We start from the raw sequence: 63,169 nt of genomic DNA, 5'->3' as shown, positions 1-63,169 counted from the left end.
GATTCAGTATCTGTCTATTGTGTATCTATCGGAAAATATTCCCGTGTGGACAGCCTCTTAGCCAAGGCCAGTGCTCCCTGGTGTGAGAAGCTTATGACAATATTAGTGCAAACCTATCACCATGTATGAATTTTTCTTAGTTAGCATGCACTTTTTGACCTTTGAATACGCTTGTACGCTTCACTACTGTCCAGGTATACATTTTGTTTTAATTCATGGTTTTTGTTTCAAGTTCAGTATTGCATTTTTCCCATCACAAGTCATTCAGTAGAGAAAGTGTGAATATGTATCTATAAGACCACCTTTCAAGGACTCCAGGTAAGAAAAAAGCTGAAAGGTTCTTGTCTCTGAATCTTCAAATGAAGTGAAAATGGTTCCCTGTACATTGTGGTATCGGATGGTTAATACAGTTTTAATGACTGTGCAAGGGGGGGGGGGGGGGGGGGGGGGCTCGCTTGTTTAATCAGCGCTCTCTCCAGCTTCACCGTGATTAAATGAGGGCCCAATTTGATTTTCCCTTTTGACCTCTATTTCTCTCACAAAGCAATGAAGTGCAGGATGTGTTTTCTACTGTAGAGGTTGTGCTTAGAGACGCAAAAAAAAAAAAAAAAAAACAGCACTGGAATTGGGCTTTTCATTGAAACATTGTTGCATCCAATATGGTTATTTGCATCAGTATTTACAGTTTTATAGGTGCACAATCATTTAATATCCTCTGCTTATTTGTGAACAATGTTTTTAGTCCATAAAGCACACAAAGTCATTTTGGACAAAGGCATATATTTGCTGCACTAAATAGATAACAATTTTGAATGTTTGCTGGAGAGTAAGGAAACCGAAATAGAGGCGAACTGAGGGAAACCTAATAAAACCCATTCAGACTCGAGGCCAAGACTCTGTAGGGAGAGGCGGTCACAGTTTGAACGGAGGATGGCGGATTTTCCTTCAGCACAAGTACGGATAATGACGAGCTGTACTTCTTTCATGCTTGTACTTGGCAAAAATGTATTTTTTCTTTACATTTCACCCATTGTTGATAATATGTATTGCATAAAAGCCAAATAAATAGCAAAACTAAGTAAATGCTCTGAATCTTGCTAAACTGAGCTCTTGCACAATGTGCTAACATCTGAGACCAAAGTTTTCTTCAACCTTAGAGCCACATTTGGTAATGGTAATGGTAATGGTTTTATTTCATTTGAACATGCATCACATTACAATTGAATGCATCACATAATCAGTTCACAGTTCCACATGTCCAAAAGGAGTAGGAAGAAGCAAAGCTTATTAAATCCTACCCCTCCATCTGGTACTTTTACAATCAGTAACTGTTACATTTGTTCACTTCCTGCTTTCCATAATACAGATTATTATCCCCCATATTATTATTATTCCCCATAATGTCGCTAAAGTTTTGATTTTGTCTTTATAAGTTCCACTGTATATTCTTGACATCCAAATCGCTACATTAAATTTCACCATGTTATTGTGGAAAAGTGGAAAATCCTATGAGCTGGCCATTTTTAATCTATTATTTCACTCTTATCAACACAGTCAGCCCCAAACTTTTCTACATTACGCCGATATACTTTGGTGTCACCCTATTTTTGTCCAGAAAAAGGTCAGCTAAAAGTGAAGGCTATTTTCAGCTCTGCTGTGGTCCACAAAGCTGCACGCAGACAGCTCCGACACACTACACTGACAGCGCTGCTGTGTTTTCGTCGCTCCCCCGGAGCTGTTGAGGACAAAGTGGCCCACTCAAGATTAGCTTTTGAGGTTATGGCGATTTATAGCTCCTTCAACCTTGCTTCTGCAGTATTTATTTTGGACAATAATAGGCTGCAAAATGTTACCAATTATTTGGTAATATAACAACACCCTGATCAGAAGGATTTCTACTGTGATAACACAATACATTTACCTGTAAAACATACGTATGTGTTCTATCACGAAAACATAATGCAGTAAATTGCCGCTGTAATACCTGCCCATCAAGACCATTTAAAGTGTGGGTGTATTTTTGAGACAACAATGGGCTGTTCTATAGCTATTTATATTAAAACAGATCTATCACGGCGGCAGCACAGCACAGTCTTTTGTAACACATTATTACACCAGAGCCAGCAAGGAAACAATGGCTCCTGCTGGGCATCCTACAGATAGACAGACAGTATCTTTAACAGTGAAAATACACCCAAACAAATAGATGCCGTGAAACTTCTCACTAAACTAGTCTAATATTGTTACAAATTTGAAATTAACTCTTAATTTAATTTTGTACTCTTACAGGTACAAAAAATGTCAGATGCCTATACTTTTTTATTGGCTTGGTTTGTGTCATGTCAATCACCTGCTGCCCCTCCTTCATCTTGGAGCTCCCACCTCCTGCATGATTCTGGACAGGTGTTCCTCATTCTGTTTTTCACCCCCCCCCCCCCCTTCTTCTGGATACTTTTGCCTTTCTTGACTTCTTGTGCACTGACCCCTGCTCATGTATTGTACTTCACCTTGAGAAGTGCCTGCCAGCCATTCATTTGAGTTCGCTTCCACCCCCAAGGTTTGTGTGTTTGCTATTGTACGGGCTTGCAAAAAATAAACTTGAATAAGAAGCCAATACATCTTGGTGTGAAAATGTTTATCCCAAATAATTGTTTCTTGTTGCCTGTTGTTCATTTGGTATACAATTCTCCCTCACCACTTTGCTGTTTGAATTTTGTGGCTTTACTCTTTCATGGTTTTTCAAACATATACCAATTAAACATGCTATTTCAAGGTTGAATATTATTAGTCAAAGATATTGAACAGAAGACCCATTCAAAAATGCTGTGACTGATATGTAGTATTCTACACTAGTCACTGGATGTCATTGTTACTGTAGTGTTCAGTGAAAAACACACAAACACACACCACACGCAATTGCCGGTACATTAGGATTTTATTGCAGCTTTGAATGATCTCACAGGCACAATAATCCCTAACAAAATCACAGGCTACTGTTGCTGCTGTAACAGACGGCAAGCTAAAACTCAACTCTGAACCCTCTTCACTTCCTGTCATTCCTCCACTCAGCTCCCTACGGAACACATTCATAGCAATACACATGAACACAAATCTAATTTATGTTTTAAATGGCTTATTTTCTCTGATTATAGTTATGCTATTAGGTAATATGAGTGTAAAAGTGATGCGAGGGGTGTTATTTCAGGTCTAGATGGGCTCTAATTAAAAAACTGAATGTTTTAAACTAGGAATACTGTGATTGATGGCCGATTTATGTGATTGGCATATGCTGATTAATATCTTTCTAAAAATATTTGTATTATAACTCTTCAATTCAGACTTTTATGCCTTTTATATAATGACAAATAACCACAAAATAGCACAAAAAACTATAGCCACAACTGGAGAGTCGTAAATAAATGTCTGTTAATATAAACCAATTTAACAGTTATAAATAAGAGGTCACCATAATTAGGAATAACCAGAGCACATGTAAACATGTAGAAAAACATGCAGGTGTAGTGCCCAATTTGGAAGTAGTAGTACTTTAATGACCGTATTTTGGCTTACTTTTTCCTGTGATAATTTTCTTCTGTAAAATATACCATGCAAACATCTCATCATGCCACCTGCCAATAAAGCACATTAGTATTCAGTTAAATGTGTCTCCACTGGTGAAACGAAAGGCACAGATCTTGCACATATCATTGCACACATACTGTACACTATATTTTGACAGCAGTCAGGAATAACCTGAAGGCGTAGAAGATCTTCAGCTCAGCGTGGGCTGGAAGACAAAATGCTTTCATGACACCTGCTGTGTCTGTGACTCGTTGCCTTTCTTTGTTCATCATCTCTCCATCAGCTCAGCAGTATACATTGAGAGACAACAGAAGCTTCGTCGGAGCTCACCAAAGTAGTTGTGTCCTGATTCCAGCCCACTGACCATGTTCAAGACTGTAATCAACTGCAGGGGTGCTACGAGAAAATGTCACCATGGATAAAATATAGCCCACTTCCTGGAGCTACACCCATACTTGGCAATTTCCATTTTATTACTTGAAGAGGACTGCATAGTGGTCAAGTGGTTAGCATGTTGGCCACACAGTCAGGAGACCTGGGTTCGATTCTCCATTTCGCCATCTCTGTGTGGAGTTAACATGTTCACATTCAATATGCTTGTGTGAAATTTATCATTTGCTCGTCTTCAATTTGCTGCCCTTCTATTGTTCCTCTCATTTTCTGAATTTCCTGTTTATTTTTTTATTTGGGTAACACATGCACTGATATATTTATGAACGATTCTTTCACGTGCTGTCTATCTGTGGACTGCTTCCCCCTCCCGATTTCATGTGCATCCCATAACACTGGCAGCTGCGATTGAGTTTGGAGCCTTCATCCACTTCTTGAAAGTATGTTTGCTCTGCTCAACCTTCTGTAATAGTCATGAAATCGCTCTCTTACGGCCATCTGCAGTTGGCTACTTTTCAGAAAAAAGCCAAGTGCTTGTTTTGAAAATGTCTTTCAACGTTACATTTTCAGCTAATTTCGTGCCACATATCAAGCACAGTGTAATGGGTTCCACACAACACAGTAGGCGACAAATGACTGCAATTGGCAAAACTTATCGCCCACGCTTAGCAAGCCATGCACATGAGAGATGATGAGCGATTGTGTCCAGTTACATCGGTGAGCGACCCATTCACATCCAGTATGAGTCTCCTATGGTTTGATCAGTTTGCCTGTCAGATGTGGATGGAATTTGGGAATATGAAAGAAGTTCAGTGGAGCAGCCGGTGTTGACAGAGGACTCTTGCTAGTTAAGATAAACTTATATAAATGTCTGTTTAAATGAATGTAAACTAACGCCAACGAGTTTCCAAACTGTTGCTTTTTTTTTTTAATAGATCTCTATTTTTTTTTAGAAATGTCAAAAAATTCTAGGACATCTGACCCTGCAAGTATCACTTACTGATTAGCATCCTGTCCGCTCATTGGTCAATCAATGAAACCCCCGCTGATTGGTCCTTGTCTGGGCGACACGGATAAAAAGTTAAAAACTTCAACATTCTGGTATCTCATCACAAGACACGCAAAAGCACAAACTTTTAACACATGCATAATTTGCATGCAGCTTGACTGGTTACACGAATCATTGCCCTATCGTACAGGTTCCATTGAAAATGAATGGACTACAGGCGATGTTGCCTCCTGTGTGTGGCCTCCATAAGCCAGTGGCTGGAAAGAAAACCTGTAGTGTAGCCCTCCACGGAGTTTGACACCCATGCTTCAAACACGGCCCACCTTCCCCTTCTACATATCTGTCAGGCATCGTCTTTTCCCTTTTTAAATTTCATTTTTTACATTATTTTAGTTTTCTGAATGAGAATGGAACATCTGGATGCCAATTCAGTCACCATTGTTTACAACTACACGGAAAGCTAAATACAGTGGAACCTTGGTTAGCGTCATTAATCTGTTCCTGGAGGGACTCAAACTGAAACATACGCTAAGGCAGGGGTGGGCAAATATTTTGACCCATTGGCCGCATTGAGTTAAAAAAATTGTCCAGGAGGCCAGAACATATATTTAACACACACACACACCATTTTATGCTAATAATTTTCCTTGAATTATTTGTGTAATTGTATCAGTAAAAGTGTTATACTATCAGCTGTATGTTCTCATGTCCCTTTTTTCAGGAGCACTTTAAACATCAGACCACATCCAACTATGTCATTTAATTTTCCAGTTGTGTTGGTTGTTTTTACTAAATAAGACATCCGACTTGCAAGTCATGTTGCCAGTTTGTATGTTGATACAAAAATACTTAGAAAGCACCTGGCGGGCCAGATTCAAGCACTTGGTGTGCTGCACGTGGCCCCCAGGTTGTAGTTTGCCTACCCCTGCGCTAAGGGAATCTATTTTTCCCATTAAAAGTCATGTAAATCTAGTTAATTTGTTCCAGAAAGTGACAAAATATTCACACAAAACACATTTTTATAGTTTTACACACCGACAGCAATTTAAAGTACATATAAATGATGACTGATAAATAATAAATGAACATGTGTTACTTTACCTTCACTGAAGACATAATTGTTGACAAAGACAAAGGTGGTCAAATCTCTGCTTCTCTTTTGATTACAGCTCCCAAATAACCCACAATGGAGCCAAAGAAAGTTTTAAGTAGGGTATTTTGCATGTTGATGAAGAAGAGAAACACTATTGAATTCAGGAAATTGCTCCTAACAATCATGATGGTGGTGTCCACATTTAGGTACTTTTCAGTTATGAGTCAATCCATAGAGTAGAAACAAATTGTCCATCAGCAAAGTATTGTTGTTATAATGGCTGGGTAATTAGTCACTCTGGCAACCAGTGAGAATGCCTTATGAATACCTTTGTGCGTGCATCCTCACACTCACGGACACGCAGGGTTCAGCATGTCAAACGCATGCCTCCTTTGTCGGAATGTTTGTCTTTGTCTTTGCTTGCTGGTTGGTCAATAGGACGATCTGTGGACGCTCAATCCACGCTCGTTGTTCCTGCACCACGGACCCCTCCACTCTCACAACCAGCAGCCGCTTCCAGTGTGCGCGTCTCCCTCGGAGAGTGCACATCTCAACCCAGCCGGTCATCACCTTCTCCTCCACACGTCCAACATGGATCCAGCCTCCTAGCAGACAAGACTTTACTCGGAGTGAAATACATCCTGTTTGGAAGTTTCTTTGCCTTTTCTTTCACCTCCTAAGTTTCCAAAGCCTCCAGGATGACATCCAGCAGGATGCACCGACGCATCATGCTCCTGCTTTGCTTGGTCTCCACGGCGGCATGTAACACGTTGACGTCCACAGAGGAGCCTTCCGACACAGCCGCCAAGTCCGACGGCTACTGCAGCCGCATCTTGCGGGCTCAGAGCACCAGGAGGGACGGCAACAGTGAGTTCCGGCTGCGCGTAGAAGGCGACCCTGAGCGATACCAGCCAGGGAGCACCTACAGAGGTTAGTATGGGTCCTTTCTGCACAGTTCAAATGAAGTTTTTAGACCTTAAGAAATACAATTAAATGTAGATTTCTATTTAACACACAAGAACAAACATTTAAATATATTAAAAGCATTATAATAAGTAAAAAAAAACACTTTGTGACATTTTTAATAAATATAATGTAAAGCACAGATGACCAAGCATAGTTTGTAATATATTATTATGGATTTCCTCCCATATTTAATCAATTTCTCCAGTAAGGAGAAAAGTGCACGCAACAAGACCGCCATTGTTGTTCCGTTGCGGTTATTGACACAATTATTGTTATGCACATTATCACATCTCTCCCGCAATTGTCCAAGCCCTCTATTCTGTCCCTCTCAATCTCAACCCAGCTGGTCGAGACTAACGGGAGGGAGTTTTTCCTCGTCTCTGTCACCAAGTACGAGCTCATGTGGGGTTCTTGACTTGACTTAGCTTGCCACCCAAATTTGGGTTCAGGACCCTAAAATTGGCCCTAGGCCTTTTTATATGGGGTCTTCAACAAGGCTTCAAGAGGTGTGTGATATTGAAGAAATATATATTTTTTGCAAACACAAAGCCACAAGCTCAACAGAGATTTGGTATGTTGCTAAATCCACACTAAAGCATGTTTGTACCATGTTGCTGTCATTCTCATGATTTAGCCATGGCTAACTGAGGTAGTTAATTAGCATGATTGAAACATACTCTGGTTGTCACCGTCATAAATGGTATTTCTGAATAAAGCAACATTTTGTTTCATGCAAAGCATCATGCACGAATCTGAATGCTGCAAGTAAACTGCATCACAATATTATAGATGGGTCTACAATGGAAGATAAACAGTGATGATTGAAGTGTAGATTTTCAGCGTTAATTCAAAGGCTTTCACAAAAATATGACCTTCGCCATTTAGGAATTAGCCATTCTGTGGACATTACCGACTTTGTAGTCTCACAATAGTATCGGAGAATTAACATAACTGTAAATATGACCATGATTTAGTTAAAAAATCATCTGTCCCTTCATGTCTAACACTTGGTGCTGCACTTTTGTACCCCCATCCAGTCACTCTGTTTGCAACCAGCCCCTCCTACTTCAGAGGTTTTACCCTCATCGCTTTGAAGGAGGGCACAGAAGGAGACAAAGAAGAGGACTACATTGGACAGTTCCAGGTGAGCTAGAAGTCACTGATGAAGTCCCATATTATAATATTTTTGAACAATCTTAAATGAGTCTCAGAGGTCCCACAATAGTATATTGGATGTGTCATCCATTCATCCATCCATCTTCTTTCGCTTATCCGAGATCGAGTCGCGGGGGCAGCAGCCTAAGTAGGGAAGCCCAGACTTCCATCTCCCTAGGTACCTCATCCAGCTCCTCCCAGGGGATCCAAATGCTTTCCTAGGCCAGTTGAGAGACATAGTCTCTCCAACGTGTCCTGGGTTGTTCCAGAGGGCTCCTACTGGTCGGACGTGTCCTGAACACCTCCCCAGGGAGGCACCTGAGAGGCATCCTGACCAGATGCCCAAGCCATCTCATTGGGCAGCGGTTCTACTTGAAGTTCATTCCCACACTACAGTGCTTCTCACCCTATCCCTAAAACTCATTTCGTCTGCTTGTACATCCTTTTTGGTGACTACCAAAACCTCATGATCATAGGTGAAGGTCGGAACGCAGATTGCCCGTTAAATTGAGAGCTTTGCCTTTTGGACTCAGCTCTGTCTTCAACACAACAGAACGATGCAGAGTCCGCATCAATGCAAACGCCGCACCAATCTGCTTCTCAATCTTGCGTTCCATCCTTCCCTTGCTTTTGAACAAACCCTAAGGTACGAAAATCCTCTGTACCTGACCCCTTTGGCCCCTCCCACTAGTGGTGAGTTCATTGCAGGGTGTATTGGAAATGTGTTGGCCAAAATCTAACCTTGATGCTGGAATTTAGACAGTTTAAGTGCTTTTAGTAAGCCCTACTGGGAACACGTCATTTTGTGTCTGTCGCGTTAATGCTAATGAGCCTGTCTGAGATGGTGTGTGGCTCCAAGAAGTGCTATTATGCATTTTATCCACTTTTTGCACACACAATACACTGTGAACTCTGCACTTACCCAACATAATATATATGCCACGTCAGGGGTTCTCAACCTTTTTGACCTTGGAGATCGAATTCTCCTGTGCAATGTCTCAAGATGCCCTAGCACAGTGGTTTTCAAACAAAATGACATCATATAATGAATGAGACTTCCATATGACTGTATTTGGAAGAGCTCCAGGCTCCGGCATATACAATATAAAGGCGGTACCATGTCAATGAGGAAGGAGGATTTTCATTGAAGACACAGAACTTCAAAAGCGACTGTTCAAGCTTTTCTCCTCCCAAAAGTGGAGCACACAGGTGATAGAGATGTTTGGTGCTCATCAAAAGTCTCTTGGGCAGGGGCCTCAAACAGCCATTTAGGACCAGGACCGTATTTTGTGGTTAACAAAATATAACAGGTAAATAAATACACATAAGGCGACTACTACTACTACAGTGGGGAGTAATGAACACCGTTTAACTCTCATCGTGTAACTTTAGCAACTTTTTATAAGCTGTACAGTAAAGCATGCTGGGAAGCTGGAAGCACTCCCAATGATGGGAGTGATGCCGGCTGGCAGCACGCTTCTAGAGGGACCACTTGATGCGTCGGCCCTGTCACACCCAGATTACTTGCCAACAAGCGTGCATGGTGGCAGCTTAGGGACGACAGGATGGTGCACACTCAGATTTGCAATGAGCTCTGCGTCAAATATCATCTTATATTGAAGCTTTTATACTTTTCATACTATTCATTCATTCATTCATTTTCTACCGCTTATCCTCACGAGGGTCGCAGGGGTGCTGGAGCCTATCCCAGCTGTCTTCGGGCAAGAGGCGGGTTGCCAGCCAATCACAGGGCACATATAGACAAACAACCATTCACACTCACATTCATACCTATGGACAATTTAACCTAGCATGTTTTTGGAATGTGGGAGGAAACCGGAGTCCCCACGCATGCACGGGGAGAACATGCTTGGAATTGAACTCCGGTCTCCCAGCTTTGAAGCCTGCGTGCTAACCACTCGTCCGCCATGCAGCCACTTTTCATACTAGTTTTCATAGATATCAATAATTTTTAAAATGTAAAAAAAACCCAAATGAAAATAGTGCCTATTTTTATTGATCTCTATCTGCTAAAAAATCCTTTTATGTTAATTTGGACTGAATATGAATATGACGGACATGTGTACAAGCAAGTTCAATTTACCCTGCTAGAAACTGGTGGTGTTTAGAGGCCAATTAGCCTTTTATTGCGGCAGGCAGATCCAGCCTGAGGAAGAGAAGTGTTGGGCTACAGAGACAGCAGGGTGCTGTTACACACATGTGACGCTCGCGAAAAGTATGCACACTCGCACATAAGAGTCAAAGTAAGTCTTTGTAGTGGTAATGCAATGCAAGCTGCAAATAGGCTGAGAATGTATCTTGATGATCTATGGTATGTTTATGGGAACTGGTGAGAGGAAAGTTACAATGATATTCATTATTTATTAAAACAATAGTCAGTGTGAGGAGCTGGAAGGAAAATGACTTAAAAAGCTCATTATTGCATTTTAGACAGGAAATCTTAATGGACTATGGTCTGGTGGCTTCATTATTAATTTTAAGGAGTAATATACTATACAATCCCTGGAAACCTCAATAAGTACAATTCACTATTTAATTAAATACAAGAGCCATTCAAAACAGGTTATTATTAATAATGAACAATATTATATAATATTAATAAATTGTATTATAATATATAAATAATATATTTGTGGTTGTAATTAACTTCACTACACATACAGGTGTTTCTAGACCATTCTAAATTTCTACATCACAAACATTAATAAACTTATTGCTAAATTAGTATCTAAAACTTTATTTAAATGAAAGGTGCTGTTGGTGCTTTCACTTTTTCTTTTATAATGATTAGGGCACATTTAGGCCCCCCTATGCAGTACCTAACCAAGGCACATAGCACCTGAAAGCATTGATTTAGACTACATGTTTGTGCACAAAGCTTGAAATGATCGTACATGTACAGTATTGTTGACAAGACAACTTTAGCAACACTGCAATTCCCACGTTATTACCCCCTTGGCCCTGCAGCTCAGTCTGACTTTGCACCGTAGCCTCAGTACCACAGCTACTCTGCTGTGCGGTCACATTCACTGTGAACTTGGCCCCTGAATTTTGAACATATAATATAAAACTACACAACTTTTATTTTTGCCCAGCAGACTCCTCACATTTCACCGTCCAGCATTCTTCCTATTCTCATCGTACTTCCCAGCCTGAAGTTTTGACAAAATGTGCAAAATCTTTATAAATGTAGTTGTGTTTCATTATCTAAATGAAAACCAACAAAATATCTGCATCACATGCTTTTTCTTTGGGACAGCTATATCAACTAGTGTCTCAAATGAGGTTTTTTTTGGCCATGGTAGTCATTTATTTTTGACTAATTTACATTAGCGCCTGCTTGATAAAATGTATTATCTGTATTGCCATTGATTCACAGTGCTTTCATTGGATTGCTCATTGCACTGAGCAACTAATCGAAGTCAGAGGCCTATGGTTAGCATCACACTATTGTCCCTGGCTCTCTTTTGTTGTGGAATCACATCACAACAAAAATGTTAAATTTCCTTGCTCCTCACTCTTGAGACTTTCTGTGACTGTGTGTGACCGACAAGTTATTTATTTTTTGCGGCATTAAGGCATATTATGATATTGACTTGGCTATAACAGTATTTTTTTCCCCAAGGGGTGGATCCAAATGACTTCTCTCCATGCCAGTCAGAGCTGTCACTCTCTCACTCTTACATACACACAAGGAAGACTCACTGTAATAAATGTTGTGCAAGTTAGTAAACAGAGGAGAACTTATGAACACTAAGAAATGTATCCTCCTAATTTTATCTTTTATTCTGGATAGATTTTCCAAAAGCAGGTCTTGAAAAAAAGGGTCTGCTTAGATCCAGTGTAGTTTTACTGTATGTCTGATCACAAAAGGTATTCCCGAAATTTGTTTTTATCTTTGTCTGTGCATATTGATCATACTTCTGTATTTCTTCTCGGGTAACACAATATTCATTCATTCATTATCTACCGCTTTCTACCACTTATTGAGTGCTGGAGCCTATCCCAGCTGAGGCGGGGTACACCCTGGACTGATCGCCAGCCAATCACAGGGCACATATAGACAAACAACCATTCACACTCACATTCATACCTATGGACAATTTGGAGTCACCAATTAACCTAGCATGTTTTTGGAATGTGGGAGGAAACCGGAGTACCCGGATGCACGCATGGGGAGAACATGTAAACTCCACAGAGAGATACCCATTGGTGGAATCAAACTCGGTTCTCCTAGCTGTCTGGCCTGCGCGCTAACCACTCGGCCATCGTGCAAATAATGTTTTATATACGACCTATATAATAATTAAATACCGTAAATAATAAAATTATAGCATGATACCCATCCTAGTGTTCCCTGCAGAGTGACATAAAAGATGGTGGCTGTCTTCTTTCTGACATCATGCAGTAACATTAAACTGCTGTTAAGATACGTTTCCTATACCTCTATTGTCACCTGCTTAGTTCATTTTTTATGGTTTGTCCTTGGACAAGCCCATCATACACACACTTCATTCCTCCACTATAAAAGAGCCATGGGTAGGAAGGAGAAGAATCTAATAAGATGTTATTTAATGCAGAGCTCATTGGAAATCTAAGTGTGCACCATCTTGTCGTCTCAGGACGGATCTTGACTTCATGAGAAGCCCTTTTTTTTTATTGAGCCCTCAGCTGCCGTCATGCACGCTTGTTGGCAAGAGACGGCTAAATCGGTGGGCGGTATCTTGACGAGACAATACTTCTCAGCAGGATGGAGGGGATAAGGACAAGACAGCCAAATGTTGACGTGGCCTCATGAAGCTTAAGCACAGCGTGGGATGTGACATACGTAAACACAACAGAACATACTTAAACCCAAAGTTGTGGTTGCTGAAGCCAAATGAATATATCTGCCACTAATTTCCCCTGATGTTTCATGATGTGTTTTTGTTACTGAGAGTGTACAAAATGGTCACAGTTCACTGTTTAACCAATTGATTTTTTCTTCACATTTTTTTCTAAAGTATAGATGGTATTTAATTGATTCCCATGATGGTTCACTGGTTTTAACATGTGTTGACTGGATGTCAGGTCAACAGAGGATTCCTGTTAGAAACCATGGAGACAAGGGGGGTGTAATCTGACAGGCCACACACACACACACAGAATGAAGACTGACCTTAATGTCCTCACTTTTTCTAAAAGAGCTTCCCTAGTGATGTTTCATGAGTAGGTCCCCAAGAATAAGTCCACAAAAAGACAAATTCACCATGCACGCATTAGTGCATGTGGAACATGTGGAACCCTAAAAGTCAACTTCTGAATTTTTAGAGTTCCAATGTTTTGAAAAATATATTTTCATTATATCTACCTTTATAAAATAAACATTTTATGCATTTGAATATTTGACATATTTGGCAAAAAAATTACAATAATAGGTTACTAACAATAATACACTATTTTGCATTGAGTAGCCGTGACCCCAGTGAAGCTGTATAGAAAATGAATGAATGTAAAACTATAATTATAAAACTATAAAAATATGGTTTGTTTTAACAGTCTTGGCTTTCTGGAACAAAATAATTTGGTTTACATTATTTCCTATGGGAAAAATGTAATTGGTTATCATAACCAATCCAAATAAATGCACCTTACTTACTTACTATCAGGCATAAAAATGAACAAATAAACAAGGGTGGTCTAATATTTTTTTCCACGACTATACATGCAACTCTTTCAATTTTATCCAATGCCAAGTCATGAAATAATCATGTTTGTGTCATCTGCATAGATAATTGATGAGGAGGAAACACAGTTTATGATCAACTGCCCACCAGCAGTGACAGAAGGGACTCCTCGCCGACGCACCAGCATCCAGGTCTTTTGGACTGCACCCCCAAGTGGATCTGGTTGTGTACTACTCAAGTATGTATGGTCATTAATTATCATTACTGTCAAGATCATGATTTTATGGCTATGATTTTATGGGAAATGTATCAACTTTCTGTGTTTAGGTGTCCATTTTCCTATAGGGAGATAAGCCGAGCAATGGATATATGATACTGTATAAAAAATATTTGAGTCATATCACATCCGGTTCTTAGATGCGTGAGCCAGGATCAGAACAAAAACAGCAGGATTGTCAAATCCTTTCATCACATTTCTAAAGGTGCAATGTGAGAACATTTTAACACTATAATGCACATAACAAAACAAACCAAACTATAATAGCACAAATAAGATTCCCACGCTATTTGGAGGCTTTTATGTTGCCAAAATGTATCACTCTCATGATGCTTTGTGTGCAACTTTGCTACAGTAGAAGACTTCCCATGTGTACCCAAATGCACCTCCCAATTAAGGTAGTGTACTCCCCACCTCAGAAAGACTGCTGTTCATGCATTGAGCGGGGAATTGAACCTGTGTCTCCTTGCCCTGTGGCCTGCACGCTAACCACTCGATCACCGTGCAGTCTAAGAATATTATTTGACAAAAGGAACAGAGATGAAAGAAAATTAGGTTGGGGGAAAAAGGAATAATATTATAGAAATAAAGTATATAATAATAACTTTGTAGCACGATTTATTAAATATCAAAGTGACGCTTCCATCCGTTCATTTTTAGCATGTGGTCCTGGATGGGAAAAGTTTGGACACCCCTGTCATAGCACATGGTTACCTTTGTCAGGCTCACAGCTGTCCGAGTTTGTTTGTTTGGTTCGTTAATTAGCCATAGTTTTCACTTATGTGAGCTCTGCTATTATCATGTACGTATAAACACTTTGTTCCAGTTCCTCTCGTTTCATCACATCGCTCCCCACATCCAAGCACCTTCTGCCCCAAGCTAAGCAGAGAAAAAAGCAGAATGTCACTTTCCTTCCCACTTGGCCTCTCAAGCTATTAATTAACCTGTATTGGTTTTACAGTTGATTGACACCAATAAATGGCTCCGTTGTGTGCCCTCCAGGCCCAGTGAAAGACGATTGTATTAATGTTTATCTGAAGACAGATGATGGCAGATATCCTTTTATTAATTCAGAAATATTGAGATGAAGTTTGCTAAAAGGAATCACACATTGGAATCGCTGTAGTGAATTACAGTAGTTAAGATGCATTTCAGAATGTCAGGAATATATTCATAGGGTGACAAAATGTATTGCTTATATCAGAGTATCATCTGAATTTCTTAATACTTAGCGGCATCTATCCAACCGTTTTTTTTTTTTTTTTAACCAACTATCCTGTCAACACATAGACTACACTCGAGACTCTTCACCATGTATCTCAAATAACTCACTGGGCCTTTATTTAAATACATACTTCAACAGAAAGTACTGCCTGGAAGGAGATACTCAAAAAAGACAGAATACCAGAGCCCTGACACTGGGGAGATGGGCAGCATCCAAAACTTACAGTTAAAAAGAGATTTATCATAGCTCCTTCCCTTTACCTGCTTATGTCAAAATGAAGGTTGTTGTGAGCCACTGAGTTTTGACTGAAGTGCTACAGCTGTTTTTGATGTTACTATTTCAAAAGCTTGTAACTTCAAAACGGTTGGAGATAAATAAATGAATATATATTATATAAATAAAACTCATCGGTATGACCCAAAGTTTGTGATTGGAGTAAATTTACTCCTCTAACGATACCATCTCATCAAAATGTCTGATCCACATTTCTCAAGCACACCCAGCCATTATCATCACTTACAGCAGTATCTTGAACAGCACTGCCACCTCAGCAGCTATTGTACACACTATTACTACATAGATAGATATAAAGTATCCGCTCTATCTATTATCCCTGTGAATATTAGCATTCATCCAGGGAATTGTACTCGCAGGTCAAATCTCTCAGACTCGAGGTAAATAGTAAACGGCTTGTTTGCTTGTTACAATTTTGCAACTTTGGTGCTTTAAGGGCTATGGCGTTAAGGGAGTGAGGTTTACCAACATACTCTCACACAGCCACCCTAGATGGAATTCTTCCAGCCAGTCAAGCACTTTTGTCGACATAAAATTTGAGATCCAAAGAGATCATTTTTACGAAAATTGTTCCGTTTGACATGTGTTGTAGTACTTTATCCTTATCACTAAGCACTGTGAAATGATGACAACAACAAAACTGCTGTCTAGTTGGACAACAGGGGGCTTGTTCCTATCGCTGCAGCATTTAAAGGGGCATTTAAACATATGTGTTCACATTGTGTGGCCCATGCAGCAACAGTTTACAAAGTAATGTGAAGTTAAAGTTGACTTTAGGATGTGAAAGAAAGTGAAAACTATTAATAAACCATTAATAAAGTGAAACTATTAACAAGTATTGAAAAAAAAGTCAAACCAACTATACATCTTGTTACATTGTAAAGCAGCTCCACAACAGTATGTGAAATTGTGGTTTATATTGTGTGTTGATGGTGTGGGTGAGTGTAAATGAGACCATTTGCATTTGGGGGAGGGGAGGTTGATGCCTTCATTTAGAGCAGTCAACATTAAGAAAAAATAACATTCCTCTATTCACTTATTTATTCTGATGCACACCACATTTTTATTGATTATTGATGTGCAAATGTGTCACATAGCCACAAAGTTTCATGGAAATCTCTAATAGTTTTTGCGTGAACAGAAGTGAAAGCTATGCGGCACACCTTGCACTTTTATGTTTGATGATGATAGTAATAATGGCAGATAATTCCCTTTGGTTAGCCTCAGATGAGGCAATACCTATTTTTCATTTCATTTGGTTTCTAAACAGAGCTGACTGCTTGTCAGTCTATACTTTAGACATCATTATAAAAACAACATATGTCCATGAAATTAGAAGTGTGTCTGCTCCTATGACTCACATGTTGCCCCTCCCAAGTGGTTTACTGCAGTATAATTGATAGGCAGTCGCTGTCTTTCAAATGAAAAGACTGTGCTTGGTGGTTTGGTTGGCCTGAAGGTTGGCTCCTGATGACAGGGTCAAACTAAGATGCTTTTTCTAGTTCTAAATCTTGAGCAATGACATTTGGTTAAACTATTTAACATCCAATTATAGCATTCCATTATTTCTGTTGTTAGACACTGTATTTTTTATTAGTATTTTTGCATTCAATGCAATGTTTGTATTGGTTACACAAGACATCTGGAAATAGTTGTAGAGCCGGTTGGTGAAGAACATGCCCAGTGTGTCTGGTATTATTTCATCATCCAAACCTGGTGAGAAAATGTACAGTTTATTCAGACGGGATCTATAAATAGTACAGCAATGTTGACATGAATCAACCCTGACTTAGCAGCAGGAGACTGTTATTCAAATCCTGTAGCTGTCACCAGCAACCATCAAAGAGTTCTGAAGACCACTGTTCATGAACAAAAACCTTTCCTGAGGAGGGTAGGCAGCAGGCAGTGGAAATGTTTGTCTCTGCTATGCAGGACTCTGTTCATATTTGTAGTATTGTTGCACTGGAGATTGGGCTTCTTCTTATCTGGAAATTGATTGCAATTTAACTCTGGACTGTATGAATGTGAGTGTGAATAGTTGTTTGTCGCAAGCCAATCTCAGGGCACATATAGACAAACAACCATTCACACTCACATTCATACCTATGGACAATTTGGAGTGGCCAATTAACCTAGCATGTTTTTGGAATGTGGGAGGAAACCGGAGTACCCGGAGAAAACCCACGCATACACGGCAAGAACATGCAAACTCCACACAGATGCTTGAGGGTGGAATTGAACTTGGGTCTCCTAGCAGTGAGGCCTGCGTGCTACCCACGCATCCACCGTGCAGCCATAAATATCCATGTGATTGTATATGCTATAACCAGGGCTAAATTGTTAGTAGTAGGTGGAATACTGTATGGACTTAAGTTAACACCTCTATTCAATTAAGTAGTAGCCACCAACCACTGCTGTTGGTATGTGGGTGGGATCGAGCTGGGTTGGGGAAAACTTAAAAAATGGAAAAAAAAATTAAATAGTTACATTGAATATTATGCATGTAATGTGCAACACTTCTATTGTGTAAGCTGATGTTGTTGGTCTCTGAGCTTTTTTGAACACTCATGAGTGGTCAGCATCCAGCAGCTTTATCTGCATAGGATCTCAAACTTTGGTTGGGCGACTTAGCTGTTGATGTGAAACTCATGCATGTAACACTGGTTTGGTTGCTGCTGTGTTGTGCATTATACTTTCAATAAACTAACATGTGGTGAAAGATTTCCTTTCCACAATTTCATGCATTCCAAATCATTAACTTTCTCCAGCTATTCCTTACCCCAATCAATGTCCATTCCTCTTTACGGTTTAGCAAAATGAAGTCTTGTCTTGGTTCATAATTCTCAGCAGATGCATAAAATGTACAAGAAACATGAGAACAGAACTGTTTGCCTAGCACACACTAGATTTCTCTAGCATGAAAGTCAGTTATGTGTACCACTACAATACTACAATATCTCTTTCCCGACTAGTCCATGTTGTGAGCGACACAGAGATGTAAATTCGAGCAATCCTATTTTGTTATCCCCTTGTGGCTATTGCTGCATAATTGCTTCTCAGTCCATAATTTCCACTGTCCAATTATTCAGAACTTTTGGACTGAAAAAAGTGCCCATCATAAATCAAACACACATTTTACATTTTAATGAGTTTGAATCCAATGAGAAATGCTGATGCTTTCATAAACTGTTAAAATGTTTTCTTAATGAAGGATAGTAAAACTTAGACTCTGAGATTTAATACATATTAGATTTAAGACTATAACGCCTGCAGCTAAGAGTATAACCTAAACGTATTGCCACCTGATATTACATTAAAATAATACAATACGTGTAACCGGTGGTGCTTTAAGTCGAAATGAAATTTTGTTCATTGACAGTAAAATAAAACAGCTCTTATGTGTCTCCAGAGGGTGGTAACCAATGAAATTCAATGTGATGAATAAATGGTGAAAGTGAAACTCTACTTTGTCACAAAAAGCTGAACCTGTAAACTTTATTCATCTTGTACAACAAAGCCATCGTAAGTCATGTGAGTGTACAGCAGTCACTAGTGAAGTTGCCGCCATCAATTTTCTCTCCATTTGGAGGTGGGAAGCAATTTATTCCTCATCTCCCTCCGGTGTGAGATATGTGCACCGCTTTCTGATGGGCCTTCTGAACGAGACGGTGTATCAGTGAATGTACCACCACATTCAGGTGTCAAACTCTTTCAATGACAGGACATCAAGGTGCCATTATCATTTGCTTTTTGTGCATTTCTCCCAATGCATTGTCGGAAAGTTGTTGTTTCTTTTTTTTTAATATGCAAGAAGCGCTGACAGAAATAAATTCAGGTCTAATATCTGCTTGGAGCCTGAGCAGGTCAAATGAGAATTTAATTTTTCTTCTTCACATCTATTTGAGCTTTAAATTGAAAGTGCTTTTGTACGAAAAATATATTATTTTATCTCCCACACACACAAACGCACATGCACTCTTTCAAATCAATGCACTTTAAGGGTGATTGGGATCGGTTGCGGTGTGGACCCGGCAAAGTGAGATAGAATTTAAATTGGATGTTAAGTAAGCATTGCTGCACTTGATTGCCTGGCCAGCCCAGCAAAGTGGGCAAGCGGCGCAGTCGTGTGAGCGACACTCAATGAGATATATGAAATTGGGGTGAGATTGAATTAAAGTGTGAACAATTAGAGGAGTGCTGGTGGCGTCGCTTACTTTTAATCGTTTTATCTGCATTATAGGGGTTGTTTTGGCAAGACACCACTTGTCTTCATATTCAAACTTTTAATCATCGACATTGGCCACAACATTAGGTACACACACAAAGTCTGTAATTTTGCTGTTTAATTGTTAAATTGAGCACTTGTTGCTGTATTGGGCATAAAATAATTACAGTAATTATCACTGTTGGCTCTAATGCAATCATGAAAGGCATTAGTTATCACATTTTGGTAATATTTTACTTGCTACAATCCAAATTTATATATTGAAATTTATAATAGAAATTTATATATTGTAGTTTATAACATTACTGACACCTAATGACAAGTGTAGAATACTCATACAGCATTTTAGCGTCATTTGAATGCCTTACATTTGTATTTTAGTTCATTTACCACTTTAAGGCTGCACAGTGATCCAAGTGGTTAGTGCGCAGGCCACACAGCTAGGAGACCTGAGTTTGATTCCACCCTCGGGCAACTCTGTGTGGAGTTTGCATGTTCTCCCCGTGCACGCGTGGCTTTTCTCTGGGTACTCCGGTTTCCATTCACATTCCAAAAACATGCTAAGTTAATTGGCAACTCCAAATTGTCCATAGGTATGAATGGTCATTTCACTTGTTGGACATTACCATTGCTGCAAATGGTCTAAAATTAGCCAAAAGGGGATTTTTTGCATCTGTTGTCCCTTCACAGATGGTGGAAAAAATGGTGTCCCTCTAAACACAACAGTAAAAAGAGCGAACCATGCAAATTCTGTTAAGTAGTACAACAATTGCATTAAAATTAATTTTTAAAAACCATCTAAGTCATACTTTAGAGCCATCTACTTGATGAAAGAAGGCCTACCGGTAACTCAAAAGTAATGCACAAGTAGTGCAACACACTGACTAACATTGTAATATAAAATGTAATATGTTACATTGTGGAATTAGCTTGACAAGGACAGCGTTTGTGTGTTTGAGAATGTATGAGCCAGGTATGAGAAGATGAAAATGAATGCTCTGAAGAATGGCTTGGCGTGCAAGCGAGTGATCTCTTTGCCTTTGTAAAGTAAGAAAGTTGTGCCTCACAGTCTTATTGAAATCAAATCCAATATATTTTTGGCTTATTGGAGGGATATTTAATTCAGAAGTCAATATTAGCAAGGTCACCATCACCACTTAGCTCATCTTCTTGATGCGAAAGACTGGAAAAGAAAAACACAATGGGGCATTCACTGTTGAATGACTATGACTCCCAACTAATATATATGTTTATCTCTTGTCCCACTCAAACTACTGGCTCACATTAGTATGTTGAGTTTGGAATCAAATAAAGATTAGGCTAAGGACTTTGAAATTAGTATTTTTTGCACCTTCTCAATTTATCACCAATAACTATTCATAGCTTGGTCACGTTTTTAATTTCTGGTGTCATCACCAGTTTAACGACACCCATTAATAAATATAAAAGAAAATCAACATACCGTATTTTCTGCACTAAAAGGCACGCTAAAGCATTTAATTTTTTCAAAAATCAGTTGGACACTGATAAATTGTTACTTACTGCTTGCTCAGTCCACATGACCAAATAATTTTGGAAAAGTGTCCAGCCCATGTTTACAAAACAGTCCAGTGTGATTAAAATCAATTTCTTTTGCTGGTAGGAAACCATGAACTCCAACCACTTGTGGGGTCAGAATTGTAAACAAATGTAGCTTTGCTAGCAAGCAAATCGAGGAGCAGAGCTCATGTGCTTACAGACACGCCCATATAAGGAAGTCCGCCCCTATGTGACATCACAAAGGGGCAGTTTTACAACACCTTTTGAAACTGAGCGTTTTGGGCCATCTCACACTTCTTTCAGGGCTCACTTCCAAATGCATAAATCTCATTATCTGAAATTTTAAATCATTTACCACAAGAATACAACACTCTAACTACATTTATAGGTAAGAGAAATGCAAAAAGCATAATAGGTCCGCTTTAACCAAGAAAAAATATGTTTTTTTCCGATGACTTGTTTAATCAACAAAACTTACGGTAGAATAGTCGATTACCAAAATATTTGATAGCTTCAACCTTAAGCAAAACTGACTCCCACAATGATGAAAGGGAACCCTGCAGGTTTAATGGTGAAATTGCCAACTTTTCAATTCAGATACAGAAGATGAAGACTTTTATGGGTTTGTGGAGAAGATTACTGAAAAATATGAGTGTATTGCGAAATAGTAGAATAAAGTTCAACTCAAACGGACTGTTTTTTGTAGACTAAAGGAAACGTGCCTGCAGCCATCACTGCCTGAAGGGCTCATGTTACAATTGATAGCAGGGGTCTTGTGTTCAGGCCTCATGTGTTGGCTTCTGAAAAAGTTTGTTTGAGGCAGATTTACATGTCACGACCCCAGCAGTCAGCAGAACAAGACTCTTTGACAGCTCAGTCTGTACAAGGTCCTACTTCCATCTCAGGAAGCAATAAGGTTGCACTGCATACATTGAAGTGGACTTCAGAATTCATGCCTATCAGAGCTACAAGTATTTTATTTAAAGGGGACCTATTATGCTCATTTTTCGACCCTTTTGTATTGAGTTGTGGTATCCTATAGAGCAGCTGCACACAATAACGCACACTTATTCCAGCTGTATTTTCGTAGATTTTTGCTTCCTGCCAAAACGGTCTGTTTTAATTTATTTCACCCACTCCGCTATGATTGGTCACATGCCCAAAGTTATTTCAGGGCATCGTTTCACAATAATACAACATTGTAACTACATTTATAGGTCAGAAACGTGGAATATAGGTCCCCTTAAATGCAATGCATGCAGGGTATCCTCAGTCTTTAGCAATATTGGGCAAATTACCCTAAAAAACACCTTAGTTACTTTCCCCCCAAAATAATTGAATTAGTAACAGAATTTCTCGTTCAGAAATATAATTAGTTTTGTTTTGTTTTGATGTTTGGAGTCCCGATGGCCGTCAATACGCCTCGCTTGTGATATTGAGTGTTTTGTGGATGTGTAGCGAATGCAGTGAAAGTGTGCAAGGGTTGCACAAGGGTTGAAGTGTTCTTGTAAGAATATGCAGTTAAAAAGAGCGTCAGACTCTGTGAATGTTGGGACGGTCCATTCATTGCACATCACATTTCACTTTCACAGTTTACTGCTGTTACTCCCAATACTGGCCTTAAACAACGAAAAAACAATAGAAAATTCTATGTAAAAATTAATTTCAAGGCAATGAACAATTTCATTTAATGTACTGAAGTTGTCATTTTCTCACATACAACTTTAAGTCATTCTCAAAATTTACCAAATAAATGTCTCTTTATGTATTGTATGTATATTTCTCATATATAAAAGTTTGATTTACGCCTTTGATGTTTCTGAAAAAGTCCTCACTACCCTCCTATCCTGTGCTTGTGTAGGGCAAGCATTGTGCAGAAGAGGATAATCTATTTCCAGGATGAAGGCTCACTCACTAAGATGATGTGTGAAAAAGGTAGTATTCCTTGACAGTTTCTGGCTCCTCTAATACACCTGTGGGTAGATTCATTTTGGCTGCACATCACTTTGCTTCATTCTTGGTTTTGATGACTGTAATTGCCATTCACCCTGTGACATGCTACACTGAGCAACATATGAAAGAAGCACGTACCCCCATTTCTCATGCCCAACTTCTTCTCTCTTTCTGGCTCCTCACTTAACGGAAAGTTTATTTTGGGTGGGGGGATTTTTGCCATTCACAATCCTGATGTGGACAAACCTTCTCTTTTTTGGGCATTCTAAAGATATAAAAACAGATAAAAAGGGACCCTAATGGGACACACCTCTGCCGCACACAAAGACAGGTTTTAAAACCTCCAACAAGGTCTAATGGTTTAATATACATACATTCATGTTAACATGTATTACTTACAGTATTGTGTCCTATTTTGGTCCTTTTTAAGTATTGATTTGTTGTTGCAATGCAAATGTATTTTGCATAAGCAAACGCTACACCTAATATTCACTCTTCCAAATTAAAAAACACAGCAGCAGTAGTGGCAGCTCCTATATGTAGGCTTACCTTTTGGTAGTGCCAACGTGTGCGTGAATCCCGTTACGGCAGTAACAAAATTCTTCAGCACAACAATGTCGCTGTAGCTTGGTTAATATGCACATCACATTATATGTAAATTAAATGTTGCTGGGAATATTCTTTTCATTTTTTTCGAGAAGGCTTCATAGGCAGAATAGGTTAACCAATTACGTGTATTCTGAGCTCCATCTTTGTAGCTGTGTTTATATATTAAGAACACACAGAAAAGAGAGACATACATGTGTCCATGTCTCACATAAGGATTGTGGATGATTAAAAAAAGTGCAGTTTTCCTTTAAGCTAGAGGTCTTCTGTTACATACAATGGCTGCCATACTGAACTCCTCATGTAACTTTGACAGCCTTTAATCTTTCATCCTTATCTCATCCCCACGATTTCTCATTTGTGTGCAGAATCTCTGTATGGAGATTCGACAGATAAACCTCTGCTGGACTGTTGTGCCTGTGGAACAGCCAAGTACAGAGTCACCTTCTATGGGAACTGGTCAGAGAAGATTCATCCCAAAGACTACCCACGTAAGGAAAACCTGACCTGCTTTTTATCACGTTACCCTTACAAAAGAATGAATTTAAAATACAATTTACAGTTAGCAGCCTAGTTGCTATCTAATCATTGTCTAGTTGTCTAATCTGAAGGGTGTTAGCTGGCTAGTTATAGCTAGTGACAACCAACATTTCCAAACATGGGGAATATTTACATTACGTAGCAGATGATTGAATATCTAATAAAACATGTGTGAGTGATGTTACCGTAAAAAATCAGTGATTATGCATTGTATTCGGTTTTAGGAGAATTGGGACACCACTTGATTTTTGCAAACGCACAAAACCTAGGGGTAAGGGGTAGGATTGGGGGTGAGGGGTAGAATTAGGATTCAGCCTTAATCTTGATCACGGCCCCGCAACTCAGAAACTGCAAGTTTGCTACTCAAGTGAGATGTGTGAGTATAACCTTGTGCCTCACTATCAGGATGTGGATGGATTCAAGGATTACTGTGCCTTTCTCTTGTTCAAATTCCTACCAAGTGGATCAATATACTGTTGAGAGCGGAGGAAGATAAACCCTTAGATCGAAGGAAACCCTAATTCACTGTCTTATGGAGGGCTAGTTGGTATGGAAGTGACTCCTCCATGTTCCTCCATGTTCATTGCTACCATTTTTTTTATGTTGGGATCTGATTAGATTATCAAAGCTCACATAATGCTTTTTTCTCGAAGCAGGACCATACTATAACATGTCTTTTTTATGGCCAGTGTGAGGATGCTTACCTATGCTCATTAGGAAAAAACAGTAACATTGGATTTATAGACACAGGTGAAAGGAATTATGAGAATTTTCAATTAGTCCTAATTATTATTTCTTCGAATTTGCAAACATCTTATTGAATGACACTCGTCAGTGATGTCTTTTGAATGGCAGTGGTATAAGCAAGGCTGGTTGGAGCTCTTCAGGAGGTCGAAGAAACTCCAAGGATCACCTATTACAAGAAACCTAAGAACCCACAAGAGCAGAACTACATGCTTAGTGGTCACCGGGGCACCAGCATTTCAAATGTGAGGTTGGGAGCAACATTACATGGCCTGATGACTCTCAAGATATGCTATTGGTACTCAGGGTCCACATTTGTGGTGAAGTAGACAATATATGATATACACTTCCGGTTTATGCCCTGGCCAGTCCATTTACAGTTATGAATACAGATCATTTAGATACAGATACAGAGTGGTGTATTCGCATATCCCTAATGGACCATGATTTGGAACAAAACTGACTATTTTCACAGGTCGTGCCAATCACTGGTCTGCCATTATTGGTGCATCCCATTCAAGAAGCTATGTCCTGTGGGAGTACGGAGGCTTGGCCAGTGAAGGAGTCAGACAGGTAGCTGAGCTGGGCTCCCCAGTCAAAATGGAAGAGGAGATCAGACAAAAGGTAAGAATTTAGTTTTTCTAAGAGCATGACATGACATTGTGCTACATAATATATAGACAAAGGTATTGGGACAGCCATTACACTTTCATGAAGCGACAACATAAGTACGTCCACCCATAATCAAACTGCTGGGAAAACTGCACAAAACAGAATGTGCCTGTGAGTGAATGTGCCAATCTTTTTGTACTTTTCATTTGATGTTGTTTCTGTCTTAGTTTCACAATACATAATAAATAATCCAGAGATTTGTGGGAACATGAGCCGGTTCGTGGGTCAAAAAAGGTCGGGGACCGCTGCTAGAGTGCTTATTGTCAGCTAATATTGAAGACCTGATGATGCAGCAGATAATGAGACCACAGTGTGCACAATGGGGTTTTTGTGTCATTGCTGACTTGCGGTTGCCCCACTCTTCTTTCTCATTACTCATATGTGAAGAGAGTGAAAAGGCATTATTTTTGATTGAGAACAATGGGTGGTTTGGACTGGCTATGGCTCTTTCTGTTTTAGAAAATAAGCTGAATTGATAGAAAGAAAATGGGACATTTTTCAAATAGACCTACTTAGTACCTTGCAACTCATGCTGGGACTGTGAGGAGAAATTGCCCTGTCATGTAATGGGGCTGGTGGACACATGAATGCAGGGACAGTGATTATACAAGATCAATGTAGTAGTTCAGTATTTGTGGATTGTGTGCTATTATTCCTAGCCTGCAAGAACCCATGCACATGTGTATAATCCATATTTGCAAGCAAACCACACAGCCCAAGATGCTGCATGCGGATCTAACAAAGAAAACACCTGCAATGAGTGAGTTTGTTGATGAATTTAAGGCAAGCAGTGGCTGGTTTGAAAATTAAAAAAAAAGGAAAAAGCATACACTACAGGGAAAATGATGTTCATTTCTCCATTTCATATGTCATGTTAGAAGCTTTCTTTTTTATGTAAAAAATTCTTTAACATACCGCTCTGCTTTTTTTGTTAACAGTTAAAAAAAGGAATTGCCCTCTAAACATAATCTTCTCTAATTCCCCTCCTTTGTAAAAATCATTGGTAATTATTTGTGCATTATTTTCTGCATGTGAAACTAATTATTGTCTATGAAATGTTTTTGTGCAAAAGATTGTGTGGGTGTCTACAACATATGAGAAAACTTTGCCTTGGTTACAGTCAGTTTTGGGTTGAATCAGACATTCTGGAATGGATTAATGACACTTACAAAGAGACCAATGTAAATCGGACAGTTCCTTTAACTCTGCTTTTTTGTGACAATACCACAAAACATAATTTGTAACCATTTGAGCAACCAAAAGCTGGTTGCTCAGTAAAATATCAGCAATGCTATTAATTGAGACGAATAATAATTCAGACAAACTCATCAGAGAGAGTACTATATTTTGTCTGGTGTATAGTGTACCATCTCCCATAGGTGAGTGGTGGCCCACCCATTTTTTCTGCATATGGAAACATCATTGCCTCTGCCTAGCTTACATTCACTGCTCCTTTGCTACCTGAGTCTAAAAATGTTGAACACACACTTCAAAAACTCACAACACACATCTGTCAATGCCCTTGAGTGAAGGAGCCTGGTCCAGGGAGGCTCCCTCCTTTTTTGAGCCGTTCAGCTTCTTAGCAAATGCTGACACACACAGAAAGCTGATTGGCTTTTGTGTCAGGTACGGCATCGGAGGGGGCTACCAAATGATGAGTGCAAAAATTGATATTCATAGCCATGCTCCACTTCAGCCAAGGGGCACCTGATCAGAGTGTTCATTTGCAGACATGCACACAGTGCAAACACGTGCACGCACCCTCGCATGCACACCCGCTACTCTGTGTTTCTGATTTACCTCTTCCAATTCAGTACAATGGCTTTGTTTTCCACCTGAGTTTCCCAATAATGTGGAGAGAAGGTCAGATGATCCTATTTGTCTTGCATTTGCTGCTCATGGTACCATATTGCATATACATATGGAGCTTTAGGCTGGTGCCTGATAGAATATCACAATAAAATACAAATTAAATAGAAATAACACTCAGTACTATGCAGTTTTAAGAGTTTACTCTCCAAAATATTATTTCCCTAAGTGCAGGTAAGTACAAACATTCCATATCTAGGAGAACCTGCTTGGCCCACTCATTTCAGACTTATACTATAATGTGATGGCCTGCTGGTAATAAATATAATATTGCATGCTAGGAGCCTCTCAAACACAGCCGACCCATCACAATCTCATGCCGCTGTGCCACTGAATGTTGCAGATGATTGTTGCTTTGATTGCATTCATCGCTGCTTTCCACCAGAGATGCAGCCCACATTTGAATTTATTTAGTGTATTCCATACTCAGGTTAAACAAATGGAAGAATGCATGCAGCAGCATCGTTAGGGGTTTACATAAGGGATGTCTTTTAGTTGCTGCCAGGCATTAATGTTCAAATGCTCTTATCACAGGAGTTGGTAACAATGGGATTGCCTGTGTCCACTGTTGTCGTCCCCCACCTTTCATGTGTGAGGTGATTTGTAAATGCATGCAGTCATTACAGGAGCTTGCAGTGTCTGTAATGAGAAGTCTGGATAGACCTTCTCCATACACCAGACACCAGGATTGGATGGACTAGGAAATCTCCTCTTTCTTCTCGCACTGTGGAGTACTTTTTTTTTGTTATGACAAAATAGATATGTTGATGCCAAAATAGACATTGAGAATGTCAGGAAGCGCCGATCTTTGTCGGAGACTACATCTACAAATTAAATGTATATAATAATTCTGCAGCTTTTGACAAGTAACTTTTGGCTACCGTCCAAGCACATTTTATTAGGGACTGTATGTGCCATGTGAATGACTGGTGTTAGTTTGGATAGCCCCCGAATACTGAGCAGGATAAGCCATATAGAAAATATTGCAGCATTTTGAACATGTTATACATATGAATGTATGAAACATTTATTTTTGGTATTTGGGCACACCAGGCTGTCATCAAGCCGCTGTCAAGCCACCAAAGAGAGCTCATCTTTGTAAAATGGAGCTGTGAGTCAGACTGTTACATTAAGTAATGACCTCCTGCGATTTCCGATGGGTTGACAAGCTCATTTTGAGTTTCCTTGTAGCTCATGATTGGGTCCTGCCAAAGGTACCGTTTCCTCATTGACTCGTGAGCAGAACAGTACTTAAACGATTAGTAGCAGTTCTGAAGCATAGGAGATGTCACAGGATTTGAAGTCATAATTTACCCACAGAAGCCGCAGTATTCGAAGTTGGGCTTACACACTGTAAATACGGTATAAGTTTGTATAACCACAAATTTCTAAGTAAAAAAGTAAAAGCTATAATACGTTCAGGAATTCAAATTCTATTAACATTTTCTATTGGAGGTTTGCAAAAAAAAACTAAAGCCACAGAAAAGTGGAATAAAATATGCTCCACTATTTGTCTTGTTTAACTTCAAGGGAGAATATGTGGAAATCCATTCAGAACTATCAGTAGAGATAACATTTACATTCGTTTTCATTCATTTTATTTATTTTATATTGCTTATTAGGCTCATAGGTGAGCTGGAGCCTTTCCCAGCCGACTTTGGGCGAGAGACGGGGTACACCCTGGATTGGTCACAAAAACAACAAGCATTCACACTCACCTTCACAATTATGGATGATTTAGAGTCTCCAATTAACCTAACATACGTCCTGTGGGGATGTGGGAGTGCCAGAAGAAATCCCACACATAGAATTCATTGAAATGATAATCAGTGTGTGGTTTAAGGATGGCAGTCACAGAGTATCGCATACAAACAGAACAGAACCATCTCTTTCTGTAATGGCTGCCTTCTATTCATGATCACTCGCTGAAAAATAAAAAAAGTAAGGATGGAATAATCTGTTAACTTGCATTATGAACACAGCAGATATTCCTGGTTGGGAAAACAAAACACTCCAAAAGCCTACATGCATGCTGTGTATAATATAATGTGTATTATAAGAAGTGGTAGAAAACAGTGACTGGAACTATTTAGTGCTGCATACATAAAAATATCTGTTGAGAATGAAGATTGTATGCACCTTTTAAGACATGGGCATGAGGCCATATGCTGTAAATGAGCATTATGCAATGAAAGAAGCAGCAATTACTGTGTGTCATTTCCATCCCATCTGCTACAAAATGTAGCGGCTGCATCCAACTGCTCAACATACATCCGGTCTGTTCAGCGTTAATTGCTGCATAATAAAATGTTCTTTTTTTTTAGCTAGAGATCTCAGATTAAGCCTCCTGATTCTCCAGAATGGGCTATTTAAATATGGAGGAGATATATTTGTCAGATCTTTATAAGATCAAGGCCAAGTAAATACAATAAACCTTCATTATAAATCTGTGGGATCTTTTATTCATGAGATAGCCCTGATAAATCTGTTTCCGGTAATGTCTGGGTTTGTTATCTTGTCCTTATGTAAATGAGACCATGGGCTCCGTCTCCCCGCAAACACCCCCCAACATATCCTTTCACTGCAATTTCCATGTCATTTGTTTGGCTGGGAGAACGATAAGATCATTTCTTGTATGGGTCAAACATGAAAGTCAACTAGGATTGACAGTTGGGCAAATAGCGGAGTTTGAAGTCATGACTCCATGCAATAAAGACCAACTGGTACAACTGAATGATATGAAGCAATCCAATACAAGAGCTGTATTACCCACCACGTAGTGTCTGGAAGTGTCTGATTGTTGCGATCTGAGCATGGACAAGGGAGCAGTATCCATTGCCATCTAGTTTCTATGCTGCTTGTCCTAATGAGGATAATAGATGTATGTATGCTGGAGCCTATCCAAGCTGACACCCTGGACTGGTCGTCTTCCATGGCAATTTTGTAAAATGATTTTATGAGCTTTTTATGAGGTTTTGGAAGTACAGTTTGCCTTGCATCTGCGCATATGTGTAGTCTTGCATATGTTTATGCAGAGTAACAGTTTTTGTTTATCTCTGTTTATATTCTCTCTTGAAGGTAAAGTAGAGTTTATGTCTCTAGTGAGTTTTGTACTGAATTAGAATATTACATTTTCTGTTGCACGGTACTGGAGAGGCTTTTTAGGGAGGGCATGTTGCGTATGATACATACAGTATATGGAGTTATACTTCAAGGTTCGATCTGAGTAGCTCCCCTGCTGGAAGAAGGATTGTGGAAGAAAAAGAGGAAGTTCTTAAAAGTATAGAAAAGCATAGAGAGAGTCAGACTGGATAATTAAAGGTTGTTTGTACAGTCATTCTGCAATAATATCTCACTGGCTGCTGGTGCAGTTGACCATAGGCATGGGTGGATGGATGTCAAGCTTGTCTGTTTAAATGTGCCCTGTGATGGTTTGAATGGCAACCAATCCAGCCTTTCACCCACAGTCAGCTGGGTTTGGCGACAGTTTCACTGCAACCCTGACCAGGATAAGTGGTAGAAAACGCATGGATGGATAAGTATGTGTGTGAAATGGCTCAGGTTGTGAGGGCCCCAATGTACAGACATCCATACCACAAGGGTCAGCAATTGCCACTGAGGATGGTCAGAAAATCAATTCCCAACCCTCCACAAAGTAGTCGCCGCTTACAGACCAGCGTGCCTTAAGCTCAGCTGGTTCTCTTGCCACTTGAGAATGTTCTTTTTCCCTCTTGAGCAAAATTAGTGTGATGAGAGCACCTTGGTATGATTCAACTACAGCTTATTCTGCAGGGCAGGATGAGGGAATGTCAGTGGAGATTTAATTAACACCTGAAGGCTGTGCAAACCTTTGCGCCAGGCGCCGATAACAGCCAGCATGCACCCGTTAGAGTTTTGAAGCAATTTGATGTCTATTAATAGGAGACTAGGCTGCGACAGACAGATCAGAGATGTCCGAACAGAACTTTGATCACAACATCAGAGAAGCTTCTATCTCATCCAGAGAAAGACATTTTTAAACCCAGTTAGGCTTCGGCTCATGGGCAGAAAATAGCACATAATTCCACATAATTGTGTCATCCTAAGAGATATTTGACCAGTTTGAATAACGACCCTGCAGTAAACCACAAAGAAAGAGGATGTCAGGTCTTTTTTATGTAGGGTTTATTTACATAGTGCTGTGCTCAAAGGTAACAACCTCTCCAAATAATATTAATGAGCAAGAAAAAAATAACAGAGGCATTTGCATGGTAATTAGCACTAATGATCTTTTTTAACATGGTGATTATAGGAGGATGTGCTGAGGCAGATATTCCACTGAGGATGTGAAAACAAAAAAGCTCCAGCTGTCACAGCTTTATGCCGAATTGCTACTATACCAAGTGAGGGGATGTCATAGAAAAAATAAAGAAATATTATTTATAATGTCCATTCCTAATGCAACAGGAGGAGAGTCATTAGAGTCATTTTCCCAAATGTATATATCTGAATGTTCCCCAGTCTTGCATTACGGTTTTGCTACTCTGAGTGCTGCTGTACAAAATTTGGAGAAACCTTGTCTTCATTTGTGTAATGAATGCACAAACCTGCACAGTATCCGCCTGAGAGACCGTACATATTTCAGCGCTAGCATGTGTATCTTTGGGATCCTTTTCTTGCTGATTAAGTCAAATTTGAAACGCACCTGACACAACATATTTTATCCACGCACTGCCTCTTGCAGAAAATGTATTTTGTTGAAATGGCAGTCTGAAAAAGTACAACCCACTAATGTGAAAAAGTGTAAAAGGGTTTTGGGAATAAAATTTCATTCAACATTCCTTACACCCCACACAATACACAGAGGACAAGCAAACGTCACACTGTGAACATTGCACGTGTACCCATCCTTGGTGTTCTTATACACTGACAGTGAATAGAATCATTTGTTTAGGATATTGGCATACAAAAATCGAGCGACACCGATTGTGGTAAAAAAGGCTATTAGTAACTCCAGACATCAGTGAGCTTGTAATTTGAATGCATGCAGGTTAGATGCTCCCTGTATGCACACTCTATAATGCTACACAGACAACCGCTTACTTATACAAAATAAACATGGTGAAGTGTTCCACAAAAGAGTGGTGCAAAGCAGGGAGGAGGGGCAGGCATACCCTGGCACGCCCACATAACGAAGTACGGCTCCCTGTGATGTCACAGAAAGTCAGTGAAACCGAGCGTTCAGAGTCATCCCAAATTTCTTTCAGGGCTCAATTCCAAACACACAAACCTCATTATCTGAAACGTTGGAATTGTGCCTCTTTGATATGCATCTCTCATACACAATGGCCTCCTATTCACCCGCATTCATATAAAACTATTAAGTGTCAGCGGAACAAGCAGACATTATTAAACCATATTAATATCGCATATCCGTTCCTAACCATTTCCTATTTGTGATGATGCCAGTTTGAATGTCGCCGCTCGCCTAACAGGGAATTACAAATGTTAAATCAAGCATTGCAAATTAAGGTTCACTGCACTTGTCAGGACTAGATGGAAATTATTCATGCAATGTGAATCTTTTCCCTCCAAGATAAGAGAATATGTCGTTTACACTGCATGGAGTGTGTCATCTAGAAAATGCAGTTCTGGCTTGCATATAATTCCCATGAAGGTTATACAGAAAGATTGATTTCCATATGCCTGATGAAACATTGTTGGACTAAGAGAGACTTGCTTCGAAAATAACTCATTTTAAATGCTGAACTGCAAGGTGGAAGCTTCAGGAGTTTTACAAAGTCGGCCTGCCCTTTATTGTCCTTAACATCACCTGAAAGGTCCCATATTGTACTGTTTTTCAACTATTTTAAACAGGGGCTTGGAAGGGAAAGAGCCAGCTGGCGTGGCTTACGTGGCTGTAGCTGTAGCACGCTCTTAAGTGCTTGTCCAGCACTGTAGATGCCATATATCACATATATCATGAGTGGTACAGGACACAAACATTTGCAACAGTGGCATAGCCATGTGAGCTACACTGCTATCATTATAGTTACATTTTAACAAGCTATAACGCCAGGTTTGCTTATTTGCTGAGGAAAAAATCAAAATCATCAATCTTACATTCCTGTAGGTGACTGAGCTCTAGGCTTTGTTTTTAAATGTGTAGTGAAACCTTTTTTTAAAAAAACAAAACAAATGATTATGTAAGTGGAATCTTGGTCAGCGTCATTAGTCTGTTCCACAAAGTCCAACAGACGCTAACCACATAAATGTTCTCCCTAATAAATAATGTAAATACAGTTAATCCATTTCAGAAAGGCAAAAATGCTAGCACTAAACATGTTTTACAAGTTTTCAATGATAGTTTTACATAAAAAAAACTATTAGAAATGCATATAAATATACATATAAGCAATAAATCAAGTGGATAAATGAACATTTTTAACTTTTACCTTCATTGAAGACGTGATGCATGACGTTACTCTCCACAAAGACACTCTGAGGCAGTGGAACACCACATGGACACCATCTTCCCGTTTGCCATGAGTTGAATTCAATAGCGTTTCTCACCTCAATAACCTCAAAAGTAATTCAGAATTTATATGCATTTAGAATTGTTTTATGCACAGCTGCAAAACTATAAAAATGCGTTTGTGTTAACATTTTTGAACAAACTCCTGATTACATACATACAGGTGACATTTGTTATAAAAATACTATTATGCTTCTTTCCACTTTTCCGACCTATAAATGTTGTTACAATGTTGTATCCTCATATTAAATGATGCGGTGTATCCATAACATGACAAGATGCATACCATATTTTGTGCTAACCTGAAAATGTAGGCAGATTTAGAATTTTTTTAATTTTGGCATACATTTTTTTACGTTAACAAAAAACAAAAACAAGATTCCACTGTATATTAATGGGAATCGCAGAAGAATTACAGTAATTGAGTGGTAATTAATATATTCAAAGAAAATGTAAGAAAACATTGTCTATTCAGATGCAGTACATTGCGGGATTCTCATCACGTTAAATAAAAAATGTGTCTTTAAGCACACAATTGTGATTACTGTACAGTATTGATATCTGATGCTGATGTACCATTACTGAGCGGTGAGACATAATGATGCAACATATTGTAATATTGATATTTTTCTCTCACCCTTTGGCATTTGAGAAATACGGGTGAATTTGCCACATACCCTGTATTTTGTGGTCTGCAGTAAATTCCCAACTTTTAAAATCGCATCCATAAGTGGTTTCCATTGTTTATTGGGTAATATTTTGGTTGAAATGGTGATAAACAAACTCGCACCTATGCTTTTCTGCTATACATCACAATATCACAGGGACTCATTTCTCCAAGTGAGAATGCATTGTTGTATTGTTGTTATTAGTGTCAGTAAAGAGAATGCAGTGGGATGTTGGAGGCATCACAGATGAGTGTCATGTCCGCCTTTTAATGGCCACATCATAACCAGCAGGGCACACTAATTCTATAATCTGCCTGAAATCTGAATGGGCTTTTGTTACGTTTGTGGGTTATCCATTGTGGAAGCTTACTTCCAAAGCCATTATCATATCAATAAAGTAAAACTTTTTGCATAAATGGACGCTTTGATTCTAAGATGAAAGGTCATGCAGCATGTAACTTTGTCTTGATTAACACCCACTAGCTTCAAGACACATTATCAACAAACACAATGCTTCTCAGTGCTCAATAAAACTAATCGTGCATTAATTTGGTCTTTCTCGTTATTGTCATGTTACTGCCTGGTTTCCAGTGTAAATATAGCTTGATATTTTTATCAGCCCATAGCATTGATGTTCTATGTGAATATGAACACAGCCAGTGACATACTGTACATATGTAAAATAAAAATGTTAAATTGAGCAAGCATTTTGAGGTCTGAGTTTGAGGCTAATTTTTCACACAACCAAATTATTCTGTTAACACTCCGAGCTGTGATAATGATGACAACGTGTTCCTGTAAGGGTGACATAGCTCACGCTCTGCATGTTTTTTTCATGATCTGGGGTAGGGGTTGTGAGTGCATTGTTAATACTGTTTAGAATAGCACAATTGATAGCTCACAGGAAAATGCCATTCTTCAACTACTACTATCTAAATAATGGATGGTGTTATAAGCAGGCAGTCCCTGATAACATTTTTCATTTTGTGTAAAACTGGTGACAGTGTTACTGTAATGTTCGGCAACACACAAGAACCAGATGATTGCTGGAACAATGGAATTTTAACACAGGCTACAGTTGTGACTGTCACCCATACCAAGCTAAAACTCAACTCTGAACCTCGGACATCACTTCCTGTCCGTCCCCGTTTGTAACCAGGTTTGTAACAACACTCACGTGCCTCCACTCAGGCACTGTTTGGATTATCATGAAATTGTATTCTACCTTTAGCCAATTATGATCAGTTATGAATTGTGAGGCGTTCAGGTGCATTTTGAGTATTCATTGTAATTCATGCACCCCCTATGGCAATTGACGTACCCCTGGGGTTACGCATACCCCCTTCTGGGAACCACTGTGCTAGATGATGCAATCAAAGTTTTTAAATATGATCTTACATGTTGCAGGACACAAATGAAGATAATGTTGAAGATTATTCAAAATTCACACAACCCTGACAATGACAAATACTCTTCCATTGCGTTCTTATTGATTTTGTGTGTGTGTGTGTGTGTTTTTTGTGTGTGTGGATGAAATAGACAGTACATCTATTAGTTCTGAGCAATCGGTCAGATATACAATGTGTGGCTGCTGTCATAGTCGATTAATAGCAATTAATCAAAGCAAACAAAGCACAGATAAAAAGCACAAACAAGTCGCAATAATTTTCGATGAAATGTGAAAGTGTTTTTAAAAAAAATGATTTTATTACAGTTTTAAAAACAGATACAGGATAGATCAGCTTGTGCATCAGTATTAATTTATTCCCATTCCGAGATGCACATCTTCAAGAGTGTCATAAATTTGGGCTATATTGTTGTCCAAAAAAGCTCTGTTGACGTGAAACTACTAAATCAATCCTAAATACTAAAAAGAATGATGGTTATGGAGCCCTGCAAATGAATCATTAAAAAGCAGTAAAGGGTAAAGCTTGGTGTACTAATGCATCATCTTAGAAGATGCAACCAAGCGATATATTGACTTGGCTGTGTATTATATTGATGGAAGAAAATGATGGGCTCTCCGGAACGCTGATAATTATGTGTTTGGTAGTAGAAGCCAGGGACACCTTCTGTCATTAGTCGAAATGCACTCCATTTGAGCATCTGCAAACATCTAATCTTTGAAATCGTCTCCCTGTCTACCTCTAACACAAGGGAGAGGAAGACATAATAACGCAGAGAGTAAAACTCCTAATTAGGGCTGTTTGGTGTCATTCAACAATGTACCTTTTATATCAAAATAAACAGCCCAAAAGTACCAAATAAGAGAAATATCTTGATAATTTGAACAAGAACACACAGGCTTCCCAGAAATAGGAAAAGCAGGCTGGCCATAAAACTAGTAACCCACAGGGGTAATTGGTATTTTGGCATAGAGCCCCTCCGTGGCTGTGGTAAGATGTACTGTTTATGCCATTTCTGCACTAATGAATGACATGTACAATTTCACTACCAACTGGTGGCAAATGTTTACCTCATTCATTGTCACCTTTGGCCTTGGTGCTCCTCCTGAAAGTGAAAGTTTAGTAGCTTTTTTTTCCATGTCCATCAAGTCAAGACAATGTGATAGATTGTTGCGGTGAATTGGTTCCAGTCAAGACCATGATAAGTGCATTTCTGCAAAGTAGGATTCCTTATGAATAAATGGAATGTTTTTGTAGTTAGAACATATAGAAAACCTGATTTACAACATTCAAAATATGACTCTTAACATTGTATTAGCCCACCAGACATGATTGTAACCCCTATAGTCACCCACAAGGTGACCACCTGACCAGAGTCAACCACAAAACAGCAATCATTTATTAGTTTTTGAAAAAAACGCAAGTCAAAACACACATACAACTATGTCTATGATTACGAGCATGAGAATAAGCCTAAGAGAGAATCATCATCTCTATAAACACTGTTGATTTGTGGTTGGAACGTAGTGCCTATGGCATATGTATGCATATTAAGCCTAATAGGTTTTCATGAAGGGAACTTTAATGATGTAGAAAAACAACCTAAAGTGGCTGTGACTCTTCTCATTGGGGTTATTCACTCCAAGTGATTGTGTTGGCAGAAAATTTGTGTATTATCATTAACAATTGCAATCAATGAGCATTGTTTTTATGGGCCTTTCAAGTGATTTGTCATTCCATGTGATGGAAACATCTGTCAATATAAAATATAATCTTCATCTAATAATTTCAGCCTTGTAAATTTCTTGTTAGTGAAAAAGAAGGGACTCAAACACAGTAATACTTAAATGGGAAATGCTATCAGAGGCTTTATAGTATGTGCAAGGTAATGAGCCATTTCACAGTTTGTCATTAAGCAAATAAATCTGTCTGATACCGGTCATTAAACGAAATGCCAAACTTGTGTAATGTAGACATTTATGATAGACGTGATAAGCACTGTGGATACTTGTGAGAGTTTATCATATAACATGGTGACATTTTGTGGAGTTTGATGTGATGATGTGAAAATGTGGTAAAATATGATGACAAAGTCATTGTCATTGGAAGTGTTGCTGTAAAAACAAGATGTTGACATATAAATGACTGTTGTAAGACAAGTGCAGAACATGAAATGAGTCCCCGGTTAGCAATCGAACGTCCTTTGACAGTTGAATTTGTTGTGCGAGCGGCTGCTTGAAGATAAAAAATAACCATTCTTGTCACTGTCATAAAGGCTTTTATGGTGCGGGATCATTTTCTCAAAATGTTTTTTTTATATATCAGACATGGTTCCCTTTAAAGAGATGTCATCTTGAAATCCATCTGAAGCTGAAGTTGCACTTTCATTTTCCAGGAGATAGGCTTCAACCGACAAGGACACAAATTGTTAACACCAAGTACCACCTCAAAAATACACATAATATGAGTATGATGATTTTTGCTGCCTCTATTTGCCATCCATCGTGGCTTTGAATAAGTGGCTTGTGCTGGCGGGTAACTGGCTTGTGGCGTATGAAGTGAATTGCAAAGGGAAATTTAAATTGAATACGATTTCAAATTATGCATCTGGCACTTGTATCATTTTATCTGGATTTTTACAAAATATCTGCCATTCCAAAGTGCAACTAGATGGAGCCTGCGCAGCACCTCACGTCATCATTTTAGACTCTACGATGGAGAGCAAATTGTTGTTTGCTTGGGGGCCCATCATCAGCCTGCACCTCATTTTCAGTGGCCCTTGGCATATTGTAAAAGTAAAATTAATCCACTATTAATGAGATGTATTATTAGATTACAATAATTTGCTATGTTACCTATAACACAAAGCTCGGATATCAATGTATTTTAATCACATTAATCAGTTTTCAAATCAAGTAATCTACATTAATGTCCATTTGCAACTATGCATGAGATATGCCAATTTTTACTGTATTTTAATGAAAAGAAAGTTAAATGACAAGATTATATATACTGTATTTAGATGTAATAACAGTTCCAAATGAACTGAAAAAATTATTTGAGCTAAACTATACCACATTTCTGAAAATCTATTTTCCGAATGCTAGTCCCTGTAATAGTAGCAGAATATTTGAATCACACTGTCAAAGACACTTTGCAATTTTAAATATTTTGAGTGTAGATGTATTTTTATGACATTTCCTAGCATACAGTATCTATACATCTATACATTTTATATACGGCTTGTCCTCATTATGGTTGTGGGGGCATGCTGGAACCTAGTCCAGGTGACTTCGGGCGAGAGGACTGGTCGCCAGCAACATATAGACAAACAATCATTCACATTCATACCTATGGACAATTTAGAGTCTCCAATTTTCGTAACATGCATGTTTTTGGAATGTGGGAGGAAACCGGAGTACCCGGAGGAAACACCTAAGCGCACAGGAAAAAATGAAAACTCCCCACAAAGATACCCAAGCTGAGATTCGAACCTAGATATTTCCGATCTCCTGTATGTGTCTGCACCAGGACAGGATGTAAAAACAGGACATACAATCCAGTTAAGAAAAAGACAATAGAAACTAATGGGAAAACCACATGAACTTGAACAAATTATGATCCAACATGGTACAGTACACTTAAGTATCCTCACCAGCTTTTTTTTGTTTTAGTGTATGCCGCATTTTTATGTATAGTACACCTGTTATATCCATAGGTGGGTAAGTCCCAAGATAAGACGGAACCTGGTCATACCATTAAATAATCAGGGCTGCTGTTTTTCTGTTGCCCATTTCTGATAAAACTGCTCTCTTCAGGGACTTGTTTTTCATAAGCTTGTAGCTCATTTTCAGTTACCCCAAAAACCACGCCTGCAGCTGATTCTTCTGATTCGTCTAGACTTTTTTTTTTTTTTTAGATGGCCCATTACTGCATCAGTTTATAGCTTAGCCAGATGGATTTCTGAGATCAGCCTCCTCATGTCTCAATAAATTCAGTTCCCTCCCTGTGGGATAGGGCCTTCGGTAAAACTCTTACATTTGAAATAGGATTAGTCTTCCATGCTTGCTCCAACCTGTCACATTTGTTGCAGGGAAATTCAATAACTTCCAACATTAGAAATTGCTGTGATACTGCAACATATGTTTTCATCATGGTTTTATTGTGACTTGCTGTGTTGCACAAACACGATGCTTTAAGAGTGTGTCTCTTGCCTTTTTAGGGTGATGACGTCCTGACCGTCATCAAAATGAAAGCTCAGTGGCCGGCCTGGCAACCACTTAATGTGTAAGTATTTTATGTCATTTGCACATTTGCACTTAAATAGATCAATACGTTCTCTGTATTTCAGTGGCATTAAAACAGTGATGCCTCTTGTCTCATGACACCAATCTAGCCCTCAAGAGGCAGCAGTGAGCCACTAAAGTGTGTGCTATGATGGGGTTGAAGTAGTAAACTAACAACCTCTCTGGAGCTTTCTGCCAAAAGATAGTGAGCCACTGTAGTATTGTGGAGCTAGCCAACCTACGGAAGTAATTGGTCGGTGCATTTATGAAACGGCCTTCTACCGTGGAGATTGTCAAAGAGCTGTACGCTTGCCTCATTCACCTAATGATGATGGAAGATGTTGCCATGAAGAGGTACTAACAAGCATGACACAGTGGAAGCAACTGCAGGTTTGATGTCTTCATCAAGGTCCCTGGACAATAGAAGTCTCAGGTGGTATAGAAGATTAAATTGGAGATTTTTCCAGTTTCTACATGTTCACTCTAACCCTCAGATGCTAACTTTTCAGGTCTGTGAGATTTCATTGTTATGCCTGTTATCTTAAGTATTTATGAAGTAATGTACTACAATTTTGGAGTGTGGGTTTGCCTTCCAATAAGGATTTCTATAGTCGAATCTGATTCAATAGATTTTGTCAACAGTCGGCTATTATTATGTTTTTTAAGACCAGCGCTAATGGCAATCCTGACAAATCTCATTTGAAACTTTTGCTCAAATTAGATTTAGATGAAATATTTGATTGATCTTTTGATGAAATTAGACGTTAATAAATCATAAATGAGGTTACAGATTCCATTTGCGACTTCTTCCACCTCAAACAAAACAGGCTAAAACGCTCAGACAAACAAATAAAATTGGTAGGGGTGCAAGAACAGCAGAACATTTTGTGACACTGAAAGCTAGACGAACAGAACCAATAAAAGTGTATGAAAAAAAGGAACTACATGGCTTACAAAACAATAGTTTGTCAAAACTCTCATTAAGCCTCATTTCTTGCCTTAGTTGGGATGTAACATGAAGTTGGCTGAACTGTTTTAAATGATGTTCAGTGAAGATCAAATGTTGTCGGTGGTTGCCACGTGATATGGAAGAAACTGCTGATACAAGTTGCACTTCACTTTCTGGAGTCATGGATATTTTTTAGGAGCCATTTGAGCCAATAAGTCAGTCGATGTCAACAGGCCTCCCAGCGGTCAAAGGTAGTGCTCGGCTCTGCTCATTTGGACTGTGCCCCTGAAGCGGGTGATTTTATAGGATTATAGGCCTTCTGTTAAATACACATTTCATTTTCAGTTATTTACAAATATGGCTGTTTTGTATCAAAACAGGCTATTTATTACAAAAACAAAGACATTGTTTGTAAAAAATGTATGCACAGCGGCAGTCGTAGCCACCCCCCCATGGTGTCAGAATGGTACAATCTTGATCATGTGACATTTTTATGATTTGGCGACAAAAAATTGATAGGCGAATCAGACTCCTCGACTATTCTAAGACACCATTGTAAACCTATGTAAACCAGTGTTTACATAGGTTGGCATTGCAGTGAAATGTGTAAATGCCTGGTTCAGCCAGCACCGCACATTGCTGTGGGCTGGAACCAAGGTCCTTCAAAATGGAAGCCCAGAGTGCAAGGCGCAGAGCTAAAATGGGCGCCACACATGGGAGACCACACATCACCTCCGGTCCATTCATTTTTAATGGAACCTGCGATTATCGTGAGTCACCGTCCAGCTAAACGACAGGCTAAATTTCTCCCAGAAAGTTAAAAAATGTTCAACATTTCAGCCCAGATGAGGACCAATCAGCGGGAGGAAGGTAATCAGTAGGTATCAGTACACTCTTGCAGGTAAACATGAAGGAAAAAATAATACTTTTCGTGTCAGATTTGATATTTCTAAAAGTTTATCTTCAATACGAGCCAGATCCAGTACAAGCAAGATTACTTGATCATCCAAAGCTGCTTTTCCTCCTCTGAATGAGTTTGATACCACCAAATTCCCTCCACATCCGACAGCCAATCAAAACTGTGGGACACTCATAATTCGCACTGGATGTGAACACATCACTCACCAGTGTAGCTGGTCACAGCCGCTCATCGCCTCCAGTGGGCAGAGTTTGTTACGCATTGGCGATGAGTTTTGCCAATCGCGTGTGACACCCAAATGTCCTGGCTGTCAAGTTGATGGCCAGCGTGGCTCCCAAGCCTGTAACATTATTATAATTTATAACCGCAGTCATGCAAAATGTCACGTTGGCACCTCAGCAAATCTGGCAAGTTCTCAACTGTGAATTTTGCGTTTTACTTTTAATAATAGTTAGCTTTATTTTACAATTTTTTGACAGCTGAAGGATTGCCGAATAATTACAACAGTTTGACCGTGCTGGTCCTTTTTGACCTTAGAGATTCTGGTGTTCTTTTAAATGCTTGTAAAGGTTTTAACCTTATTTTAAACATACTCTACATACCTGTTGGGATACCAAACATCAGTTTATCCTCACAAATATGATTTACCTTTTTTTTTGCAGTCAGATACATCAACATCCTCCATGTTGAACCCCGTGATTGCTGATCAGTACAAAGCCATCCCTGAAATTGCCGTCTACTGTATTCTTCCGAGTTCATTAGCTCTTGTAGCTATTTAATCTCTTATTCATGAGGAAAAGCAAGCTGCTTGTTGGCTCAGCTTGAAGAAAAGAAGTCCAACGGTAACAACCTGTGCAGTGTTGTTTCCCCCCGGACTAAAAGGGCAATGTTGTTCATCTCCAAAGGGAATTGAACAGTCAGGAATAGAAGCAAGGATAACCACTGGGAATAATTAGCTTACCTCCTATATGTGCAGCCAATTAATTGTTTCATCGCGCGACTATCTACAGCAAAATAATAGTCTGGTCAATTATACCACGTAGAAAAAAACACATTATGTTTTACATTAAGTTGTACATTTACCTGAGGTAGGAAGTGTAATGACAAAATTAATGGATAATTAACAGCGCCTATGACTTTATGCGATACGATGTGCAGTGATGCTGACATTTGATGTTTTTGTTCGTATGTGACTGTGTTTTTTGCAGAAGCAGAAGAATGACTTGACAAGACAGAGAGAATAGATGTTAGTGATCTTTTTTATTTGACATTAATAAAAGCCTCCATTGCCAAGTTAACCCTAGGTGGGTGATACTTTTGTCAGCACATCTAATTCAAGTGTGATAATTACAGTTTAGTTATTGATGCCCTGGGCATATTTTGAGTCACTGGTCAATGAGTCACTGAGTCAATGCTCATTTTCTGACCCTTTGTATTGAGTTGTGGACTCCTATGGAGCAGCTACACACAATAACCCCGCACAGAAAACTTTTTAGATTTTGCAGAATCTGCACCTATTCCAGCTGTATTTTCTTGGATTTGAACTTCCTGCCAATTCATTCCAGCCACGACCCGCTTCCGGGCATGCCCACTCCGCTGTGATTGGTCACACACCCAAAGTGCTTCCTAACTAAGAAAGGTCTGGGTTTGAATCTCTGTTGGACAACTCTGTGTGGAGTTTGTATGTTCTTTCTGTGCATCCACACATCCATCAAATACAAATCTACTTCAACCCAAACCTTTTTGAAAAAGGGTACTGTTATTGCTGGTTCTCCTTGATAACAGTGAGCCTCAATTTTGTCATAATAAGCAAGATAATTCCTTCAACAAAGGTCAAAGCATGAGTCACCATGATGATGATAAGTAGATGTGAAACGAATGAAAGTCAGATTTTGATATGTTCCCAATTTGCATACGGTATTACAATGACTCTTACATAAACAGAGATGGAGATAAACAGAGACCCTCTCTCATATCCAACATCAGTGATCTCTGACCTCACAAATGGACAAAAATTCCCAGAAGCACACTCCAATATCTTCTCGAAAGTCTTCACAAAAGCGACTTGATACTTTCAAATATATAATTCATAGTATAACAGTAAACACCTTTTTTCGTCCATGCGCCCGGATTGAATACAAAAATGAAATGAAAAATTCAACTTTGCAGTTGAGTGGGGTCATTCCACAAGATCCTGTCTGTACTTCTAAAAGAGTCGCTGGTGAATAATCAGTATAGTTTTACATGAACTTCAATCTGTCAACATTGTTGAGGTTGGTGCAGTAGAAATGGGAATTCTATTCAAATTTTGACATTTGAATCCCTTTCCACGTACGCATTTTTTTTTTGTTAGTCTAGCACTGAGGTAATTTAATAATCAAACTGGAAGCTGCAGTGAATACGTCTGCATAGCAGTGTACTGTCCCCGTTTCACCTTTCAGCAACAAACTAATGAAACATTTTTTACCTGCGTTTACTTGTCCATGTAGAAAACATGTGCCGGGGGCAAGGCTACTGAGCATTGTGAAATCACAAAAGCAGTTCACTGAGGTTATCTGCAGTGATTAAGGCCTTTCTCATTTGTGAGCAGCCTTGCTCTGTCTCTCCTTTGCTGTCAGTGACTTCTTCTGGAGCACAGGTGGTGCCAGAGATAAATGTCAGAGTTCCAGTACTTTCTGAGAAAAAGCCACCTGAGTGTCGACGCACATTCCCTAGGGATAAGGGATGTTTCTTGTCCCCAGGGGCCGTCATTAGCAAGAGCGCTCAAGGGCAGGACTGAATCCACTCAAGTCCAATGCAGTTATATGATGACAGGTAGAAAAAAAGAGTATCTGGCTAATTGTCTGTATGACACTAAGGATTGTTTCACTTCTAATTTGCACAGGCAGGCACAAATCCTTATTAGTTTAGTTGCCAATCATAGCTGAAGAGAGACAAGCAGATATTTGTGTTGAACAACAAGATGCCACTGATGTCTTCCATCTCCTAAAATGCTCCCATAAGCAGCATTTTAAATCATGAGCCAGAGAAAAGTGTTTTATAGCCTCAGATGATGATTATTATGCATCGCTGAGAGCTGTCTTGCTCTAATCTGGTGTACATGGAATTTGTTCTCAAATGCCTGCTGCTGTGAGAACGCAATCTACCATCTACAAACGCTGTAAAACAGTCACTAGCCCCTTTCACACAGCCAATAAAAGTTAGCTTTTTTCTTTGTTGCTGGTCTGCGTTCACGTGTGTTAGCAATGCTGTATCTTCTGTTATGGCTTTGGTGGCTTTTCGTTCTGAATTTTGACCGGACCATCATACAAAACCTCAATGATATGACAGACTGTGACCAAATATTTGTTATATACGTATAACCAATAGTAAATTGTCACTCTTCCCTAGGCGGGCCGCACCCTCGGCTGAATTCTCAGTGGATCGAACGCGGCACCTCATGTCATTCCTGACCATGCTGGGGCCAAGTCCGGACTGGAACGTAGGTCTTTCTGCCGAGGACTTGTGTACCAAAGAGTGCGGATGGGCTCAAAGAGTAGTCCAGGACCTCATACCTTGGGATGCAGGCACTGACAGCGGGGTGTCATATGAGGTCAGTAATATACATATAATATTTATGTGTATTATTATTGACACATTACTATCATTGTTACCATCCCATACAGTCAGAAGATTATGGTTTAAATCTTTCTTGGAACATCTCTGTGTGGAGTTTACATGTTCTCCCCATGTTTGTGTGGGTTCTCTTCTTCAGCTTTCCTCCTTCCACCCACACCCCAATAAGGTACACAAAACTACAGTAGTTACCAAGGAACTAATGAAGAACTAATGATCAGTTCATGACTAAGGCACGTACATTTAGAGTAGTTACTGAGGAACTAATGAACTAATGAGTAGTAGTTACTAAGGGATTAAGGCACATACATAAAGGAGTAGTTACTGAGGAACTAATGAGTAAGGGTTAGGTAGGTTTGTTCCTTATTCCAACCATCCATTTTCAATGCCGCTTATCTCACTAGGGCCATGGAGATATTCTGATCTTCAAAAAGCACCATTGCCTTTTTCCCAGTCTATTCTTCTGTCACATTTTTTCAGACCTTCAAATAGTTGTACTCAAAAAAACTTTCCACTCTACTACTTCCCCCTTGAATACCTCTCAACACAGACTTTGACTTTGTGATTACACGTTGTCTTGCTCTACCTGTTGGCTGCTCAAAAAGACAATTCCTTCCTCCCTCACTTCTTCATATTTGTGCTGCTTGTCCGCAACAAATCAACTCAGAGCATCACTCATTCCTTCTCCACTTCTCCTAAAACCGACGAGGACATTTTTCTCTCTTGCCCTCTCTTGCCCTTGCCTTCCGCCAGCACTGAGATATGTGTGTGTGCATATGTTTGACCAAACTCTGACTCAGTGAATGCAATCCTTGGTTTATCCCACTGAACTCCCTATCTTACCCGGCAGAAGACATGAATAGTTTAATTATTTGTCTTCACGACAGAGCAAACTGTTATGTGTTTGTAATACTATTACTAAACTTCATTGTGCATTAGAACTTAAACCAAATTTGACTGTGATGCTCAAACCTAAAAACCTACAGGGCTGTAAGGGGAACAGGCACATTTAAGATTGTTATGCCTAGCTCTGGATACAGTCAGGCGATTGAGGCTTTAAATCTCTGTTTGAGCATCTCTGTGTGGCTTTTGCACGTTCTCCCTGTGTATGGGTTTTCTCTGTGTAGTCCATTTTACTTCCACATTCAAAAAATATACGTACATGTTAGGTTACAGGAGACTGAGAAATAGTGAGGTAAGTTTGTAGGCAGCAACAGTAACAGTGACAGCAATGTCAGTGTTTTACATGTGAAAGTTCAGGGTGGTGATATCTCTCTGAAAGAAACTGTTTCTCAGTCTATTTGTCCTTACTTTAGTGCATCTGTAGCCCCTTCCAGATGGCAGCAGCTCAAACAGATGAAAACTGGGATGTTAAGTGATGATGCTCTGAGCTCTGCTGAGACACCAGAAGGAGTAAATGTCTGACAGGGAGGCGGGAGGGCAGCCAACGACAGAGTAAGGCCAACGAGCCTTACTCTGTCCGCCTCAGTGCAGCTCAGGAAAATGGGGGCCAAGTCTTACAATCTGGGGTCTGTTGGTCAGAAAGGGGGGAGACCCAGGGTGTCTACTTTTGTGTTCATAATGTCTGGGATGATTGTATTGAACGCCGAGCTATAGTCCACAAAGAGCAACCTGGCGTAGCTCTGCTCTTGTTCCAGGTGGCTCAACACAGTGTGCAGGGCTATCGCGATGGCGTGCTCTGTGGCTTTGTTCGCCCGGTATTCGATGAGAATCGAGTGTTGGAGGAATACAGTCTTTGATGTGAATCAGCCTTTGAGAATCAGCCTCTAAAGCACTTAATGATAGCGGGTGTGAGAGCAACAAGGCGTTAATCATTAAGGCTAGTTATGGTGAACTTTTGGGGTCTTGGGATGATTGTGGAGGATTTCAGGCAGGCTGGCTTAAGTCAGAGAGAGGTTAAAGACCCTGCAGAAGATGCTGCAGAGCTGGTGGGTGCATGCTCTGAGCACCTCACAGTCAGGAGGACACGCCTCACATCCTGCTCTTTTACAGTGAGCGGGGTGTTATTGGAACATGAAGGGGGTAGGGGTGGGGTTGGAGCAGATGAGTGTCGCTCTGGTTCAAAGTGAGCAAGGAAGCTGTTGATGTACTCACCAGCGTCTCCTGGTTTCACATTGTAGCCTCTGAAATTGGTGATATCCTTTAGACTCAGCCACACCTCCCAGGATCTACTGTATTGCTGGCAAGGTGGGACTCTATCCTCCTCTTATAGGTCACTTTTTGTATAATGACAATAAAGCTTTTCTATTATATTCTATTCTGTCATTGTTTATTTTTTTCATATGTGTATCTCCCGTCTTTCAGTCTCCCAACAAGCCCTCTGTGCCTCAGGATAAGATCCGTCCTCTGACCAGTCTGGACCACCCTCAAAGCCCTTTTTATGATCCTGAAGGGGGCGCTATCAGTCCTGTGGCCAGGGTAGTGGTGGAACGGATTGCCAGAAAGGTACATTGTTGGTAATGGTAAAGATTTAGTTTATGTATCGTTAGCTAGTGGCACAAACCGGTACTTCTTTTAAGTACTTGCCAGTGTGACCAACCACAGCTCAGTGGGCGTGCCTGGAGGCAGGCCGGGGGTGGAATACATTAAAACAGACAGTTTTTGCGAGAACCATAAAATGCAGCTGAATAGGTGCTGATTCTGACAGAACCATATAACTTTGTCTGCTGGTTATCATGTATAGCTTTTCTATAGGAGTCCCCATCTCAATACAAAGGGCCCAAAAATGAGCATAATAGGTCCCCTTTAAAGCTGCCATTAATTTATGACTGTAAATTGAATTTACACGCCAGATGTAGTATTTATGACTACACACACAGGTACAGGTTTTTATTACCCACGTCTAATGCACTATTCCACTGCTACTAAAAGTGAATTAGCTGTCACATAAAAGTGGAATTGGTTTCATTTTATTGTACTTTTGTACACCATCAAAGCAGAGAAGATCAAGTAGTGAAGGGGAGCAGGTATGACGTTGTTTAAAAAGCAGAAAGTAAATGTCAGGGACAGCGCTAAAAGTGGCCAGCACCCCTGCATTGGCATCACATATATATAATAAATAATAAATAAATGATAAATTAAAAAAAAAAAACAATTGTATGGATTTGACAAAACCTTTCAATACAATTAATCACAGTAACCACAGTATCCAGTGTGGAATCAGAGGATTAATTTTGAACTGGGGAAACGCTACAGGAAGCAGTATGTGAAGCTGGGAGAATATACATCTGTGAGCTTAAATATATATCGTATGGCGTACCCCAGGTGTCAATACTGGGACCAAAACTGTTTAATAATCTATATATGAATTACATCTATAAAGTTACAAAAAACCTAAAGCTAGCATTATTTACTAAAAATACTACTACATTTTACTCTGCATAAAGCACACAAAAGCTCACAAAAAGTGTCACAGATGAATTGACTGTACTAAAAAAATGGTTTGATTAAAACACATTATCTCTGAACCCTAAGTAAAACTAAAATAATGCTATTTGGTAACAGCACAAAGGATACTTATGGACAAATACAATATCTTGTGGAGAACATACAAATTCTTTATTCCTAAAATCACAATTATTAAAATTTGCTGATCTGGTAGGCGTTGAAACAGTTAAAATTACGCATAAAGCAAATAATAAACTCTTACCTAAAAAAAATATTCTATTCTTCTCAACAAGAAAGGAAAACTATGACCTTTGGAAAAAAAATAATTTAAAACACTTATATGTGAGAACAACACTAACAACCTTCAGCATTTCAGTATGTGGAATCAAATTATGGAATGTAAAAAACTCAAACAATACACTAAATTGATCTATTCAAGAATCAGTACAAGCAGTTAATGTTTACACTAATCACTCTTGCACTCACTACTAACTCTAAAAGTTACCAGGGTCCTTTGGAAAAGAGTTGTAAAACAAAACAAAACAAAACAAAACAAAAAATAAAAAGGTGAATATTGGTCATGAATATATCTAGCATTTATATAGTGGTTTGACACTTACATGTGCAATTTCCAACCGGAAGATACATTCAACAAAGATACGCATTAATCAACAACCATTGAGTGGGGCCTAAATATATTCCGGCTTAACTGCAAGCCCCTCCACCTTGACTAATACCCCAATTTGAGCTCATTAAAAATGAACAAAGCATGATAATACCAGAAACATGCTTTGTTGTGTGTCTGGTGTTTTTTTTATTTAACTAAACACAATTACAAGAAAAAAAGGTAATTAATTCCACTGCAACCTTTTTACTTTTCTGGAGGTGAAACCCTTTCACACGCACAGCAAGTAGACAGAAGTCCTTTAGTGTCATCTACAGGCCGTGTGGGGAATTTTTGATCATTTTCTGCCCTATCCTTTTGCCCCAGGTTGGTTAATACATTATGTTACCACTACATGCTTCCATATTCAATGCACCTGCACTCATTATTGTCCAAGGTCATAGAAAAGTTGAAAAGACTGAGTGTTATGTTTATTTCCACAGGGGGAGCAATGCAACATTGTGCCAGACAACGTGGATGACATTGTGGCAGACATTGCCCAGGAGGAGAAAGAGGAAGGTCTGGATACAAACCACATTTCATTTACACGAGATTAAAAGCACAAAGAATTTATTATTCCTCTCCGCCCTGCAGATGACACCCCCGAGACGTGTATCTACTCCAATTGGTCTCCATGGTCGGCCTGCAGCTCGGCCACTTGTGAAAAGGGCAAGCGGATGAGGCAGAGGATGCTTAAGGCCCAGTTGGACCTTAGCGTTCCGTGTCCTCACACACAGGATTTTGAGCCTTGCATGGGGCCAGGATGCAGCGATGAGGGTATGTATATAAAAACTCAATTTCACAGAGGAGATTTATGTATATTTACATGTAGATGATGAAGTCATATTTTCAGAAATTCAATGCTGAAGGATGGAGCCTATCTATGCTGCTTTATAACCATTTTAATCATCTTCTCTGAGTTTTATTGAGAGTTTTGTATCATTACTTGCGTCACTGCTTTGACAGTTTACAAAGTTAAGGTTTATAACTGAATTGTATTATTGCAAGGCTATAGATAATGTTAAAGATAAATTACAAGCAACACGTTGTTTCTATGGGAGGCAAGTTAAATATACTTTTGTACAATTTACTTGACTTTTTAGATGCATCCACATGTATGATGTCAGAATGGATTACATGGTCTCCATGCAGTGTGTCCTGCGGACAGGGCACACGTTCACGAGAACGTTACGTTAAGCAGTTTCCAGATGACGGCTCAATCTGCACTCTACCCACAGAAGAGACAGAAGACTGTGTGGTCAACGAGGAATGCTGTAAGAGGGAAATTCAACATTTCACCAAAAAGCTGAGCTTTTTAACGAATGTCCCCTCTGGGTCTCAGTTCCCAGCAGCTGCCTGGTAACGGAATGGGGGGAATGGGATGCCTGCAGCGCCACTTGCGGTCTTGGCATGAAGAGAAGGGAGCGCATGGTGAAGATGCCTCCTGCAGACGGTTCCATTTGTGGAGCCGAGGTGCTGGAAGTGGAGAAGTGCATGATGCCAGAATGTCGTAAGTCAATATGTAAAAGCAATACTCAACATCTCAGTGCAGTATTTCTCAAAGTAAGTACACGCTTGACAACATTTTTATTGCATCTTCAATACTAAAGCTTGGATACTTTAGACTTTAGAGTAGTCAGGTACAGCCTTTATAGCAGCATAGATTTTCTATCCATCCATCCATATTTTTGAGCCTTTTTTGCATGTTTGCCATTCAGAGGACACATTAAAAGATGTTGTGATATGTAGTACTCTACACTGGTCACTAGGTGCCAGTCATGTTAGTGTGTGTTTGGTGAAATATACAAGCGCCAGACTTGATCATGGGAAAAACAGACTTTTATGACAGGTTTGAATTATCTAACAACAGCCACAATAATGCATCACAAAAATCAAAAACACAGGCTACTGTTGCAACCCAGGCCAAGCTGAAACTCAACTACTAAACCCTGATGTCATTTCCTGTCCGGGAGCTTTTCTAGCACTGGAACAGTCTCAGTTCAGTCTTAAGTGGCTTATTTACTCTGACAATGTCTACTGTATTGGGTAATACGAGTGTAAAGGTGATTATAGGGGTGTTATTGCATGTCTACAGGGCTCTAATAATGTTTCAAAAATGTAAACAGGGTTTCTCTGCTGCAAAAAATTCTACTTTTATTGTTATGGTGTCTTGCCAACATTATGGTGATCGTACATCATGGTCTGGGGATGCACATGTGTTGCTTCCGCGGTTCATTGAGGAAAAGAATGCATTCCAAAATTGTGAAGCAGAGCATGATCTCCTTTAGGAAACTGGTCCGCATGATGATGAGATCATCCATCCATTTTTTTATATCTTATCCATGATGAGATCCAGTATCATATGTTTTATTATTCCTTCAGAGATAGACTCTACTTCTACTTCTGTGAGATGCCGTACTATACGTAACCATGTGTGAGAGGACATCGAGAAGCCATTTTTCATATGAAAACAGCTCACATCTGCACAAATTTGTGTTTTGATGCTTAGATACAATCCCCTGTATGCTGACTATGTGGTCTGACTGGAGTGACTGTAGTGTCACCTGTGGAAAGGGACTACGAACACGTCAGCGTATGCTTAAGTCGCCTGTTGAGCTCGGCGACTGCACTGAAGAGTTGGACCAGGTGGAGAAGTGCATGCTGCCAGAATGCCGTAAGTACACATTTTTATACATATTATAAGTTATAAGCTCTTGAAAAGTTCAGCCAATGAAACAAAAATGCTGTGTTTATATTTTTTGTTGTGTTTAGTTCACAGAAGTGAATTGTATCATAATGACAGATATTTACTTGGATATTTATAATATAAGTCCAAAGTCATAATCCAGGAAGTATTGGCATGTTTCTTGTCAGGAGGCTGCACTACAAGGTCGACACATTCTCAATAGCTGTAGCTTTATCCGTTTTGAACATGAAATGAACTTCTCAAGGTGAGATGTGTCATAGAAATCTATCTGCTAAAATCTTGTCTTGTTGCATTCTTAGCAATAGACTGTGGCATGTCAGAGTGGAGCGAGTGGTCCGAGTGTAATAAGTCCTGCGGGAAAGGTCACACCATTCGAACACGCACTGTAAAGCTGGAGCCTCAGTTCGGAGGAGACCCCTGTCCTGAAAGCATCCAGAGGAAGAAGTGTAAGGTCAGGAAGTGCACCAGAGGAGGACAAGGGAACAGCGATGAGAAGAAACGACGCAAGGAGCAACGGGAAAAGAGGAGGAGCAAACAGAGCAGGACTGATGTCGCTGCTGAGCATCCAGGTTGGTGGTTCTCTTATATTCAATTGAACACATTTTAATTCGGGACAAGCTAAGAAAAGTTGCATGAAAAGGATGCAAACACTAAAGATTGCTTTCAGGTATCATAGAAATGCCAACACCTTGATTGTCTAGGACAGGGGTGAGCAAACTACGGCCCTGGGGCCACATGAGGCCCAGCAAGCATTTGAATCCGGCCCGGCAGTTGCTTTCTAAGTATTTCAACTTTTAAAACACAAACTGGCAACATGACTTGCAAGTCGGATGTCGATAGTATAACACTTTAACGATAAAATCAAATAATTCAAGGAAAATTATAAGCATAAAATTTAATTACAAACAAACAAACAAACAAATAAATAAATTAATATTATTACATTTTAATGTATTTTCTATAGTGATGCATTCCTATTGAACCGCCTGTGATTTCAAATATCTAAACTTTCACAAGGTTGTTCAAAATAAAGATATTACAAATCTATATAAATATACAGTATTATGATTTGACATAAGATTATTATTCTTATTATCCATTTTCTATGCTGCTTATCCTCACTAGGGTCCCGAATTCAACCTATATATGGTATGGCCTTCCGTGTGAGATATTTTGACGAGCAAGCTATCATTCTTTACCCATTACTCTCTTCTAGGATGTAAAATGAGGCCGTGGTCAAGTTGGACGGAATGTACCAAGGTGTGTGGAGGAGGTATTCAAGAACGACTCATGACGGTCAAGCAAAGGTTCAAGACCGCACAGTTGTCCAGCTGCAAAGACAGGAAGGAGATCCGCGCTTGTAACGTCCACCCTTGTTAGGAAGCAAGTGTGGGATGGCAGTTGGGGGAGGGGGGGGGGGGGCTGAAAAGCAAAGACCAGGCATGGTATGCGGTCAGTGGACTCTGTTTAGGGTGCTGACGACACTTACATCTTGCATCCAAGTGCTCAGTATGAAATTATGTTCCATATGACTTCACATCACAAATTGAAGTTCACGAGAAGCCCAGGAGAGGAGTGGGTGAGATATTGTTGGGCCAACTCCTAGAATTGGTGTTACTAAAGTCCAAGTAATCTCCTCTCCTGTCCTCTCTGGCTTCTTTGGGTAAGTTTTTGAGGCATTACATGTGATGTAATACAACTGAATCTGATTCAGTTTCATTCCATTCCCCTGTTGGAGGATGCCAGTAAGTGTTTTCAAGATTGTTTTAAAGTTAGTAGACGGACATGAAGATCTGCTGACTCTAGCTCTGATACACTTTGGCAAGGTTACTGTAAACGTGTTGTGGTGCCATATATCTTGGAAATATTATTCTGAATTGGTTACATAAATAAAGACTTACATTATTCTATCTTGTGATATCTTTAGTATGACACTGTAGTTATTTTCAAGCACAGGTGCCCAACCATTCCAGTGTTTTGTACTGCCTTCAGTTGTTGTCTCCGGGTGACACATTGCTGAATTTACACAGAAAATATTGGTAAGTAGATACACCACATCTGGGATTGAGGTCATTTGCAGCATTCCTAAAAATATACATTTAGTTTTAATCTCATTTTTTTATGGTGAGAAGGTGTCCTAAGATGCTTACGGAAGTCGTGTGTTGATGTTTTTCACTTGTGTTCCACTTTCCTTTTTTGTCTTTCTTGCTCTGACATACAGTAATAATATTTTGGAATAACGTCACCTTTACAATAAAAGTAAACGTGACAACTTGTCAATGGAATGTGTGGATTTATTTAGGCTGTGTAATATTAATGTATAAAAACTCCTATTGTACTATACATAACTTTTTTGTAACAATGTCATTATCCATCCATCCATTTTCTGTGCTCACTAGTTTTTTGTCCTCACTAGTGTTGCGGGTGATGGGGCCTAATCATGCTGTCTTAGGACAACAGGCAGGATACACCCTGGACTGGGCACCAACCAATCACAGCAATGTAATTATTATTAGCATTATTATTGCTGCTGTTGTTAATAATCATAGTTAATATTAGAGATGTTTTATGCTGTTGATTAAACCAATTATCCATGAGTGATATTACCCAATACCAATCACACAGATTAACTGTACATTTTTCAATGTATTTATGATGAGTGGTACTGGCCAGGGGTGCCGTATATTCCAACATCTCCTGACTACCATGGCGCCCAAGAATTCAGTAATTATTAGAAAATTAAACAGGGGGGCACTTAATTCTCCTGGCTACACTCCTGCTATTGTCTATATGATATCAAAAAAGTAACCCATTAAAAAAAACCCTAATCTACTTACTTTTTCAAGACAGCATATATCACCTGTGAAGCTTACAGAGGACGTTGGATGTGAGAGTACATTGTCGAAGGATTTCCCAGAAGCACACAGCGGGGCTTCAAATCAGATAGCAGACATCGAACCTGGTGTCTTCCACTGCTGAGAAAGGCCGGTCATCTCGTATGATGAATTAAATTATTTTTCAGGTCATTTGCTTAGCTTTCTGACTGTCACGCTGATATGGGTAAGCGACGACTACGTTGGCTCCCATCTGTTGCTGCACAGTGAGCCTCGAAAAGTCACCATATTCTGTCAAGTGTTTTGTTCTTCAAATGCCGTATTAAGGCTTTTTAATGTGCTACCCCGCCTGTGGCATGCTTTTAACTTTATATCACTCTCAATAATGGCAGGTGACCTCTAAAAAAGTGACTTGGGTTCTGCAGCAGGACAATGATGCAATACAGACTAGCAAGTCTACCTCTGAATGGCTGAAGAAAAAAATAAAGAAGACTTTGGAGTGGCCTCGTCAAGGTCCTGACCTCAATCCTATCAAGATGCTGTGACAATCCTCCAATGTGGCGCTGAATGTCAACAATTCTGCAAAGATGACTGGGCCAAAATTCTGAGTGCTGTAAGAGACTCATTGCAAATGCTTGATTGCAGTTGTTACTGCAAAGGTTGAGGAGAAATCTCTTTTTCACAAAGGGCCATGTACGTTTTTCTATTCTTTCCTCCCTCAATCATCGAAATTTTCATTTAAAAACTAAATTTTGTGTTCAAATTTGTTTGATGATCTAAAACATTGGAAAAAAAAACTCAGGAAGGCGGCAAACACTTTTTCAAACCACTGTATTTTATTTACAACAACAATAATAAAAAATAATAATACAATACTTACTGTTTAAACATGACATACCTTATAAAGACCAAATAAGCACTAGATATTGGATATCACATTTTATAAACAGGGATGTCGCTGTAGTTCAGATTTTAACCGCTAGATGTCACCATGAAACTTTAGGTTCGGATGAACATGAGCTATATGCTCTTTTTAATTAATATTTCCTGAATTTCTTTGAATTATTATTTTCTAATGCTTGATTGCACTCAAGGGAGCCTATAGTTGTTCAATTGTCTTATGTAGTGACTGTGAAGGCCACGGCATAATTTTCATAATTATTCCTGGTTTTCATACATACAAACAAGACCATTCATAACTGTGTATTGTGAATGGAGCAAGTCTGATTAATTAAATACTCATTCAAACAATGCATTCTAAAGACTGGAATAGAAAATCATTTAAAATGTGTTTTCTTGTGTCTTTCCCTTCAGAAGTCAACTCTATGGATGTTCTGTGTTTTTTCCCGCTTCAAGGTTTCTTATTAAACCTTGAAGCTCCCTTTTTCCCTGTGTTCCTTGTACTGGAGGGGATGGGGGGTTGGGGGGGGGGTAGTGCCATGCATTCCTCAGTGTGGAAGTGAGGACTCGGGGTGAAGAATTCGATCCACACATCACGATGTCAATCCTGTTTCCATGCCAACACAACCACACACGGGAAGCCTACACAAGCCAAAGGCTTTGGTAACATGCAGGGGGGGAATAATCATTGCCGTGATTGAGCTGCTTGAACACATTCTGCTGACATGAAAACAAATCTACTGACAAGAGATGGCAAGTGCTTCAAAAATACGTACATGTCTCAAATATCTTTGGGAGTCATCTGACTGCAAAGCTCTCTTGAGATCATGAGGTCATTTTTCCTCGATTGTATCTGCGGCTTCCAATGGGAATGATGCACAAGGTCTGGACACACATAATTAGCTTCCTCCAAGGACAACCAAGCAAATCGCAATAGAAATGCAACTTTTTGGGCGAACCGTCGCCCCACCAAGACGTTTTAGTTAATTAAACTAAATGTAAATAATACCTTCCATACAGCACAGGTCCATACAGTGTTCTTTTATCAAGAAACCAAATAGCCTGCCATAAATGGTCGCTTGTATGTGTGTGTGCAGACCAAAACCCAAACCACTATTCTACCCAAATCCCTAACACCATCCTTGCCATCACTTGTTACATTTCATACTGTATGAATGTCCAACTTCACTCTATCATGTTTTTTTTCCTAAAATATGTAGCGTATTAATGTCAAAACATCTGCATATTTAAACTAATTACACATTATTTGCCTACATGAAGCATTTAAGCATGAAATGTTCTTATAATGTTTGATGAGGTAGGCATCAGACTTGCTTCCCAGAACAATATGCTTTTATTGCAGGTTTGAATGATCACAATCAGGCACAATAATGATAACATAGTGAATATAATAATAAACCTGGGCTACTGTTGTGGCAGAATCCACTTCAAGCTAAAACTTAATTTTGAGCCTTTAACGTCACTTGCTTCTTCCACACATCCGGAACACATTTATTGCAACACACACGAGTGTGAGTCTTATTCATGTCTTAAATATCTTATTTTCTCGGATTATGTCAACTATGTTGGGTAATGCGAGTTTAAAGTTGACTAAAGGGGTGTTATTTCATTTCTAGATGGCTCTAATAATGTTAAAACTGTATTTAGAAGGTCGCAAACAGATTTTCTATGCTCTAACTACAGAAATATTGTCTTTATAAAGATGGATTCTGACTTTGCGTAAATTCACTTAGCATGGTCAGGAATGGAACCAATTAACTTGTAATGTTGTTATGTGACTTAAAACATTGTCCATACATTAAATACAGCTTTTAATGACAGATTGACTCTGGAACAAATATATTTACGTCACATTATTTCAAACAAACAAATCACAGCTAAATTGATATAACATGCATCAGGAATGCATTAGTCCAAATGGCCAAATACATTGACCTACACATTTACGTCACAAATCACAGGGGCGTAATATTAGATATTGGTGAAACAGTGATATCAGTCAGCATCCACACCAACGTGAACAGAAAATGTGTCCTCACAGAAGCTACCGTATTTCCTGGACTATAAGTTGCACTCTTTTTCAAACGTTGGCTGTTCCTGCGACAAAAAACTGTTTATGTTCCATAAAGACTGGACATCTTTTCTGTTCATGTTTATTTTTTGAGTAGCTGAATAACCATTGTGTTAGCTTACCTTATACCTATTCAGCCTGTTTTCTATTCTTTTATTGTTAGAACTTGCATTTTTGGCCTAGTGCGACTTATACTCCAGAGCGACTTATAGTCGCTATAAAATACGGTACTTTAACCAGAAATGAGAGAACAGAATGGCTTCAGGGTGTCACTATTCTGGATTTAGATTGTGAAAATGGAGAAATGAAGTGCTTATTTACAGTAATTTCTAATAACAAATTTGGAATGCATGTCATATATGACATTTTCAAACAGTGGCTCAATAACTATATTGTTAGTTACCAAAGATAAACACCCAAGCTAAAAGAAAAAGCAATATGAAGGTGAACAGATTAAAACATTTTGCATATAGCGTGTATGGTGCTGTGCGGGTGAGCTGTTTGCCTATGTCAGCGTTTTGAATGGAGAGGCGCATGGAGGCGGTGGGGTTACGGTATGGTCAGGCATATGTTATGGACAACAAACACAGGTGTATTTTATTGATAGCATTTTGAATGCACGGAGATACCGTGAAGATATCTTGAGGCCCATTGTTGTGCCATTCATCCGTGACCATCACCTCATGTTGCAGCATGATAATGCAAAGCCCCCCCAAGGATCTGTTCACAATTCCTGGAAGCTGAAAGCATCCCAGTAATTGCATGGCAAGCATACTCACCGGAAATGTCTCCCAATAACTCAATACCAAAGATGTAGTTATACGTTTTTAGAAACCTGAATGCCCGAAAACTGATTTTAACCCTTTTTCCATACAGGAAGTGGTATTTTCCTGAAACGTACCTATGCTCTACTGCTGATTACCAAAGAACAAAATAAGGTAGCAACAAACTTGGGCATCTAATGTTTCTTTTGGTAGGTTCTGGTAGGTTGGTGGGGTGGATCAATATTCGACAGGCCAAAATCAACAGCCAGTTTGTTCATTCTATGCCATCATGGAGATGTGTTGATCAGTTATTGACTGGTTTTATGACATCCCCCTACCTCCATCCCCCACATTATTTTTATATGTTATCACACACACTAAATCTTTCAAAGCAGCACTGCACAACTGGTATTTTGAACAGGCAGGGTCAATCAATCCATTGACAAATTCCACGCCTTAAGTGAGAAAGCTGCTCGTCAGTTTCTCAAAAGAAGAAGAAATGCTTCAAGATTCTATGACAGCATATTGTTGTTGTTTTTTTTTTAGCTTGGAGGGTAGTTCCCCAGCATCAGAGGAAATATTGGATTTCATAAACTAATAAACCTCAAAAGGAAAATCAATGGGGTGTCCGACTTCTTTCCACAAATTTATAGACTGATGGTTGGAGTTCAGAATGTGTTTGGACTCAAATCTGAAGAAATAAGTAAAAACCCACTTTATTTTTAAAGTAATCCCTTTTTAATCCTGGTTAAGTGGTTCCACACCCAACAATGTCAAGTGAATATTCACCAAAAAAATAACAGCACATGCAGCACGTTAGTGGTGCATGTTTCACCAAGCTTTCACTCTTTTTTGTGCAGTGCTTCATGAGTAGATGAGTTAGATTACACAACCAAACACATACTAAGGTGAAGACATTAGGACCAACCAACAAGCTCCAGCTTGAGGGAATGGAAGTAATTACCACAAGTACGTTTCTTTAAAACGATTTAATGTCCATATATGGACATGCTTTTTTGGGAGGTTTGCAGAACATTTGGAACTGATGTAGCCTCTGTCTGTCCAATCCTCCACACTGTCCAGATTGGTTTGGGCCTCAATGAATCAGAGGAGGATACAGAAGAAACCAGAAAATCACACGTCCATCTGTTGGGGCTGCACCAAAGGATCCTGTGATATTTCCTGTGAAATTAATAACCACTATGGTGATATGACGCCTCACTGAACACTGCTTTCAGGCCATAGATGGGAATTTCTGTTCCATACACATTGCTTTTATGTCCGACCATGACCAATCAGTTTGATGATTTTAAGAGCCAATTTCTAGTACTGCAGGTGTTTCAGTTAAGACTGCATGTGGACCAGGAGGAGTATAGGACCTTCTCAAAACTGTTACCAAGATGAAGAATTAAAGGGGACCTATTATGCTCATTTTCAACGCTTTTTATTGAGTTGTGGACTGCTATAGAGCGGCTACACTTGATAACCCTCACAGATCTCGATGAGTCTAGATCTTCCACATTCTGAACCTCATTTCCATGGATTTCCTGCTTTCCACCCAAACGTGCTGTTTAATTTATTCCACCCACGGCCCGCCTCCAGGCACGCGCATTCCGGTCACACAGTAAAGTGGAAAAGTATTATAGGTCGCCTTAAAGAGAGTTTTCAGTGAGTTTTTTTTTTTCCAACACTGGGTCCCTGTGATGTCACAGTGACGCCAACCTCCTTATACGGGTGTTCCAAATACGAGCTGTAGACCTGCCCTCCCCTCCTCTACTGCACTGTGAAGATCTCACCCTGTTAGCATGGAATCTGACCAATCACAGCGGAGTGGGTGTGCCCCGAGACAGGCTGTGGGTGGAATCAATCAAAGCCAAGGAAATACAGCTGGAATAGGTGCAGATTCTGGAAGATCTAGAAAGCTTTCTGTACGGGTTATCATGTGTAGCTGATTTATAGGAGTCCACAACTCATCACAAAGGGCCAAAATGGTATGTTCACTGTCCAAAATGTGTACGACATTTTGTGCACTTCATTTTTCATCCCATATTTTAGTAGCATTAAGGTGTTGGAGAATTGAGTTTCTGCTCCATAGCAATATTAATAACACCAACATGCCTGCATCATCGCTTCTTACTCTCTATAGACTTGTGAGCGATAGGTGGATAAAAGCAGAGCTACGGGCAGATTAGCCTGCTAATGAAGCTGGTACCCACAAAGGTATCCAACACCTGTGTTGTTAGACAGGATTCCCATAGTGTAACGTTGCCATGGTTGCAGCATTAGGCAATGTTTTCTCTACATTACCCAGAGGCCTTATTGTGAAAACCAATTTTGTTCAATGGATTATCACCAACATGAATGAAAATAGGCGATTATGGTTCTCTGTTGGTTTTACAGACTTAATTGTAGTGGGATTTTTTAAGGGCAGGACAACACTGAGGTAGGCACCATTCTATATATAGATGACTATAACATTTTATTGTCTGATGTGCTATGTTGTGTGACCTGCTTCTACTATGCTGATAATTCAAAATAAATAGACTGATTTTTATTATCTTGGAATACATGTTGCAAAAAAGCCACCAAACAGAAGGACAAACAAAATAGGTCTTGTGACGTATTTAATAACTAATTTTAACTCATATTTCACATTAATTAATAGTTTAAAAAAATGTATTTTCATGCCTCCCATAAGGACTGTGGATGGACACAATTCCAGAAAAGTCCAGTTTCCCTCAAATGTAAAATTAAAGTGTTTGATTGAGAGACATTTTGTCAGCTTGGTTCCACTAAAAGTGTATCACTCCCCCAATGATGGAAGACAGATTATCGGTAAATCAATATATGAAGCTCAGAGGAGGCATTACTTGTATCTACAAGCTAATGGCTCCCTGAGCTGTGTGAAGTACCGGACCATATGAAGGACATCACTTGTGTTCTCTCACATCGTTAACTACTCGGGATGAGTAGGCAAGATTGTTTGAAACGCGTATCCTTACGGAAAATGCATTTTTGCTTGATACAAGTATGAAACGAATACATTTCGTCATTATCCGTATTCGTGTTTAAAGAAAATACTCATAATGTATTCACTCTTCAGGGTCTGTGATTTACACAGCCTATATATATGAAATAATTCACCTACACACATACACATATAGCTGAATAATAAACAATAATCAATCCTAATCAATTTCAGAATTAAAATAACGGTTCTAAGCCCAGTTTTAAGCTTCCGGTTAAACCACCCCACTTCTGGTTTATACCCCGCCCACTCCGAGTACAGATACAGATAAAGATAATTTAGATGTGTGAACAGATACAGATAGAAGTGTACTCGCTCATCTCTATTTACTATCAACCCCCACCCAGCCTTGGAGTATTCTTTATCTCAGGCAATATCACTGCCGCTTCCTCAAAGCCTGTTAATTTCTCCTCAATTGGCTTCAGTGGGTATTCCATTTAAGCGTAGAGCTCAGAGCATTTTTAGCCATTATAAACTGATACTGTTGGCTAAGCCTGCGAGGTGGGCTGCTTGCACATATGTTCGCGTCATATGCAGCATAAGCAGCATTTAAGATATGGCAGCTGCTCAGCTTCATTGTATGCATACA

At 39.4% G+C, this 63,169-nt stretch overlaps 1 protein-coding gene across 1 annotated transcript; it reads left to right on the top strand.

Annotated features, from left to right (window-relative positions):
- The first annotated feature begins 6,534 nt into the window (after window positions 1-6,534).
- On the top strand, window positions 6,535-55,238 carry spon1a (spondin 1a). Its single transcript, XM_058088625.2, has 16 exons — window positions 6,535-7,004; window positions 8,078-8,184; window positions 13,987-14,120; window positions 23,304-23,377; window positions 24,370-24,492; window positions 25,761-25,909; window positions 40,637-40,701; window positions 45,959-46,160; window positions 48,509-48,649; window positions 50,699-50,774; window positions 50,850-51,032; window positions 51,359-51,529; window positions 51,598-51,765; window positions 52,765-52,929; window positions 53,262-53,531; window positions 54,179-55,238. Exons 1-16 carry the CDS (start codon window positions 6,773-6,775, stop codon window positions 54,340-54,342), a joined length of 2,424 nt encoding a protein of 807 aa, XP_057944608.2. The 5' UTR covers window positions 6,535-6,772; the 3' UTR covers window positions 54,343-55,238.
- The last annotated feature ends 7,931 nt before the right edge of the window (window positions 55,239-63,169 follow it).

The sequence above is a fragment of the Doryrhamphus excisus genome, linkage group LG13 (genome assembly GCF_037039965.1).
Source record: "Doryrhamphus excisus strain RoL-2023G ecotype Guam linkage group LG13, RoL_Dexc_Guam_v1.1, whole genome shotgun sequence".
In the NCBI taxonomy this organism is placed as follows: domain Eukaryota; kingdom Metazoa; phylum Chordata; class Actinopteri; order Syngnathiformes; family Syngnathidae; genus Doryrhamphus; species Doryrhamphus excisus.
The sequence above is the reverse complement of the archived record's forward strand: the minus strand, read 5'-3'. Positions and strand labels throughout refer to the sequence as shown.

Bases quoted from the DNA above. Each gene is read 5' to 3' on its own strand.
- spon1a (XM_058088625.2), top strand. From the start codon at position 6,773: ATGACATCCAGCAGGATGCACCGACGCATCATGCTCCTGCTTTGCTTG. The intron at 7,005-8,077 runs GTTAGTATGGGT...ACCCCCATCCAG, and splicing joins GCCAGGGAGCACCTACAGAG to TCACTCTGTTTGCAACCAGC. The intron at 8,185-13,986 runs GTGAGCTAGAAG...TCATCTGCATAG, and splicing joins ACTACATTGGACAGTTCCAG to ATAATTGATGAGGAGGAAAC.